This window comes from Suncus etruscus, chromosome 1 (genome assembly GCF_024139225.1).
Source record: "Suncus etruscus isolate mSunEtr1 chromosome 1, mSunEtr1.pri.cur, whole genome shotgun sequence".
Classification (NCBI taxonomy): Eukaryota; Metazoa; Chordata; class Mammalia; order Eulipotyphla; family Soricidae; genus Suncus; species Suncus etruscus.
In genome coordinates, this window is record NC_064848.1 from 151,472,595 (window position 1) to 151,544,434 (window position 71,840).

The 71,840-nt window shown below is 41.6% G+C and overlaps 2 protein-coding genes, 1 non-coding gene and 1 gene segment (V, D, J or C); 2 read left to right on the plus strand and 2 right to left on the minus strand.

The window, feature by feature from the left end:
- Window positions 1-793: 793 nt before the first annotated feature.
- LOC126024548 (T cell receptor beta variable 30-like) lies at window positions 794-5,565 on the minus strand. The segment is given in 3 exon segments: window positions 794-1,057; window positions 4,841-5,149; window positions 5,521-5,565. Coding segments are annotated over 3 exon segments (616 nt in total).
- A 9,469-nt stretch (window positions 5,566-15,034) lies between these two features.
- Window positions 15,035-15,167, plus strand: LOC126031036 (small nucleolar RNA SNORA51). The gene has a single exon (XR_007503223.1). It is a non-coding gene; the product is annotated as a small nucleolar RNA SNORA51 (small nucleolar RNA).
- Window positions 15,168-52,220: 37,053 nt separating this feature from the next.
- Window positions 52,221-67,454, plus strand: EPHB6 (EPH receptor B6). The gene is made up of 18 exons (XM_049775981.1): window positions 52,221-52,269; window positions 60,358-60,423; window positions 60,641-60,825; window positions 61,064-61,128; window positions 61,454-62,225; window positions 63,066-63,221; window positions 63,363-63,713; window positions 63,804-63,928; window positions 64,075-64,260; window positions 64,373-64,470; window positions 64,680-64,732; window positions 64,846-64,965; window positions 65,052-65,299; window positions 65,465-65,638; window positions 66,147-66,296; window positions 66,692-66,885; window positions 66,981-67,136; window positions 67,213-67,454. The coding sequence occupies exons 3-18, from the start codon at window positions 60,726-60,728 to the stop codon at window positions 67,319-67,321; spliced, it is 3,057 nt and encodes a 1,018-aa protein (XP_049631938.1). The 5' UTR covers window positions 52,221-52,269; window positions 60,358-60,423; window positions 60,641-60,725; the 3' UTR covers window positions 67,322-67,454.
- A 519-nt stretch (window positions 67,455-67,973) lies between these two features.
- Window positions 67,974-71,840, minus strand: part of LOC126011162 (transient receptor potential cation channel subfamily V member 6) — a 15,479-nt gene continuing 11,612 nt past the window's right edge. The window contains exons 11-15 of the mRNA XM_049774887.1: window positions 71,504-71,669; window positions 71,044-71,110; window positions 70,119-70,387; window positions 68,437-68,543; window positions 67,974-68,253 (exon numbers count right to left, since the gene is read on the minus strand). Coding sequence (XP_049630844.1) covers window positions 67,974-68,253; window positions 68,437-68,543; window positions 70,119-70,387; window positions 71,044-71,110; window positions 71,504-71,669 — 889 coding nt within the window. The remainder of the gene's footprint in view (window positions 68,254-68,436; window positions 68,544-70,118; window positions 70,388-71,043; window positions 71,111-71,503; window positions 71,670-71,840) is intronic.

Consider the following 71,840-nt stretch of genomic DNA (forward strand, 5'->3'; position numbering starts at 1 on the left):
CTCCTTCCTATGCTGCATTTCTTACCTGAGCCTCTGGTGAGTACCCTTAAGAGGAAATAGCTATGGGGTGCAGAGGTCCCCCCTGAATGGGGGCTTAGGTAGCTCAGCTGGCTGCACATGCAAAGACCACTCCCCAATCCAGTTTACACCTGATGGAGGTTACACCCAAGATCAGAGGTTATCAGTGGGCCCCTTGGGGTGTGTAGAGGAGCAAAGCAGCTGCAGTAACTGTTCTGACCCAATTGGGGCTCCTTTTAATCCCACATCACTCAGGCTACTCCCTCTTTCACCTGTCTTCTAAGTGCTCTCCATGTTCCCCCTCCCTATACTCATTTTCTTTCACTCATCTAATGAGGGGTAATGATGAGTCACAGGAAAGGGAGCCCTAGATAATCTGCAGACTGAAAATTCATTTTCCCTGAGTGTCTGTGTGTAGGACTGATAGGATTTCTCAAGGCACTGTCGCCTCCCTTCCGTGAGCTCTGTATGATAGATATTTCTATCCTGTCTGGCTAGGAAGAGGAAGGACAGAAAATAGGACAAAATGAAAAAGCAAAGAGGCAACATTCCCTACAAGTAATAACAGGGTAATAACAGGACATCTAACTTGCTATATTTAATAATAATAACTTGCTATATTTCTTGGCTCAAATGTTGCAATGCAATCAACCCACACCTGTAATTCCAGTCAATATGAGCAGCCTGATTTAGAATCATCAGTATGTCAGCCTTGGGCAGGCCAAAGTCCTTTAAGTCATGTAGAGACTCCCAGATTATATCCTCATACCCCTCACTATGAGAGGCTGAGTTCCAGGCCAGAGGACGTTAGGGATGCTCTTCTAGATAATGTGGGTACATGCACCTTCCACATCAAGTCAGTTGCCAGTTGTTGTCCAGGCATACCTACAAAGGCAGAGACAGAATAAGGTCCTGGCAGCTCTCCTAAAAAAGACATGGCCCTGTCTTGCTGAACAAGAGGCGGCCTCTGTAAGCAGTGTCTGCCATCATGTGGTGTTCCAGGTTCACAGGAATGGAGGTGCTTCTTGAATTCTGAGTTCTGAAAGCAGAAGAAGCAAAGATAGGCAGAGCACTCTCTTCATGAGTAGCAGCAAAGGCATGGAAGTTATTCATCAGCTATAGTGTGCTTAAGGCTCTTGAGCCTTTCTAACAAGCCTTTCCTTGTAGGTTAATGTCCTCATGACTCCCCATCCTCTTGTGCAGTGAAGAATAAAACTTCTTCATTGTTTTTATAGACCTAACAGTATGTCACTAGACCTTCATGTTTCTGCTCAAATGTTTCTACTCTTCTACTTCATGTTTTTACTCTTGTATGTATGTGACTCTTCATGTTCTACTTCATGTTTCTACTATTGTGCTGAGAAAATCACATATGTCTAAGTACTAACTTAAAGAATGCTCCATCTGGCTTGGAAAGAGAGAGCACAGAACTGAAAGTAAACCCTGATAAGTTCTTTACTAAAATATATATTTAAAGAGGCAGTGGGGAAGAGGAGAACTTAGTAAAAATTTGGGAAATTTTTCAGAACTTTTCTATCTTAGGAGAATTATTTTAAGGGCAGAAACCCTGTATCTCTTAGGCCAAGGGAATTCACACTGTAATTTTCCCTATATTTACTGTGCCTATGCAGAAGAAGAAGAAGAAGAAGAAGAAGAAGAAGAAGAAGAAGAAGAAGAAGAAGAAGAAGAAGAAGAAGAAGAAGAAGAAGAAGAAGAAGAAAGAAGAAGAAGAAATAAAATACACCCCCCCTTTTTTAAGAAGTTGCTGATCTGTTTCTTATTTTTCTTTTTTCCTTTTTCCGTAGCTGATGGTTTTGGTTTTTGGCTTAGTCTGTGTTTATTCTTTTTGTAATCTTTTTGATACTCCCTTATTGTTTTTTGTTTCTGTTTTGTTTTGTTTTACTACCATTTTCTTTTTTCCCCTAGACAGACTCCTCCTAGTTTTTCTCTTTTTTTGTTTGCCTTTTTTTTTCTTTTTCCTTCTTCCTCAAGATGGGACCAAGGCCAGACAGTCGAATGTTCATTTGATGGAAATAAAAACTGATCAGACATGAATACCAAATTCAAAGTTAACAACAACAGAATTGATACCCAGTCTACAACAAACTGTACAAGGGGGAAACAGTTGCACTAGCATTACTGGGCTAAAGGAGGGAGATGTGGGAACAGGGGTGGAGGGGGGACAACACTGGTGGTGGGAATGCCCCCTCACTCATTGTCAATATGTGCCTCAGATATTACTGTGAGAGAATTGTAATTCACTTCGACCACAATAAAAATTTTAAAAAATTGGTTTAACTCAGGGCCAGAGCAATAGCTTAGTGTGAAGGGTATTTGCCTTGCATGTGGCTGGCCCAAGTACTATCTCCAGCATCCCATATGGTCCCTCGAGCCTGCAAGGAGTGATTTCTGAATTCAGAGCCAGGAGTGACCTTTGAGCACCACCAGGTGTGTATCACCTGCTTCCCAAAGGCTTAGCTTTCATATGATTAGCAGAGATACCCTGAAATATCCTTCTATATAAGCTTCTGGTACTGCATCAAATCCCCAAAAAGAAGAACAATAGTCAAGATCTAAATGATGGATACCACATAGGAAACAAGTTTCCAGATTTTTGGCATCTAAATGTATTTGGTATATTAAAATATTAATTCCATAGTTTAAATTTTAATTTACAAAGTAAGACTTTGTTTTGGATACACAATCATCCAAATACCTTATAAACTTAAAGAGAGGACAATTATATCTATTTGTTGAAAATTAGATTCTGTAATAGGGCTTTAATATAAACATTGTCTCCTTTAATACACTTAACAATCTAATAAAGGAAGTTTTAGAGGTGAGAAAAAGGAAGGCTAGAAAGACTAAATAACTAGATTAGATAATTACCAGCCAGTACATTTAACTTTAAAGAGCAAGTAAAAATTAGCACAGTAAAAGGCTCTGTGATGACCAGTTCTTGGGGGTGGTTGGGGTGGAAAAAATCAATAAAGATTAATAAACATGTGGGAATTTCAGGGCAATAAACAATTCCATATTACAACCTAAGTACAAGATATATTTGGTAAAGTAACATAGATTTGCACCACACAAAAGGAAAACTTTAATGTAGACCATAAGCTTAAGTTCCTTATTGGTAAAATGTACATACCATTCAAAGGAAGATGTTCAATAATAAGGGATACTGGGGAAGAAAGTGGACATGTGATGTTTAATTTTATATTAATTTAAAACTGTTCTAAATGCCAAAGTGTATTATTTAAAAAATAATGTAAGTTTCTTCCAAGGAGGGCTCCATTAACATTCAATAATCCGTTAACATCTAAACTTTGGCTTGAGACACTATTTTACTATCAAGTTAAACAAATTGAGTGATATAGCATGGAGCATTTGTCTTGCATGTGCAAAGTATTGGGTTCAATTTTCAGCATTGTTGTATAAATAAAATTTAAAAACTTGAGCACTAAGAACCTTTTATCTTCTATGGTTACAGAACTCGTTGACTGAGTCAATTATAATTTTCACACATAAAGAGAAAAAATGGATCAAATGCATTGATTTAACCATGCTACGGCTATATCCCAACACTGCCTTCAGTGTACAACATTTTTCTGGTTAGTCCCTGGAATGGTTTCAGTGTCCTGCAAATTATACTGCTTAGTACCTAATCGATCCTAAAGGTGCAGTAGGAACCTTCCAGCCTCATTAAAACTCTCTTGATCACTCTGTGTCTGTCTCAAATGTTCCCCTGAAGATTAAGTGATACTGAAAATATACTTGGTTCAAAATTGTCCTAGATGACACCAGGAAAAGAGAACATTTTAAGACTTCTTGTGCCCCCTGGTGGAGTAGAACGGACGCTAGGGAAGAGCCCCATTTTGGGAACAAGGAGGAGGCAAGAGGGATGAGGAACTGTGGGATAAGGGATGGGGTGTGTGGGGGTGAATGCTCAGTTACTAAGGCAACCATGGCATCTCTTCCCAGCCATCCCTCTAAGCCTCTTCCTCTTTCATTTCCATCCAAGTAATTTCTCTTCAGGGGGTTTTACCATTACACACATGCCCTCTTCTTTATCCTGCCTCTCGTATCTCTTTGATCACCATCTGTTTCTCTGCTCTTTCTTTCACTACAAGGGAAGGGATATGAGACAGTGGGACAGGAATAAAGAGACCCAAAACAATCATCTAAATTCCTGCAGGAGTGTTTCTGTTACTAAGAAACGATGTTTCTAGTCCACCTAAGGACAATCTGATGAACGCCTGGCCCCTTTTCTGGGTCAAAACCTCAGCCAACCCCTGGCAAAATGTCTAGTCTCATAGAAAACCACTAGAAGGAAATTTTGGTTGACAAAAATGAACCAACTTCATCAGGTGAATTGGCATCCTCTCTTTTGGACAGCAGTTCACCATCTTAACACCCTCCCTCCACTAAGGTGTGCTCTACCTCTCTCTGCCTATGTACAACCACCCACCACCCCCCCACACACACACACAACACACAAAAGTTTAGAACCACAAGAATTTGGAAGAATAAAACATTAGGCAAGGAATAGTTCACTTGGAAGACACAAGTATGATGATCATCTGTCCATAGGGTTCTTGATGACATTCATACAACTCAAAGACAGAAGCATAAGATCTCTTCTGTTTATCCTGAGAAAACTTAGTGAAGTTCTTTCTGGTTCACTTATGTTGCTCTTATGCTGACTGGCAGTTAGAACCCGGTAAACATCCTCCCGTCATCCAGCCCCAGAATGAAGGTTCCTGGAGAGGGAGGGTGAGGTAGGGAGAGAGTGAAGTTTTTGCACAGATGTCTGCCCTACCCGGCTCAGTGTGAGACTCCAGGCACAGAAATAAATGCCAGAATCATTCTGGAGGAGCTTTTCAGATGTCAGGAAGAACTGGCCATCCTGAGGTCTGGAGGCTTTAAGGTGTTGGGGTGCCTCAGACTCTATCGAGTTTATATCAATGGAAATGAAGAGTAGCCGGAGGGCAACTTCCTGCAGTCTGCTGGTACCAGTAGAGGTTGGGATTTGATGTTCCCTTCACTGTGCATTCCAGGGAAAGGGCACTATCCACACGCTGCTGCATCCTGGTCCGTGGATTCTGATAGATCGTCTGAGCACTGACACCTAGGAGAAATGTGAAAAGTCACTTGGAGGGAAAGAGAACCCCACCCATGTCTATTTGCCTTTTGTCCAGACAGTTGTGATTCAGGCCTTCCATGGCTTGGGCACGTCAAATCAACCATGGGGTGTGTGAAGTAGATTGGGAAGGATAAGATAGTAGAGGATCACTGGATTATGGGAAACCAAAGAAAAGACTCTCTTTCAAGACAGAACACTGAGACCCAGCACCCCAATACTCAGATTCAAGTCCCACATTTATTCCAGAAAATTGTAGGATGCCCTAAAGATAGTTAAATCAACAGCTAAGGTTCTGGATTCCTAGGGTTGGGTGAAGGAAAAATGAGGGAAATTTTGCTAGAGAGAAGAACACCCACCTAAGAAAATGCCCAGGAGAATGACAAGGAAATAGTGGAGCATGGTTGAAGACAACTTAAGCTCAGTGTGTCTGGTTGACAACACCACCTCCCAGCCAAAGAGAGATAGCCTAGCCCTAGCCCCTCCTTCTTGGAGATTTGCTGATCATGTCAACCTGTGCTGGTGAGGAAATGAGGCTAGTTCTCTACTAAGTATGTGATGAATCATCCCTTCCTCCCTGGGAACCAGCAGTACCCAGAATTACTTATCTTTTCTAAAATCCTGCTGAAGACCTGGTATGTAAATGCATTTAATGACTCATTGTTTACCTGTAAATGAAAAATGGCTCTTTGGCTCCCCCAGGAGACCATCAAGAGTCTCTGTATCATCAGAGAAAATGAGATACTGATGAGATGATGCAAAGGGATTAGCTTCTGTCTGAAGCTGGAGGCTAGATGAAGTAGGACAGGCCATCTGGGTAACTGGACAGAAGCTAAAAGCAGATCAAAGCTAGGGTTTTAGGTTATTGGGGTGTTCAGCAAAAAGCTCAGTTTTAAGGGATGGAAGCTCTTCTGACAGCAAGGGATCTGTAGGCTTTTCCTCCCAGGATTTGAAACCAAGACAGATCTATAAAACTGATCAAAGAGGGGACTCTGTTCCACATACCTATCATAACCCTAGGTCTCATTTCTCTTCTAAAAGCAAAATCAGGGTAGAGGTCACATCATACAACCTCAGAATCAACACAACTTTGTTTCAGGTTAGTTTAGAAATGCTCAGCAAATTCTGGTCCTACATGGTCTCAATTTATACTATTACAAGGCTGGCAAATTGACAAAAGGTTGAAAGAGGCATTTTCATGGTGCAATGCTGTACTCTTACAAATGTTGGCTGTCTCTGGGACTCCAGGAAAAGCCAGTGCCTATAAAAAAGAAGGGAGATTTATAAAGATGAGAGCCAGTGGGTGGAAAAGAGATGGCAGATACAAGAAATGCTACCAAGCCATCAATCATAATACTAAGGTAGTGGGACTTGCTACAAGGCAGTTCATAGAGCCTTATTCTGTGAAATGAGAATTAAGACTCCTAGATGCCTGGAGAACAGACATCATCACTCCTATCTTTGCTCTGTTATGATCTATCCTTTTCTGTTTTCCAAAGGAGCAGATTTCACAACAATTATTCAGTGTGGATTGGATATGGTAGTTGAAAATAATCAGGTAATTGCCTAACGAGGACAATGAGTCTGAAGAAAATCAAACATTTGTGATGTTTTTCTATGCCATCGTTCCATCTGGATTTTGTGATGTGATGTTTATTATTGTTGCTGAGGCTACAAAAACACAACACAAAGTTGATATTGCACGTCTTGCTTCTAAGAGCAAGAACTTGGCTATAACCTTACTTTTTGTCTGTTTGTATATAAGTACACTCTAGTGTGGTACAGTATATTATTTTTTAATCTTTTCCAAGAATAATGGTAGGATAAAAAGAGAATTCCAAGAGTAGTGGTGACAATGGTAAGCATAAATTGTAGTCTATAAAAATTTAGAACATGCAATGAAAAATAGCCAAAGGCAATGATAGTTGCTCAATCTAAGGATCTGTTAATATGATACACATCATGACTAGTAGGGTTGAGTTCAACATGACCACGTACACAGCTCATTTTTACTTTTATCTTCCCTTTCTCTTTTCTACCCTCTTTGCCCAGGAATTGTTATTGAATTTGTCCTGAGTAGGGCTGGGGAGAGTAGGAATAAGATGTACAGAGAATGGCAGCAGAGAGAGGGAAGAGAAAAGTGGTTTTACTCTTTATGAGAATATATCATGTATATTCTTTTGGCTAGCAGGTTTTTAGACCAACTCACCAGTGTGGGTTCCATGGATTTGTGAGTGCTAATGACAGTCCTCGGCCACACTGGCTCAGTGTCATCATTACTTATAGAGAGTAGAGCGATCTTTCTCCCTAAAAAGAGCACAACAGATTGGTTGCTGAAGAAACATATCAGTCAGATCAGAGGAGCCAGCTGGTCCTTACTCCCTGTTCATCATCACAGCTCAGTACATTGAAGCTTCTTCCACCTAAGAAAAATAGCTCCTCATTCTTCTTCTCCATCTGTAACATCTCTTATTCATTCAGTTAATCCAAATCACTCACAGGTGAGACATAGATAGACATGTAATTCCTATACTCTGTAGCAGCAGTTCTATGTAAGGAACATACATCTTGGCCGCATGACTGGTCCAGATGGGGAAACATCAACCTGGCAGGCTGAATTAAAGACTGGCTTGAATGAATCTCCTCTGGCTTCTTGTCCATCTCCTGGGTATGTCTGTATGTTGTCCAGCTCTCTGGAAAACCTCCTCCCAAATATTTCTATACTTATATTGGGGTTCTCTATCCATATTAGATTTTTAGTGAATAACTACTGTCAGAATGAAGTTCTTTGGTTTTGGGGGCCATACACAACAATGTTCAGAAATTACTTCTGGCTCAACATGCAGGAATTACTCTGGCAGTGCTTGGTTTGCCATATGGGAAGCTTGGGATCAAATCCAGATCAACCACATAGTATATACCTGATATACTATCCCTCTGGTCCCAAGAGTGCTTTCCATGGGAAAAGGAAGGCAACAAACTCACCTCTTTTTTCTTATTTAAAAAAAATGTTATCTGTTCTTAGACACAAGAATAAAAGTAAGATATTTGTAATGTTTATTTGTTCCTCTACAGTAGAGCTCAATATTAATCATGCTTTTAGAAATGAAGAGATGGTACCGACTTTCCCTGACTTCTGCCCTTCTGCTTGGCTACATACTGATCAGGTAAACAAAAACAAGAGAAACTGTCAAAACAAAATAAAGGGTGATATGGAGAAGAAAATTGAACAAAAAATTAAAAGAGCCTCAGCCACATTCTGTATAATATCAAAAAATAACAAAGATTCCTATTAGTCTTTGATATAGAGGAAAATAAGAATTTATGAGAAGGCTGTTTTTAAAATAAAAGTCAGCATATTCCAGGTTTGATTAATAATATAAATATACAGAATCAAGAAGCTAAGCAAAATCCAAGCAGGATAAACTTAAAACAGTGCAAGGAATAGATTATTTCCAATATAGATAATGAGCATGACTTCAAGTAAAGAGATATAATTTGGGCTGGAGAGATAGTACAGCAGGTAAGGCAATTGCATTACATGTTAATAATTTGGATTTGATTCCCAGCAATGCATGTGATCTCCTGAGTTCTAACAGGAACGAACATACCTGAACATAGAGCCAGAATAAGCTCTGGAAATGTTGCGTGTGCCCCTCCTCAAAAAGTAATAAAAGAGAGCGAGACTATATACAATAAAAGGGTAAAAATATAATCCAAGTGGTAGAGTATGAGCCTGACATATGTGAAAACCCGAGTTTGGTTCCCAGCATCCAGAGCATAATTGGGTGTGACCTTTATGCCTTTTCTCCCCAACACTGCCAGATATGCATTTTCCCTATAAAAGGAAAAAAAAATAAAGACTGAGTTAGTCCTTGAGAAAGGCCTAGAGTTTGGGGCTGATAAAAATAAGATAGCAAATTACAAAAGAATAGGGTTAGCAGTGACAGAAGACTAAGTATATACTATACACGAAAGAAAGGACTTAAGAAGGTTTGGGGATGGAGGATTAAAGCATAATGATAATATACACTAAAATGTCCTGAAACTTCAAAACCAATTCTGTTGATAGAGTTGCAGGGTTATCTATAAGCTTGAAATAACTAACACATACAAAAATAAAAGAAACAATTGTTTTTATATACTGGATGACAGGTGGGCATCAGATAGTACTCCCTAGCAGAAATGAACCACATGTGGGATCCCCAACTTTTTGCTTTGAAGGATTCTTCTTGGGTGTCAGTTCATAAAGGGGAATTAAAGCAAGCCTGAGTGACTGTTTGAATTGAGGAGACTGGTGTTCAGAAATCAAGGAGACCAGAGTAGTTAAAAGTTCAGAAAGAATGCCAAAAAGGAGTGAGTGACCCCCCTCAAATTCTTGGCATCTCCAGAGCTTTCAGTAATTATTCTTCAGCTGTTCTGGTAACAATACGCATTTATGAAAATTCCTTAATACAAAAATAAAAGAACCTTTCACTAGAAATGAATGATCAGGTAGATACTTGTCAGATGCCAAAAGTTCACACTGGGCTGAGAAACGATGGTGTTTCCACTTGGCAAAGTGAAGACACCTTATGAGTGTCTTCTGAGAAGTGTACTCAAAACACTTTTTTGTCTTGATGGGTGGGAGTGGGAGATTAAACATTATTTAGAGATTACTCTATATGTAACTCATATAACTTCAAAGCAAAACTTGGAAACATGTGCTGTGTTCATAGACTCAACAAACTATCGCAAAACATAATTTAGGATTTTTTTAAATAATGCAAATTCTTTAGCACCTTTAAATATGAGGCATCTAAAAACTGGTAAGGTGGTGCTAGAGGTAAGGTGTCTGCCTTGTAAGCGCTAGCCAAGGAAGGATCATGGTTCGATCCCCCGGCATCCCATATGGTCCCCCCAAGCCAGGGGCAGTTTCTGAGGGCTTAACCAGGAGTAACCCCTAAGCATCAAATGGATGTGGCCGAATAAAACAAAGAAAAAAATGTAAAAAAAATATGTGGCATCTAAATAAAATCAGGTATATCCCCCCCAAAAATATATATTTTTAAAAGAAAAAAAGAGAAAAAAAAAAACTCTATAGGGTCCCGAGTGATAGCTCAGCAGCAGGGTGTTTGCTTTGCATTCGGCAGACCTGGGATGGACCTGGGTTAGATCCCTGGCATCCTATGTGGTTGCCTGAGCCTGCCAGGAGACATATCTGAATGCAGAGTCAGAAGTAACTCCTGAGTGCTGCTGGGTGTGGCCCAAAATAACAAAACAAAACAAACAAACAAAAAAGCTTCAATGAAAACAGACCTACAAATGAAATAAATGATAATTTGGTTTAAAAGGGTACAAAATAACTATTATTTACATTCTGTATTCCTTTTTCTTTTTGGTCTTTTGGGCCACACCTAGTGATGCTCAGGAGTTACTCCTGGCTATGCGCTCAGAAATCACTCCTGGCTTGGGAGACCTTATAGGATGCCGAGAGATCAAACTGCAATCCATTCTAGGCTAGCACCAGCAAGGCAGATGCCTTACCGCTCCGTGCCACCACTCCGGCCCCTATATTCTGTATTCCTAAAAGGGTAAATGACAGTATAGATATGTTAAGAATAAACATGGAATATATAAGAAAGACTGAAATATAACTTTTTCAGATAAAGAGTACAAGAAAAATGATGAAAAAATACTCTGAGGTACTCCAAGATTAAAAAATAAAAAGTCAACAACAAATAGTGTCCCTAAATTGTAGGCCAACAAATAGCCTAAAGTTGAGAATTTTCTAAAACTAGAAAGAAAATGATAACAAATAATTAAACATTTCCAAATTTGATTTAAAAATAGAATAAAATGCCACAAATCGAAGAAAAACCTCAATTTCAAGGACCAGTAAAAGCAAGAAAATTTTACCAAGATGAATTATCCTGAGATGACTACCAACAGCTACGTAAGAAAAAAAGTCTTAAAAGAAGTTAGAAAATGGGCCCGGAGAGATAGCACAGCGGCGTTTGTCTTGCAAGCAGCCGATCCAGGACCAAAGGTGATTGGTTCAAATCCTGGTGTCCCACATAGTCCCCCGTGCCTGCCAGGAGCTATTTCTGAGCAGACAGCCAGGAGTAACCCCTGAGCACCGCCGGGTGTGACCCAAAAACCAAAAAAAAAAAAAAAAAAAAAAGAAGTCAGAAAATAAAAGTCAAGCGATAGACATCGAACAACTTTATGTGGTATTTCCCTCTTCTCTACAAAAACAATGCAGACAGGAGGTCTACCTTGACGTGGGGAAAGTATGTGGGAAAACAAAAACCATCGATCAGAAATAAAAAGTGTCAATTCTATATCCAATGAGAATAAATTTCAAAATCACTGGAAATAACGTTTCTAAGATGTACAAGATCCAAAGTACCAGGTCCTGGGATATGGCTCAGTGGCATAATGCCATCCTTGCAAAACATGAGGCTGGGAATCACCCACATGTTTAGTGTAATCACAACAGCATAACCACAATAGTATATCATCTCCAGCCCACTGCAGTTAAGTGTGTGATTACGACAGCAACATCAAGGGATGGTGGAGAAAACAAAAATAACAGAAATACCTCACCATCAGAGGACAGACACTATAAGAAACATTAAAGAGGTCTGTCAAAGCCTAAAGAGATAGTGTAGAGGGTAAGTAAGGTGCTTGCCTGGCACACTACAGATCTGAGTTTGAACTATCACAGTCTATATTGTACCTTGAGCATTTCCAGGATATATAATCCCTGAGCACAAAGCCAGAAGTAAGCCCTGAGTGCCACCAAGTCTGGCTCCAAGCCAGATAGGTATATAGGTACAGAGATGGAGGAAAACAAGATGGGGAGACAGATAGAGAATAAATATGAATCTTCAAGCAAATTGCAAACCAAAAGTCCAGATGGAATTGATAAATTAGTGTCTAAAGTAGAATAAGAGTGAAAATAAAATGTAATTATTTTATATGCATTTATAACACTGGCCAAATTCATCAGTATAAATATTCCCTGTGACACCAAATTGAAGTTATCAATAACTTGACAACCCCTTCCATTTTTTTGAGTATTTAACAATCGTGTATCTCATAAGTTTCTACTACCTAGTTGCCAAATATTATAGAATACCAATAGTAACACGATAAGTACACGATGTTTTGTGGTTGAAAAAAAATCTATTAAAAATAACTGGGCTTCTCCCTTCTGCCAAAATAAATTGAGAGAGACTATATAAAACCATGGGTATTAAGATGTAAGATATCAGGCAACAATGGACAGAAAAAACTGAGGTGAATTTGATAATTTTCTAGGCTTACTCCCTTGAGGGAATTTTCAAACTATGACATACAAAAAAATGTCTTCAGTTGAGAAGATGGAAATTGCAGAGGCTCCAGTTGCTGAATTAAGAAAACAAGACAGCTATAATGGAGAAAACATGGGATCAGGGTGCTTCCAGCCTCATAGACTGAGAACAATCTTTATTGCTCAGATTTAATCCATGGGGGCAGGTGGGGATCATATGTAGTTAATAGACAAAAGTACCTACTTAATGTTAATCAAGCTTAGGTGAGTTTTTACATTTCACAAGTGTTGAGTGAAGGGAAAAAGGAGCTAGGACGAAGTCTCTGTTTAGGGGAAAGTAGGGTGTGAGTTCTATGTGGGTAGCTACGAGATGAACATCTTATGAGGTATGGATGAGAATAGGAGACTAAAGAGCTTTCCAAAGTATATTTCAGAAGTTATTAGCTGGTCCATCTCTGTATTTAGCAGAATACTGACTAGAACACAATATGAAAAAGTTGAAATGGGAAAAAAGCACTAAAAATTAATAAAAAAAAAACAGTACCTAAATTTTGCATAGGGTTAGGAATTGTGCCCATTATACCAGTCAAATCAGAAAGCCTTAAATTTTGTGAGGCATGGGGAAGAATTCATAAGTTTCTGACTCAGAAATGAAGAATAATTATCCCTAGATTAAATTGCTATGTTTCACCTTGCAAATATTTAAAACCAGACACAAAAGAATGAAAGTAGTTTCCAAATAACTGTGTTTTTAAACACAGCTCGAGAAAATTTACAGGGATATTAAATACCAACAAGAAAGTAAAATTAAAAGTGTGATGTGCAATAAACATCACCAGGCCAAAAAAAGGGCAAAAATATATAATGAGGAAATTGAATCAGTCAAAACTAATACCAAATGGACAAGAAACTAGAATTAAAAAATAAAGAATGTATCCCATACATTTAAGAGACTAGAGGAAAGATAGAATATGTTAAAGACAGACATAGAATACGCACATTTTTAAAGTACTCAAATGAAACTTCTAGAAAAAAAGCAATTTCAATATGTGAGGCAAACTAGTCACTGGATGAGTTTAATAAATGACAAATTAGAAAAAGCACAAGAAAATGTGAATGAATTTGAAAGCATAAAATAAGAAACAAATCAAATAAAAATATGTACATAACTGAAAAGCAAACAGGTCATTAGCCAATAGGTGTTTTTAAAAGTTTCAGAATCTATGTGTTTCTTGCAATACACAATTTATCTATAAAATAACAAGAAAACATGCCTACTATGTATGAGTTTCTGAGTTTGATCCCCAAAAGAAGCCCAAATAAAACATAAAATTAAGAGAATGAAAAAAATGATATTCTGATCATGTTAAGTATAAGAAGGTTATGTTGTATAACTGCAAGACAAAGTAAATTTCAAAGCAAAAAATATTACAAAGTACAAAAAATATATTTATTAACAAGGATGTAAAATTTTAAACAGATGTAACAATAATGCTCTTAGTAGCAGAACTTCAAAAAGAGAGACAATAAAACAAAATTAAAAAGAGACAGATATAGCCACAATCTTTGTGGACAATTTCAATATCTCTCAATAATTTATAAAAAAAAAAAACAAGTGGAAAATTTATGAGCATCTATCTGAACCACAGTATCAGTCAACTTGACCTAACTGAAGTATTTTACTCAATCATAAACATATACACATAAGTTGCATTCTGGGTCTCAGTATATTTTAAAAGATTCAAATAATGAAAAAATTATGCTCTCTCCCCACAGTGGAGTAAAATTTAAAATTAATAATAAAAATTTTAAAAACTTTTTAGATAATTGGAAACTAAAATCTCAAATATAAATTATTCATGGGTAAGAGAATAACTCAAAGAAGGAAATCATAAGACTTTTTAGTACAAATTAAAATAAAAACACATTATATTTTTAAAAAATTATGGAGTACAATTAAAGCAATAGGTATGAAAACACACACAGTAATAAAATGTTAACCTTGTCCAAAGGAAGAGTTTACCTTTTCTTTCCTTAGGTGGGAAGTGGCAGCTGAAGGGTAATTTCTAAGGCTTCGGAATGTCGTGCTAGATTAGAGTGACCTAATCACCTGAGGGCTTTGGTCTAAGCTAGATAGTCTGTGCCAACAATAATTTATGTTGGTGTTGTTAGACTAGTAGACAGTATGTCTATGTGTCCCACCCCCAAGAAAAACACTGAACCGATTTCCAAGGAAAACTCTTGACACCAAAGCTCAGGTGAAATTCCTCGGCTATCACTACTCGTATTATTATATTGCTGGGAGAAACATATGATGTCTACAAAGCTTTACTAGGAGAAAACAACTCTGAGTAGTACTTGAGTGCTACTGGATCCACCCTGTGTGCCTATTTCCTTTGCTGACTTGAATTATTTTGAATTATAACCATCGGTATGTTCATATGTTTTTTTAATACTGTGCACCTTACCATTGAGTCACTGAGCCACATATTGAACTAGGAGACATTCATACCAGTGACAAATCTATCTAGAATTGTCTAGAATCTAGATAAGAATCTGTCTTAAGAAATTAAAGAGGCTTCCCAATGCTTACCACAGGCTGTGTTCTTTACACTGGCTGTATAGAAAGAGGAGGTACAGTAAATGTTCCCCATATACACCTCAAACCAGGCCCTTTGCCTGGTCTGTATTGTGAATGGGGGGACAAAAAAAATAAAATTAAATTAAATTAAAAAAAAAAAGAAATTAAAGAGAGCAAATTAAACTGAAAGTCCAATAAAGATAGTAAATCATAGAACCAGGAAATAGTACCACACTTAGGTGCTTGTCAGGTCCTGGTTCTATCTCTGGTACCAGATAGTCTCCAAAGCACTACCAGGTATGACCCTGGATGACCTTAGCACCACAGCACCTCATACTCAGGCCACTGTTTTGGCCCACCAATCCAGTTGGCCAAAAAACGCGGTAGGGTTTGTGGGTCTCTTGAGCATCACTTGGAAGGCCCCAAAATGCAAACAAGAGAGCTGTAAATAACACTCTAAAATCAGAAAATAAAAAACAGAAAGACAATAGAAAAATTAAGGAAACCCAAAACTGATTACTTGAAATGAGCAACTCATACACTTCTAACCATATTAATCAGGATAAAAAGCAAGAAAACACAAATTGTCCTTATCAAAAATGAGAGAAAAAGAATTACTGCAAATTTTATGGTTAGTAAGATTATGGTAAATAAACATTATAAATTTATGTCCATACATTGTAATTTAAGAATAGATTCACATATATTTAGACTGCCAAACTTTCAACAATGGAAAAGGTATTTCAGTAAGGAAAGAATAACACTGCTCTTCTTCTAAAGCTATTGATTAACTATATGCAAAATAATAATAACTTTGTATCAAAGAGATACTCAAGACACCAATAGAAAAAAGACAAAAATCATTTCTCTAATAAAATAATGCAAAAATATAAAAAATGTAAGCCAACAATATGAATTTTTATAACTGGGTGAAAAATATACAACAGATTGTAACAGACACTTCACCCAAGAAGATATATGGATAGGACATAAGCATATGGGAAAATGCCAACTCAGCTGTAGTGATCATTAGGTAAATTGCAACTCTGATCACAATGGTAGTTCACAAACATCTGTATGCAGCAAATGAAAAAAGGCTGAACATGGTTTTGTTTAGTTTTATTATTTTATTTATTTTTCTAAATGTTGGTAGACAGGTAGAACAATTGAAACTTTCATGGTCTTTGTGGAAATATAAAATGACCTAATTAATTTTTAAAGCATTTGGGCAGGTTTTGTTGTTTGGTGACCACCAGACAAAGAAAGTGTGGTTTCCCATGTAATGGAATAGTCCATAATAAAAATAGAACCAATTCTATATGTAACAATATGTTAAAATAACATTGCTAAATGAAACCAACCAAAAAGTGTGCATATGTTTTTTCAATTTAGGGCCTGGCCTTCTGAGAACCTCCAGAATATTTTAATGGCACTAACATCAGTCATGTAAATTGAGATTCAGAGCATAAGACTAGTTGACCAGCCAGTATGATAAGAGGCCTAGTGTAAAAAAAAGAAGACCAGTTTGAGGGACACACTCTAGAGTTCCATCTTATAAGCCTATCAGAAATTCAAGGACATCTACAGTAACAAAAAGCAGCATACCAGTATTTTCCTGGGAAAGAGAGAAGAATATAAGTAGAGGGGACACCAGGTCGCTATTAGAAGCCATGTGAAAATTCCTTATCTTAATTTTGCTCAAGTTTTCCCAGATGATGATGCATGTCAAAACTCATAAAATATATTGCGTTTAAATATGTGCATTGTTTATCAGATTGACCTTAATAAAGTTATAAAAGAAAGAACTATTTTAACTTGGAGTCTGAACAATAAAAAAAATCTAGAATCAATAAGCTAAAAAAGTACAGTAATTAATGTAGCATTATTAATAAAAAAAAATCAGTGATCATGAGGGTTGTTGTTGCTGTTTCCTGAAAAGTTTTCAGAGACAAGTAAAGAGCATATAGGGCATATGGTGGGGTAAAGCTTCATAAAATTCTTGGCTGTTGTGCCAAGTTTCCATTTTGGATTTCAGATCTCTTTGTCCTCCTTTCTTTTCACAACCACTCCCATTCTCGTTATTGTTCCAAACAATTCAAACCTTGCAGAGTATATCCAGCAAAACCCAAGTGAGTCAGCCCTACTTGGAAAGCATATCTGGGATCACTATTTTATTTTTGTCTGAGATGACTATTTTTTTTGTCTGAAGAAGCCTTTCTTATTCTTTGTACCATCTCCTTTATCAACAAATTTAGACAACACAAGTTCCTCTCCTGGCAGAACTCTGATATCTTAAAAAAAATATTATTTTCTCCCTTTTTACCCACAAATTGGTAACAATCACAAAAAGTAGGAAAGAGGGAGGTAAACATAATTGAATGATCTGATTTTGACATCACAGTGGTTCAATTCTCTAGGAAGAATACAAGTGAAACATTTAATTTTAACAGGACATCATACCAATGTGGCAGTTATTTACCTCAAAATGATAGTGGAAATGTTTTGGATGACTGAGGCCTACAAAATAAGAAATCAGAGAAGAGAACAAAGCTTGAAAATGCATAGTTGCTGAAAATAAGTAGCTTTTTTTGTTGTTGCTTTTTGTTTTGGCAAGGAAAAGGGGAGAAAGCCTAGAAGGAAAAGAGAGATCCTAGAGGTAAAAGAGAAACTGGTAGTACCTTTGGGGTTAAGAGAAGACTTTGATTAAAAAGATACAGAGAAGGTGTTCAAACTGGCATAAACTAGGAAGAAGTTAAATTGTGACCATTGATTAGAGTGGCTGAGAAGTGTAATATCCCTCATTAGACAAGATTGGGGCACAGAGGACAAGAAAACAGTTAAAAGGGACAGCAGAGTGGAATAGTCTTTTTGTCCCAAGATAATTGCAGTTTGATTATGTTCCAAAGCAAAAAAGAAGGAATCTGTAGAGACAGGAAAATTGAAGATCTAAAGAGAAAAGATAATTGAGAAAGAAGGGAAGCATGAGGAAATTAATTTTTGGGCCTTGGGCAGCTAAAAATAAGAAAGGTGCTTTCTTCCTCTGAAGTAGGAAGAAAGAATTATTTTAAAAGCATCAAGGACAGAATACAATAAAGAAGGCCAATAAACATAGAAAGGGGTCCTGAATCTAACTAATGATCAGTGAAATGTGAATTCTATAAGGAAAAAAAAAAGAAGATTCACAAAAGACACACTGTTTCACCCATTAGATGGGCAAAATTAAAAGAATCAATAATAGCTGACATTGGTGAGCATGTGGGGAAATCTATACTCTCCTACGCAGCTGGAGTGTAAACAGCCACAGATTTTGTGGAAGGCAATTTGGAAATGTTTATTAAAAAATGCACATTTCACTGCACTCAACAATTCACTTCAAAAAATTCCATAAAATGGAATGTGCATAATAATACATTTACATGTAGGCAGAAAATACTGCCAACATAGATGGGATAGTATTGTTCATAATAACAAAATTTAGAAAATATGTAAATATCCTTCAGTAAAGAAATGAACCAATAAATATATCTAAAATGTGGTGCTATACAACAATGTCATTAAATGAGATAGAGCAATATGTTAACTTAGGCATATAACCTAGGTTAACAAAGGCATATTCCTAAGATGTACTGATAGGGGGAAAAAGTGGCTCACTCAACGAAGCTCATAAAACAGGCATGTGACTGTGAATTCAAATCCCCAGCATTGTCCCAGCTGGGCCTCCTGCCAGTCATTGTGATTCCTGCTCTACATGTGTATTATGATTTCTGTTGTACCACAACCAAGTGTATGTGGGTATTGCATTCAAGTGTGTGATCCCTGAACATTGGAACAACTAAAGAGAAAGGGAAATTAATAAAAACAAGATGTCAACTTGTATACAAAAAGCAATTTTTTTTATCAAAACACATACACATATGCAAAGAAGTTTATAGGTATAGATCAGCTTGTGAGTATATGTAAAATAAAAATCCACAAGTTTTGGGACCAGAGGGGTAGCACAGCATAGTTGACCTAGGACAGACAGCAGTTGGATCCCCCCACATCCCATGTGGTCCTCTAAACCAGAAGCGATTTCTAAGAGCATAGGCACGAGTAACCCCTGAACATCACCAGGTATGGTTCAAAAGCAAAAAAAAAACAAGCAAACAAAAAATCCACAAGTTTTGAGAAAAAAAAACCAGGCACCATATTTCTAAACCCTATGCAGCTGGGTCTGAAGAAGCAGGGTAGCGGCAAAGAAATACACCAAGAAGTAGGAAAGGACATTCATGGCATCTGTGGCCTTTTACCTCATGCTCTCTGCCTCAGTCCCAAGCTAGAACTCCTCTTTAATATCCAGAATCAAACCCACCAGGGTGGGACAGGGCAGAGTGATCTGATGGGCTTTTACATATCAAATGAGTTTTTAAGAAGGAAGAAGTTGGGGAAACACCTTTGTTTGTGGTTGATAGTCAAATATTATTTTACAAGTATATGTATACATACATTCACATACATACATCTATAAGTGCACGTGATTATTCAACCAGTAGCGAATATATGCCAACTACAAGTTTTTGTGTAGCTTAATTTAATAATGAATGCAAATTAGAGAGAAGGGTGTATATTAAAATACAGGCTCAATTGACAAAGTGATTGTTTCTGGGAAATACAGTAGGAGCTGAGTGGATAAGAATATCAGATTTTCAGTGTGTATATTTAGTGAGTACCCTAGATTGTGCATGAATCTCTCCATTTATGGAGAGCAGGTACCTAAGAGAATTAGGCCAAACTTTATATTATCTTCTGTCCATTCTGTAAGTACTATAGAGAATGGTTCCAAAGGAGTTCAAAGGGACAGAAAATCAAATTTTCCCACCAGAGATGAATAAAATGAAAAAAATAATCAGAGAAAATTGTGGAACTAGCACAGGAGGGGGAGTATGAATATGAGAATTGGACTAGGGTAAAAAAATATAATAGACTATGAAAAGAAGTATCTCATAAGGGGAAGTCATTCAGTATTTGACCCAAGAGGGTAACGTCTAAACTCTAAAGGGACTGCTCAATACTCAGTAAGGAAAATGAATACCAGATTGGGTCCAGAGAAAAGAATGTGAATCTATGACTAAATCTGCTTTAACTGTTGAAAACAGGTCAGTGGAGAATACTAAGTTATAGATTTCCAAAGGCCGGTAGTAATGAAAGAAAAAACTTTAAATAATGGTGAGCAGAGGAAAGATGATCAAAATAGTCCAAAGGATGGCCAGTCCCACCGCTGAGCAGCACACTCTCATCCTGTTCAATTTCTGATTTGGGGGAGCTGGTAGAAGACAAAAGTACAAGAAACAACATCAGGGCCCGGAGAGATAGCACAGCGTAGGGCATTTGCCTGGCACACAACCAATTCAGGATGGATGGTGGTTCAAATCCTAACATCCTAACATCCTATATGGATCGCTGCCAGGAGCGATTTCTGAGTGCAGAGCCAGGAGTAACTTACCCCTGAGCACCGTTGGGTGTGATCCCTCCCTCCCAAAAAAACATAAAACAAGAAACAACATCAAAAGAGAAGTAATTAAGGCCAGACTCTGACCCTAGAAGAGTTGAGAAAGAAAAGCAAATCGGAAAAGCAAATCAGAAAAGCAAAAATATACAACAGAGCAGACATAAACTACACACCGTGAACAACAGGTGCACTTCCAGCAGGCAAGAATGAGAGTGACTAATGAGAGTCAAGTAAAAAGAAATAAAACAGGGCGGTAGTAGGGTTGTGTGCTGAGTGCTGGGTGTGGTTCTTTAGGATCAAGAAAGTATTTGCAACAGCAATCAAAAGGGAGAGGTTTGAATGAGAATCAACTGAAGTAGCTTTCACATAAAGACCCAGGTTCTCCAAAGAGGGAAATCAAGTTGGCATGAGAGAGGCTAAAATGCACGTGTTTTTACACACACAAAAACACACACTTTCTCTACTATGCACACACTAAGATTCCAAATGTAACACTTGTAATGAGTCATATCAATAGCAACAATTATTTCATCTGTCAGGAATGTTTTCTTTCTTCCTATGTTACTAAGACAGGGAAATGTGAGAAAGCTTTGTTGCTGTCTCACATTAAAATTTTGCTGTACTCTCTTAAAAGTTGTGTGCTAGAGTATCATTGAGCCATTTCTCCTAAAGGAAGTCGAGAGAGAAGAGGTTAAGAAAAAATTTTAGGAAAGTCAAAAGTCTAAAAAAAAGCATGTTGTGAAAAGAGCAGCAAAACTAAGGCCAGAGGCGAGAGGAAAAGCTGTTTTGGCTTTTTTTTTTTTTTCTTTTTGGCCACACCCGGTGACACTCAGGGGTTACTCCTGGCTATGCGCTCAAAAATTTCTCTTGGCTTGGGGGATCATATGGGATGTGGGGGGTCAAACCGAGGTTTGTTTTAGGTTAGCTGCATGCAAGGCAGGTGCCCTACCACTTGCACCACCACTCCAGCCCCATGGCCTTTTTTTTTTTTTTAAATCTCTTTGAGGATAAAAATAAATGGATTTTTTTTGATGACTGAGATATAGTAGAGGGCTAAGACACTTGCCTTGTACATGCTTCCCTGGATCCAATTCATGAACACCACATATGGTCCCCCAAACAGGAGTGATTCTTGAAGGGTCAGGAGTAAGCCCTAACACTGCCAGGTGTGGTCCAAAAACAAAAAAAAGGGAAGCATTCCTGTTAGCATATACATTTTCAGTCTTGAGACACTGGAATAGATGAAAGACAATGGGATAGTACAGAGATTGAGTATTTTTTGATACCCCAATGACACTAAGGGGTAATTATTTGAAAACAAATAATTCTTAAAAGAGATGTTGTAAAGCGATCAAGAAATAGGATAGAGAATAGAATCAGGGAATGAAATAAAAAGCCCAGGTAGTTTTATTAAAGTGAAAAATATTATTATTAATGGCTGTAGTTATTATAAAATATTTGTCATGTGTAATCATGGTTGAAGACCCAATTCCTTTGGGCTAGAATGACCATTAAATGTGTTAACTGTGTTCAGAACCAACTCCAGGCATGATATCAAATATCAATGCATGGAAAACTGAATTTATTGACCATATATTTTTTAAATGCAATTCATTTCAAAAGGTAGCTACATTTAAGAGCTAGAAAAAAAGAATTCTGTAAGTATACTTTTGTTATACTAAAGAAAGAAAACAAGATTTCTAGGAAAACTATCCAAGGACAATACTTATTCAACAAATCTAAGCAGAAGTCAGTAAGAGGTACATTCAGGGCTCACATAGGTATGTACTTTTTAAAAAGAAAAATAAGGAATCCTGCTCTATTTTGTTTCTTTTTATTATTGGGGGGGACATACAACCCCAAATACTCATTTCTTACTCCTTTCTCTGCACTTAGGGATCACTCCTGTGATGTTCAGGATACCATATAAGGCACTAGAAATCAAACCTGAGTTGACTGAATGCAAGGCAAGTGCCTTATGACATGGTATTCTCTGTGTGTGTGTGTCTGTGTCTCTCTCTCTCTCTCTCTCTCTCTCTCTCTCTCTGCCTCTCTCTATCTCACCATCTATTTGTTTTTGTAAACTAGGCATATTTTTAAGGATATCTTTGCTCCACTTGATCATAGTGGTTACAAATAAATGATCTGAGACTGGAAAGTTAGTAAAGTAGGTAGGGAGGGCATTTGCTTTGCAAGCAACCAACCAGATTTTGATCCCCAAAATTTTATATGGGTCTCCTGAGCCCTCCAGGAAAAATTCCTGAGTGTAGAGTCAGGAGTAACCCCTGAGTACTGTCAGATGTGGCCCTGAAACATAAATTATTCTATAAATAAGCTTAGTCTATAAGTATGTGAAATATTATTCATTAAAATTTTGTATTCATCCAAAAAAATTCCAAAAAAAATGTTCATGTGTAGTAAGCTAGAAAAACTATAAATTACTTATAAATAAATGTATGAATGTAAAAAATAAAAATTAATGTAATAAACAAAAAAATTTTGTATTCAATTATGGTTACATAATTCTCTTTACCCATAGTCAAACCAACTATTATATTTAATATAAATAAAGTTTGATGGAAAATGATGACAATTTAGACTAGGAGTTTCTGTATAGCTAAGTACAATCTTCATGATAATAGCCCATCCTTTCCTAAAGAATATAAAAATATATACAGTCAATACAATAATAAATAAGATATCAGTAATAGATCTTTCTCTTCTAAATATTCAAGTCTCTGTGGTGATAGCTGGAGAAAATTATAGTAGAAAACTATGTCACCATGTAGAACACAGAGAGGGGTATATAGAGAGTGTGAGTTGGTTTTTGCAGTTCATAAAAATTCTGTTGTCATTATAATACACTAATATTATGAAGAAATTAGAGACAAAAATAAATGCTAAGAAGATAGAACCCTTATTGTGATATTTTTTACTTATGGCAGAAGCTTGTCCAGATTAGGTGAACTCCCATATTCATCCTAACAAAGTTAATAAAAATGATGAATAAGAAATTAAGGATTAGGGGCTGAAGAAATAGTAGACCATGTAAGATACATTGCATGTAATCAACCAGGGGTTCACTCCCCAGCACCACAGATTGACCCCAGAGCACTGCCAGGAGTTATCCCTGAGGACAGAACCAGTATCAATTCCTGGGGTGGCCCCACAAAATGAGAGTAAATTAAGTATTAAAGAAGGAAGTGGAAAAATAATCTTGGGTTCAAAAATGTTAGTGTAATAGAAAACAAGAGTGAGAAGATGTGATATTCAGGTGTTGAGTTATTTATGAATATTAGAATCTATGAAAGCAAATGAGGAGAGTAAAGAAAGTGTGAAGGCTAGTAGTTTATAAGACATCAGCAACATTTTTAAGTTGTGCTAAGAAGAGATAAGTGGTAACCTCTAAATGACACACAATTAGATAAAAAGCATCTTGAGTGTGCCAAACAGAGATATAAAGAGATGATGGGGAAGAGAAGAGGGAAGGAAGGAAGGAAGGAAGGAAGGAAGGAAGGAAGGAAGGAAGGAAGGAAGGAAGGAAGGAAGGAAGGAAGGAAGGAAGGAAGGAAGGGAGGGAGGGAGGGAGGGAGGGAGGGAGGGAGGGAGGGAGGGAGGGAAGGAAGGAGGGAGGGAGGAAGGAAGAAAGGAAGGAAGGGAGGGAGGAAGGAAGAAAGGAAGGAAGGGAGGAAGGGAGGGAGGAAGGAAGGAAGGGAGGAAGGGAGGGAGGGAGGAAGGGTGGGAGGGAGGAAGGAAGAAAGGAAGGAAGGGAGGAAGGGAGGGAGGAAGGAAGAAAGGAAGGAAGGGAGGAAGGGAGGGAGGGAAGGAAGGAAGGAAGGGAGGAAGGAAGGAAGGAAGGAAGGAAGGAAGGAAGGAAGGAAGGAAGGAAGGAAGGAAGGAAGGAAGGGAGGGAGGGAGGGAGGGAGGGAGTAAGGAAGGAAGGGAAGGAAGGAAGAAAGGAAGGAAGGAAGGAAGGAAGGAAGGAAGGAAAGAAGGAAGGAAAGAAAGAAGGGAGGAAGGAAGGAAGGGAAGGAAGGAAGGAAGGAAGGAAAGAAGGAAGGAAAGAAGGGAGGGAGGGAGGGAGGAAGGGAGGGAGGAAGGAAGGAAGGAAGGGAAGGAAGGAAGGAAAGAAGGGAGGAAGGGAGGAAGGAAGGAAGGAAGGGAAGGAAGGAAGGGAGGAAGGGAGGGAGGAAGGAAGGAAGGGAGGAAGGGAGGGAGGAAGGGTGGGAGGGAGGAAGGGAGGGAGGAAGGAAGGAAGGGAGGAAGGGAGGGAGGGAGGGAAGGGTGGGAGGGAGGAAGTAAGGGAGGGAGGGAGGAAAAAAGAAATGAAGGGTGAAAGGAAGGAAAGATAGAAAGAGGGAAGTAAAAGGGAGGGGAGGAGAAGTTAGGGAAAGGAAGGGAAAAGAAAGGGAGAGAAGGGGAGGGTAAGAAAGAGAAGGGAAGGGTAAGAAAGAGAAGGGAAGGGGAGGAAAGGGGAGGAGAGGGGAGGGGAGGGGAGGGGAGGGGAGGGGAGGGAAGGGAAGGGAAGGGAAGGGAAGGGAAGGGAAGGGAAGGGAAGGGAAGGGAAGGGAAGAGTGAGGGCAGTAGCAAGATAGATGTTGGTGTGAATGAGATTGAACACATCAGCAAAGGGCAAAGAGCCAGGTTTAGGCAGGGCTGCAAACAGACATTTTAATTAAAGAAGTCTGAGCAGGAGGAGTTGTTATGGGAGGCGTGGTAAGGTGTGGCACTGGTCAACAGGTCTTGTAAGTGGAAAGGCGCTTGGTTCTTAATGCAGGAAATTATTGCAAATCATTAGACATTGTCTCTAGACTAAATAAATAAATTACTATTATTTTTAAACCCTTGAATTATATTTACATAAAAAATAAGATGCATCTCTTAAGCAGATTGAATTAGGAATTGTTCGTGCAGGTAAATCTTTCCTGTCTACACATGAGTCCATAATTCATTAATTCCCATATTGAGAGATCCTAACCCACTACACTGATGGATAAAAATGTGAGCTCTACAGTTAAGCAATTATCTTTATTTGATATGTCTTGACAGTGGCAGAATCAGAATTTGAGCCCAACTGTCATGAAATTATTGTCAGAGCACCTAAGCTAAGGGATAATTGGAGCAAGTATGTGTAACAACCGACCAGGAAGAAAACAAGGAATACCTGACCAAGAATAGGTAGAGCAATGTGTTAATCAGGGACAGAAGACAACTCAACAAAGCATGGATTTTACCATTTTTAGAAGAGTAAAATATATAACCTTCTTCAAAGTGTTATGTGAGTGATGCAGGGAAAGTAATAGGGTAAGATCTCCAGGGAACTTGCTTTGTTGGCCATCAAAATATTTCTCTGGCACAGCATACCTTAGTGAAGTCATTATGGTCCAAGCCACAAACTTTGGTTTCTGTTATAAAATTTTTAAACTCACAGTAAGGGTTTTGTCTTCTTAGCATTTATTTTTGGTTCTAATTTCTTCACAATACCAGTGTATCACATAATAAAAACAGAATTATTATGTACTGCAAAAATCAACACTCATACACATGTAATATATATCAACTTGAGTAGTTTAATTCCTTTCTTTTATTTTAAAGGGCACCTTGGACTCTCTTTTCTCAGAAGGAATTCCTATTCTTTTGAACATATTACTCGATCTCTCTTTTACAATATTCCCTAAATAAAACTACTTTATTTCAGATATTAACAGGCTCACACCACAGTTCTTGGCCATTTGCTCACTGCTCCACCATGCTATTTGAGTCTTTATCTCCAGTCAACATCGCTGGGTCTAATCCAGAACAGAAGGCAGAGTCCCTCCCTTCCAGCAGCATCCACACCCAACTTGCACCATATAAACAGGTCCACACCTCATCCCTGCAGTGACAGATCTACTCAACAAATTACATGCTGCTCACAGTTATTCTTCCTGTCATTTGGTGAAGATGGACATAAAAGAAAGAAATTCTATCCTAAACCTTCAATATATTTCGGGGGGCGTGTCCAATTATAAACACTTACCCCCAGTACAATTGAACACTAGAAAATCAATGGGGAAAACACAAAGAAATGTACCAAACTCATTGAGTGAAAATAATATCATAAATAACATCAGTCAACCCTCAGACCCCATCATGATGATATTCAACAATTTCAAAGAAATTTTAGCACTACTTAGTAGTTTAAAAAGCACTAAAAAAATATATGTCTAAGTGAAAAATTTACTAGTCAGAAATGACAGAAGTGAAAAACATGTTAGGCAATATAAAAAAGATAATAGAAGCTCTGCAAATCAGAAAAACATAATCTGAGCAAACGATCAGAGAGTTCTAAGATGAGAAAAAGAAAACAGCAGAAGGTGGAAAATAATCTAAAAGAAATGACTAGCAAACCAGAAGACTATAGTGCTGGATTGACCGGTTTCCATTCTATTTAGGATATTTCTTCTTTGCTGATTGATGCTTGCTACTCATTGGATGGAATCACTTTTGGATTGATGCCTCTGACCACCTTTCTCCTCCCCTGGGTGTGGTCTTTGGGTTTCCAGTAAAGCACCAGGGTGTCGGGGAGAAACTGTTGGTGGTTTCAGTTTTCCACTACTGAACTTTCTGCCAATGATGATCTTGGGGCTAGGAGCCAGCTGAAGGCTTGCAGTGGTGGTCCCTAAACCGGTTTTATCTCCTTAACTGTGTGTGGATTATTTCTTGTGTTGGTCTTTGCTTTCAGACCCATGTCTGCCTAATCCCCTGACATTGTACCATGAGATACTTGATACTTTTTTTTATTTTGTTTTGTTTTGGGGTCACACCCGGCGGCACTCGAGATTACTCCCAGCTCTGCACTCAGAAATCATTCCTGGCAGGCTCAAAGGGACCATATGGGATGCTGGGACTCAAACCAGAGTCCATCCGGAGTTGGCTGAGTCTAAGGCAAATGCCCTACAGCTATGCTATCATTCCGGTCCACAGTGAGAAACTTTCACTGTATCATTGGAATCCCTCAAGAACAAAAAGGCACATTTAGTGAAGAAATAATAGTTAAATAAATTATCAATAAGAATTTTTCAGAGTTGAGGCTTATAGGTGCCGAGTCCCCAAGAGACCCAAAGGGTCCCAACAAAAATAGAATCAACTAGGAAAATTCCAAGATACATTGTAGTCAACGTGACATAATCTAAAGAATACTGAAAGCTGAAAAATTATAAAATGAACTTAAGACAAATGGAAGACATAAGATTTATAGCAGATCTAATGAAACTATAAGCCAGTGGGTAGAGTATAAAAGAATGTAATACAAAAAGTCAATGAAATGAACACCTTGCCAAGAATACTCTACCTATCTAGATTAACATTAAGATTTGAAGGCATTATCAGAGCTTCAAAGAGTCAACAGCTTAGGAAACTCATAGCTTGGAAGCCAGTTTTGCAAGAAGCATTAAAATGCCTTCTTTAAAGGACAAGACAAACTTCCCAACATGTGGTATTGAGTATGACGTTAACTAAAGGTGCATATGATTTCTTGCTATTAGATTACTGCTAACTTTCTACAGATTTTTACATTTTATTACATTTTTGATAATGAATTAATCACAATAAAACACCAATAATTAGTGTTTTATTTATATTGGTTAAAATCACTTAGTAATCAATCAGACCAAATTGGCTTTTAGTGATTTATTTTCTTATAATTCTGTTTACTCTTCCTTTAAGTTTCATTGAAGAAAGTTATATGAAATAATGTTATATGCATGCAAATAGGGTAGTCTCGGGGGTTGGAGGGAATCTGGGGACATTGGTGGAGGAAGGTAAGTGTATGCCTGTTAACATTGTCTGCCTGAATGAAATCTATTCTGTGTAACTTTGGTGTTTTAATAAAAATTAAACTAAAACTAAAAAAAAAATTAAAAATATTTACTTTATATATATATAAAAACCTAACTTGAACCATCATAGAAAATGTCCTTTCGGGTTCAAAGAAAAAATGCTTTATAAATTATGAAGTAGGTTTTAAGTATAATTACATTAAAATATAAACTATATGCTTATATATTATATACATAAACTTCAGTGATGACTAGAATTGTCAAAGTTCTGGGGTCAATGGTAGTTGTTTTCCTTGAGAGAAGGCATATAAGAACCTTAAGTGATAATTGGAAGGTTACATGGTGAGTGCTTGTGATGCAAATGGTTTGTTGCATCACATGAGGTTATTTGATGTATCTATTAAAGCAAGAGGAATTTTCTCACATTGAGGACCACTCATTTGTTAATGTCTAGATGATATATACAAATATAAAATTTGCAAATAACTTACAAATCAACTAAGATAAATGTAATAAAATTAGATAAATTTAATATAAAATATTTAAAATAACCACATATAATATTAAAATATTTAAAATAAAATATTTTATAATCTACTCACACACAAGAAACTACCCTCTCTTTTGCATCCCCTAAGCCTTGTAGTCATATCAAACCATGAGTCCTTGCAATGAGTACAGGAATCAAATCAGAATGTGATGATAAAGGTTTAATAGATAAATACTTAGTTTAACTATCTCTTCTCTTAACTATAACCCTACCAATACTCCCACTTAACTACATCATTTTATATAAAATTTTTATTTATTACTTTTATGCCTTCTAGAAATAATTATACTTCTCATAGTCTTACATCTCTATGTTTTAAAAATCCATGCTTTTTTTTCTGACACCTCACTTTCTAATAGGAGGATCGCAATGTCCTAAATTTTACCTGGTTTCTTTTCCCCCTTCCCATACATTCAGATTGTTGTGGCTGGATGTAACTCAGAAACTGAACATTTTCTTTGAATGTGTGAAGCTTTGGAATAAATCCTAGCATCCTTCTCCACAGATCCATTAACTCCATTGTCATCTGTAAACTTACATTTTTTTTGGCTGGGGGCATACCCGGTGACACTCAGGGATTATTCCTGGCTATGTGCTCAGAAATAGCTCCTGGATAGGGGGACCACATGGGACACCAGGGATTGAACCAGGTCCATCCTGGATCTACTGTGTGCAAGGTAAATGCCCTACCACTGTGCTATCGCTCCAGCCTCTGTAAATTTACACTTTAATTCTGGTAACATAATTTACATTCTGCTCTATAGCATAATTGTCTTGAGTCATAGCTTTAAGTTGAATCTACGCTGAAAATTCAAATGGTGCTTATATTATTGCAATTGTAGAAATATTTGTTTACTGCAAAGTATATAATAAGTGAAATTTTCTTATTATGACAAAATGTATTAATTATTTTTAATTCTATTATATATTTATCTTTTATAATAAGCCTATATTAAATTTAGTTGGATATTTGGGAACTAAGGAAGATTTTTTACCCATATTTTATTGGAACAAGGCATAGCCATGGGACTCAGTTCTATTCTTAGGATGTAAGGCCCAGTGAAGTGCATTACTTTTTCCAAATGTTCATTGAGAAAGTTGATTCTTGTTTCCTTTCTTTATTCTGTTCTTTACCTGAACAGGAGACTTATTGCCCAGTCTCCTACTATGAGCTTTATAGGAAGTACAAGGCTGTTTTTCTGAGTCTTAGGTCATGTGCAGCCTCTAAAGTCTTATGAAATACTTTGGATATGCAAGTAAAAATACACTTTTATCTTCCCAAATCATCATGAAACCTTCTTAGCACCTCTAAAGTAGGAACCTAACTCTGGGCTTCTTTTATGTAGATAAAAAAACTAAAACCTCTTTTGTTGTTGTTTCAAGTCATGATTATTTAACATCTCTTGCCTACAGAAGAATGCCTAACCTGATATAAACTCAGACAGGACACTGACACTTGCCTGGCTCATTTACTTCATATGGCAACACTAGGAAGATGCTGGGAATTATTTCAGGGCACAGATGTGGAGAACAAAGCAGAGTACCAGGACAACTTGAGTGAGCCTGGGGAAATTCATATTTCATCAACTATGCTTTAGAAATGCACGTCATTGTAAAACAATAGCTTCATTTAACTGATGAGGCTGTCCTCCAGGATAGGAAAAGCAGAGGAAAAGGAAAGAAATGGAAAAAAGAAAGAAAATGCTTCATGTAAAATTTCACCCTACAGACTCAGAAGAGAATAAAACAGAGGCAATATTTGGACCTGTTTAACCTACATTCTCTTATGATTTGGGGGCCTAATACTACAATAATTTATGTTCAGCTTTTCATATCCAAGATTATTCCTGGAATTATCTACATTTTTATTAGCCTAGTTCTTTTCTTTTTAACTCTTTTAAAACTCTGTCCTTTATTTCCTACCAATTTGTTATCAACACTTCCAGAGCTCTTACCTGAAACAGAAATATAATGCCCCTCTGTTCTTGTTTATTTTATACATTTATGCATTCACTAAATATTTTAATTTTTGTAATGAACATAGTTTTTATTGAATTAAATTTACTTTGATGTGGGGGGAGAAAAGGAGGAAAACATATTCAAGGAAGAACACAGGCTTCTCCCAAGTGGAACAAACAGGTATGTGTTCAAGAGAAACAAGGTCGAAAGGACAAGCCATTTTTGTGTGAATACTTATAACAGTTTTGTTCCTGTCTTTTCACATATTTACATGTCTCTGTGAACTCAAGGTGAGTGGAAGGTGACAGAAATCACTTAGCCAAAGGGATGGTGTACAGGGAGGAAATGACCCCAGTTTTGTGAATCAAATGTTCATACATAGATGCTCAGAGAAACTTGTACCCAAGAGGAATTCTGAATGTTTGTCAAGAGGAAGCTAATTCACTGAGTCAATCTCTATGACTGGTCAATCTCTATGACTTTCTTCAATGAAGACTCAATGTATCAAATTGTTCCCAATGCAGTTGCTACCCATATAACTTGTTTGCTGTCCTTAAGCCTTAAATTGTTCTTACATTCAAGAGGCTTGAATTAGAAGGAAGGAGAATAATGCTTACACTTAACACATTTTTCATACCATAAGACACAGACACACACACCCAAGTGTGTCTTATGAAGCGAATGCCACCTGGAGCTAAAGCCTGAGTGCAGGGAGAAGAACATCTAAAAACTATGTGCGTTTTATGGTCTTGTGTGTTTTTATAGAGCGAAAAATACGGTATATCACACATTTCCCACTTCTGTACATTTTTACATATATCATGTTATCCTTACAACAACTCAGAGGGACAAACAGCTCATTCTTGGACTTTTTAAAATAATTTATCACTTTTTCAAACAAAAACTATTGTATATTAAGTTTGTGATAGGCATGTACGAGGTACATGTTTTATCTTTATAATACCCTAAGACCTAGACCAATCTGAGAAAGCTGTCATCCAGTTAGTATTACTGGTATAAATTGGTAGAATGTTTTTGATGATTCTACTTATTGCTGCTCATCAACTTTCAAGGCAGTTTGGTTTTTCAAAAAGGCAATTTTTGTGCATATGTAATGTTACAACAAAATCAAGTCATCTTGAAGCTAATAATTCCACTTCAAAGAATTTGATATAGGGGCCGGAGAGACAGCATGGAGGTAAGCATTTGCCTTGCATGCTGAATCCTGGCATCCCATATGGTCCCTGGAGTCTGCCAGGAGCGAATTCTGAGCATAGAGCCAGGAGGAACCTCTGAGCGCTGCTGGATGTGACCCAAAAACCAAAAAAAAAAAAAAAAAAAAAGAAAAAAAAAGAATTTGATATAAAAACACATTAGGCAGCTAACATTCCAGCTACAAGGATATTCATTATAGAATTTCTTTTTTTTCTTTTTTTTTTTTTTTTTTTTTTTTTTTTTTTTTTTGGTTTTTGGGTCACACCCGGCGGTGCTCAGGGGTTACTCCTGGCTGTCTGCTCAGAAATAGCTCCTGGCAGGCACAGGGGACCATATGGGGCACCGGGTTTCGAACCAACCAACTTAGGTTCTGGATCAGCTGCTTGCAAGGCAAACACCGCTGTGCTACCTCTCCGGGCCCATAGAATTTCTTTATAATAATTTTTAATATACTTAAATATTTAGTTTTAGAAGTTTAGCAGTAAATAACAATATAATCATACTTCAAAGTTAAGTTTAAGATATTATTCAGTGATGCCAAAGAGAGTTGTATTGGCATAAAAATCACAAATTGCTAAGTAAAATGCATACCTTTTACTTCAAGATGAAAAAGTTGAGGAAATCATTTATCTCCCCTCATTTCTAAATAAAGCAACAAATTCTTAAAATAGAAATAGAAGTTGGCAAAGAAGCCTAAAGAAGTGGAAATGGGTATGACTGTGAAATACTGGAAGGGAACTGTTTGCAAAGCAAGATTCTGAGTTTCTGAGAGATTTGAGGTGGATTCAGATACAGTGATGTATAGATCAGAAAGAGAGCATGAGTTGTTAAAAATAGAGTAGTAAGCTTGAGGTAAAACTGGGCTATATTTAGGCGTGTTCTTCAAACTCATCTCCCTTTAACATATGTCACTAACTTGTCTAGGTTTCTTTGCCTATTTACAATTTGGAGAAGCCTGTGTTCTCTCTATAATATGTACTTCTCTCATTGTCTTCCCTCACATCTTTCTAAATAAGTCTTAATAAAAACTATCTTACTTCATCAAAAAAAAGGGCTGTTTTTAGAGTTCCTTAAGGAATAAACTTGGGGCCTTAGGAAGAATTGGCTACCAAAATATTCAGTAAAAAACTCTATAGCCATTGGCTGCTGAGAAGCCTCCCTTCTGACTCCTAGAAGGAAGAAAACATTGAACAAAAATGTTCAAAACCTGAAAAGAAAACACATTTCAAAGGAGTTAAACTGCTAACTACGTGGCAGTAGCTTCCAGAAAAGAGGCTGCCAGTTTGCTTATCTTAAAGTAAAGCCTGCCAGTCAACACACCACATCCACCACCAGAGAATGTGCAGATCCAGTCTTTTCATGAAGGAAAGGATTAGGATTCTAGAAACTATTCACTCAAAATAGGTAATAATCAACATATGATTTGCTCATAAATGTGACTGGACACATGAGTATAGCAGACATTGAGACTGGGGGAAAAAAGCTGTAACAAAGACCATGCTAGACAGTTGTAGAACCCTTTCATTATCCCTTTGAAAGTACAGGCCAATTCTGTTGCCCTGATCCCATGAATCTAAATAGATCCAAATGGCCAGCTGTGAAGATGGAATCTAAGCAAAAACATGGCATGCCCAGGCTTGATCCCAAACACTAAACATCCCATGTGTGATCATCCTCTTACTTTTTATGAAAATATTGGGGAGCAATGTGGGGACATCCTGAGACACATACCTTTCAGTCCTGAAACTCTGTCATCTTTATGGGTCAAATTCCCATGTACTCTTTTTACCAAGGTGCTCTTTCTACTCAGGAGCACCTCCTACCCAGGTGAGCTTCTTATTGAGAAACACATGCTTTGGTCTTCATGTGAGAACAGCTATCTTTGAGACAAACTACCAAGTGCTTAGTGATAGAAAGTTTCACTCATTACTCTTACTAATACAAAAACATTAAAGGGAAAAAACCAAGACCATTCAACAGAGGACTGAGGCCATGAGTAATTTGAGAGCAAAGCAAGATTCTTAGGTATATTACGAACTTTAATTTTTCTCTCCAGAAACAATTGGGGTATCTTGTAGTCATTGATTAAAATTAAAACAAAAGAATTGAGTAAGAGTATATAGAAGTTAAAGTTTATTGATTAGAGGAAATTTTCAGATAAAAAGCTAGAAAAATATAACTCTCAAATAGGCAAATGTACCAAAAGAATTATAGATACAGAGGGTAAAGTTAAGCAACAGTGAGTAAATTTTACATATTTTCAAAATTAAAAGAGAAGAAATCCTAAAACCTATAGAAAAATATTTAAACCATCTACTGAGAAATGGGAATGACCCGGGAAGTCGACTTCTTACCAATTATACTGGACACTGGGTAGAGTCTGTCTTCCAATCAGATGCCAAAGAAGAATATTATGCAGCTCAAATATTACACACCTAACTAAAATATCAGTCAAGTGCTAAGATGATCTATTTCAAAATATGCAAAGGTAGAAGTACCAAAGGATGAACTCCAACAAGTGCAAATCATCTCCAAAAATGATGAAGACAGACAACCTAAAATTGAGTTAAATAAATCCTAAAATATAAAAGAAAAAAAATCCCTGGATCACTAGAATGGTGATTCTATAATATATTAGAAAGCAAGCAGTTCAAAGTAAAGCAAGAAGTAAGAAGACTCCAGCCCAATAGCTTCAGGCCAACTCTCCTCTTCAAACTCGACAAGTCTTTCTTCAAGAAGAAAAAGAGTAATTGCTGAGGGAGGGATTGCAGCAGATCCTTAAAGTGGGGTTCAGGATGTTTGAGGTCCCACTGGTGATACTCAACAAACAAGACTGTCCATTGCAAGGGCCTGGACATGCAGTATTGTTTGAGGTGCCAGAAATCTGATTCACCCTGACAAGGCTCAGGGGTCTCCTGGGCTGCACCCAGTGACACTTGAAGAGACATATGATTTCAGAGATTGAACCACATCATGTGTCCTAACCCCTGTATGCTCTCCCTAGTCTGACCAAAGAAGATATTTTAGATAGAAGGCTGAATACTATGGTTGAAACATATGCTCCATAGCCTGGATGCTTCTTGCCTGACAGAAAGATATAGCAGCCCACCAGTGAATCAGAGGTGACCACATGTGATGTTGAATGATGGCCTTTTCCCTTAGCTATTAGACAATATGTTGCTTTGAACACACAGGAGTTGTCAGAATACACATTTCCAGGAACCAGTGAAGAATGAATGTAGGTATAAACCCTTTCATTGTTATTCCTTATGGATCACTTAAGGGAATTCATCTTCTGTCCCTATAGCCTTATTCTTATTTCAGTACCAGGAAGTATTTTTTTCCTTTGAAAACTAAAGTCAGGAAAGCTGAGCCTGTTTTGTGTCAGAGCTCCTCTGGTTATTTAAAAAACAAAAAACAAAAAAAAAAAACACAGACTTCAGTCACAGAGATAGGTTGGGATGGTTGGAAGGTAGCTGCACATATTGATTGAGTGACTTAGACACTGGTGAAGGGATTGCTGTTGGAACATTGTATGCCTCAAACTCAATAATCAATAACTTCCTAACTTTATAACTAACAGTGATTCAATGGAAAATAAGAGAAAGAAAAAGAAAAAAAAACAGGCTTCATTGGTGGTCACTTTACTGACTAAGTGAATGAGTCCCTGGACCACAGAGAAATCAGTGACTGACAAAAGGGTGACAAGAAGAGCATTACCATTTACAGGAATATGTCACAGGGTCCCTCTGTTCAATATTCTTAATTTATGAAAATCGCAGTATCCCTGGGAAGCCAGGGGATCAGATCCTTTGGAAAATAAGGTGTGATTTTTATCACAAAAGAACTATTGTGTTAGGGTGATAACAGAGAGTAGAGGAAAAGTGGAAAACGAGGTAGCCAAGGTAGCAATTACTGAGTCAGATCTAATGCACAGCTACAGAAGTTGTGACTGAGGCAGCCATGACTAATGTCTTTCACTCCCTTTCCAGCAATGTATATCTCTGTGGAGAAACCCCAGATGGTAGTTACTCTTTTAACTCAAATTCTGTAGACTGTTGATGTGGCTCAATGGTCTAACCTACATGCACTTGTCTTGCATATGTCTGACACTAGGTTTGATGCCTTGCACCTTAAAAAGCAAGCAAGTAATTCAAATCCATTTCAACTCCTAAAAGACAGATTTCTGAATGTAGCTAAGACCAGTTCTTTTACTAACCCTGTGACTTCTGCATCCACAGCCATGATCTCCACAATACTAGTCAAGTTTAATAGTAAAAAGCAAACATGCTATTTTCACAAGCTAAATCCAAATTTTGCAGAGGTTCCTTGCTTATGAAGAGTCTGAATGTGTTATCCTAGTTGGCAGGAATCTCCTCTCTGAAGAATAAATAACTCAGAAATTGGGGTGTGTGGTTGTATTTCATTTTTGGAAGGCCACACCTGGTACTGCTCAGAAGTTATTCCTGGTTCTGTGCTCAGAAATTATTCCTGGTAGACTTGTGGAACCATGTGGATGACAAGGATCAAGCCCAGGCTGGTTGTGTGCAAGGCAAACGTCCTACCTGTTGTGCTATATCTCCAGCCCCAATGTGGCCGTATTTATAAATTTCCCTTTAAAGAAGTCCCTTTCATGATTTTTCTACTCAAGAACAGTAACTGAATAAAAAGGAAAGAAAAGTCAGGTAAGGACTTGTGTCTCAGAAACATCTGGACACCTTGGGCACAGCAATCTCTGACCAGTTACTCTTTTTTTTTTTTTTTAATTTAAACACCTTGATTACATACATGATTGTGTTTGGGTTTCAGTCATAAAAGGAACACCACCCATCACCAGTGCAACATTCCCATCTCCCAAGTCCCAAATCTCCCTCCTCCCCACCCAACCCCCGCCTGTACTCTAAACAGGCTCTACATTTCCCTCATACATTCTCAATATTAGGACAGTTCAAAATGTAGTTATTTCTCTAACTAAACTCATCACTCTTTGTGGTGAGCTTCCTGAGGTGAGCTGGAACTTCCAGCTCTTTTCTCTTTTGTGTCTGAAATTTATTATTGCAAGAATGTCTTTCATTTTTCTTAAAACCCATAGATGAGTGAGACCATTCTGCGTTTTTCTCTCTCTCTCTGACTTATTTCACTTAGCATAATAGATTCTGTGTACATCCATGTATAGGAAAATTTCATGACTTCATCTCTCCTGACAGCTGCATAATATTCCATTGTGTATATGTACCACAGTTTCTTTAGCCATTCGTCTGTTGAAGGGCATCTTGTTTGTTTCCAGAGTCTTGCTATGGGCTCTCCAGGTCAAATTTTTTGTTGACTTTTATACCTTGAAGAAGACGAACAATGGAACAGTGATCCAGAGATGTGACCATAGGTTGCTGTGTCCAATCCTGTCTATAAGGAAGCAATGAGCTTTGGTCTCTGCTACTTCCTTGGAGAATCCTGTTGGCTTACATTTTGGTTTCATTATTAGAATAGAAATATATTTTCCTTTTCTATCTCAAACTAGACATAGACAAGAACATGTGTTGATGGGTTTTCCCCCAATCTATTTATTTCTCTTTATTTTCTTTCCTTTTTTTTGTTTTTGTTTTGTTTTATTTTGTTTTTTGGGTCACACATAGTGACACTCAGAGGTTATTTCTGGCTATTCCCTCACTAACACTGCGCTATCACTCTGCCCCCCCCCCCCCCCGAGAGATTTCTGAGAAGTAACCTAGGCATGCCCTGTCCCAAAAAAAGTGGCATTTGTGACTAGAATGCACCCTTTCTGGCTTGGTAGAGTAATATAGCCTTTGGAAAGCTTGCCACTAGGTCACCATCCACCCATCCACCGAGCCTACCTGAGTCTGTGTGCCTGACGTCTATCCCCTTTAACTAGCCCATTTTACTAAGAAGAAAAAAAGATGTAATCCCTTTTATGGCCTACTTTAAAAAGAAAAAAAAAAAAAACATTTTTTATTGAGACCACTTGAATGACAAGTCCTTCAAGTTGTATTTCAGGCATATAGTGACCATGAATTAGGGCCATTCCCACCACCAGTATTCTGACCTCCCTTCATCAGAATTCCCAGCATGTATCCCATACTCATACTCTTAGCCCCTTGGTCTACCATTATGTGTTTAACTTGTTATAGTTTGGGTCTCTTGATGCTATTGTCATTGACTTTGGCTTGGGTATTTAGTTCTGACTATTTTTTCCCTATCCAATGCACCTAAGACCACTTGGGCTCTGGTCCCCATCCACTTATTTTCCTTCTCTCAATTTGTAGAAAGATGTAGAGATATGAGGTAAAGCAAAGTGATTCATGTCAAGGTTCTATGAAGAAGAAAAAAAAACAGGAACCCCTATCTAGAAGATATATATAAAATTTAAAAAGGGTAACCTACTTTTTTTAATTTATTCACTTATTTGTGACAGTCTGAAATTACCATTTAACTGCTATTGAAAAAAAAATTAATCGATGTAAACCCTTTAACACTCAACAATAAGGGTGAACCAGATTTAACCATTTCTTCAGAGCCTCTGACAAAACTTTTTTTTTTGTTGTTTTGTTTTGTTTTTGGTCACACCTGGCAGCACTCAGGGGTTACTCCTGGCTCTACCCTCAGAAATCACTCCTGGCAGGCTCGGGGGACTATATGGGATGCCAGAATTTGAACCACCATCCTTCTGCATGCAAGGCAAATACCCTACCTCCATGCTATCTCTCCAGCCCCTCTGACAAAACTTTCAGCAGGAATGTGGTGATACCTTGGCCCCAAATGGCTGCCTACAACCTTTCTTCCCAGGGAAGCATTTTCCCCCTGGGAAAACTGTCAAATCAGCTGCTAAGAGGAAAAACCCAAAAGCACTTGCTATCACATTACACTAATTTCACTGCCTGAGTGTTGTCTCTTTGCCAACCAGTTTCTTCACAGCCTTTTTCTGAGATTATTTGGTGGCATTTAGCAGATGGGAAAGCCTGAGATCACAGAGAAAGGCACACATCAAAATCATACACAGACGTGAGAGAGTCCCAACAAAAACAGTCTTAATAGCCCTCATCATTTATTTACTAAAACATGAAATTGTTTCCATTTGGAAAACAGACTAAAATATGACTGAGAAAAACTATTACCAATATACATAGCAGATTAAGTAGAAATGGTCACAAAAAAAACTCTAATGCTCTACTCGATGTAAATAAGCCACAGAAATTCTCCAGTTTTGATGGTATTAAATTCATCATTCTTACTACCTCTCCTTCTAAAACATGAGAGAATTGTCCTAATAAAAATGCTAATAAAATTCTATTATTATTATTCTGAATATTTGGAATATAATGTTTCCACAAGAAAAAAATAGTCCTAAATTCTTAAATTTTCCAGTCAAAAATGCTAATAAATTCTATTATTATTATTATTATTATTATTATTCTGTATATTTGGAATCTAATGTCTTTACAAGGAAAAATGGTCCTAAATTCTTAAATTTTCCAGTCAAAAATGCTAATAAAATTCCATTATTATTATTATTATTATTATTATTCTGTATATTTGGAATCTAATGTCTTCACAAAGAAAAATAGTCCTAAATTCTTAAATTTTCCAGTCAAACAAGAAAGGAAAAAAGAAAATGGAGCAAGCCTCATTTTTATTAAGGAGCATTAGCAATTGCAGAAAAAGTTATTGCAAATTAGAAGATATAAAAAGCCAGATATGTCCCACCCTGAATAAGCTTGAAACCCATTATAGGAAGTATAGCTCTCATAGAAAACTTGTTTACATGCCATGATCATTGATGCTCAGAATTAATTCCCTAAAATCAGAATGTGTTGCTAGACCCCTTTCTAATCAGCTACCTCACCCAATTCCTCCCCAACTCAAATGAAAGAAAATGATGGCTCTTGCAGGCCATTAGGAATAATTATCCTTCCTACAATCTATAATTTGTTGATGGATAATTAAGTGATGTAACAATAGAATAATTAGACTTGTTTCTCTCTCTGTGTTTCTGTGTGGCCTACTCATACCACCCTTGCTAAATTATTTTTTAAGCAACCTATTAAAACTAGTAAACTCCATAAATGTTATGGCTTGAAAATATTTAGATAATTGCAATGCATGTGGTACTCAGGATTGATTTTGGGTTCCTCCCACAATGCTGGGGAGGAAACTTCAATAAAAGCTTTCATGCCAAATTGTTTAAATGGGATACACATGATTGGAAAATTAGCCAGCAAACCTGACATGGAAATCATAGACTTTCCTCCAAAAACATGCAAATGAAGACTTATTTACAAATCAGAATAAGTGTGATGAAAGAAAAATAATTGGTCTTCTGTGTGTGAATATAATAGAATTGTTGAGGTTTCCCTGAAAAAATATACTTGTGAGCTGAATTTTTTAAGGTGGGGTACACAAGTGATGTTCAGGAGTTACTCCTGTTTCTGTGCTCAGAAATCATTCCTGGTAGTGCTCAAAGGACCAGATAGGATACCAGGGATTGAACCCATGTTGTCCTTGTACAAGGCAATCATCCTAACACTGCACTGTAATACCAGCCTCTGAAAAAATTTAAATTGTGGTAAAATTCTAACTTAATATTTATTATTTTACCTACAATTCATCAAATGCCTTGGTGATATTTTGTCATCATTGTCACTATCTATCCTCAAAATGTTTTTAATATCTCCCAACAAAAATTCTACCAGTCTTTCCAAAACCTGGTAGCTCTATTATATATTTTTGTCTCTATGAATTTTACTTTTCTCTAAAACTCTTATTATTTTTTAAACTGTATTGATTGATTGGTTTCTGGGCCACAACCGGCTTCACTCAGGGGTTGCTCCTGGCTCTGCACTCAGAAATTGCCCATGGCAGGCTGGGAAACCATATGGATGCTAGGAATCAAACTGAGTCCCTCCCAGGTTGACCACAAGAAAGGCAAATGCTCTACAGCTGTGCTATCTCTCCGCCCCCCCTTTTTTAACTTTATGTGTTGATTGATTGATTGATTAATTGATTGATTTATGGGCTATACCTGGCCATCTCTAAAACTCTTAAAACTAAACTTGTATAGTATCTTTCCTCTGTACCTGGCTTTTTAAAACCACAATATTATTAAAGCTTACACATATAGCATATATCAGTGATTTTTCTTGATTAATATTAATTATATTTTATAATATATAATACAACTTTTGGTTATTGATTAATCTATTGGAAATCTAAGTTATTTTCATGTCTTACTAAGTGTAATTAATACTGATCTGAACAGTGGTATGTGAGTAATTGTTCTAGTCCCTGATCGCCATTCTTTTGAGATTTAAATTACTAGGTCATGTACTATTTCTAGAAAGACATCAAACCACCTTCTCTGATGCTGTCTCATTTTTTTATTCCCACCAGCAATTTACCAGAGTTCCAATTTCTCCTCATCCTTATCAATACATATTATTTTCTATTTTTAAATCATATACATCCTCGTATACTTAACGTAGTATCTCATGAGTATGATTTCTTTTCCTTATACAAATGATGTTGAACATTTTTCATGTACTTACAGAATATTTGTATATTTTTAATAAACATTCCACTTAAGTCCTGAATCCATTTTTCCAAATTTTGTTATTTTTTTTGCTATTAAATTTAAAACTTTCTATATTCTGGGTATTAATCATTTATCAGATATATAATTAGTATACATTTTTCCTGTTCTTAAGATTGTTTTTGATTTCTTGATCGTATTATTTAGTATACAGTACTTCTTTAAAAATGTCTTATTAAATCACAATGAGAAACAGATAAAAAGCTATTGATAGTTAAGGGTTAGTCATGCAGTTTTTCCACACCTATCCCTTCACCAGTTGGTGTTGAGTGTTTATTTCTCACCACCAATTTTCCCAGTTTCCCTCTTGTCTCCCCTATCTTCCAGCCTTCCTAACACTTTTCTCTACCTTTCTTTTCCCCCTTTGTCATCTTTTTAGGCATCATGGTTTACAATACTGTTACCGAAGGGGTATCATGCATATGACTTGACTTTCTTTCAGCACCTACTTCATGTCCAGAGTGATCATTTCCAACTATTATTGTCATAGCGGCCCCTTTTTAGTCCTATCTGCACTTCCCTTTCATCATTTCTACTGTTTTGGGGTATTATTCTCATACTGTTTTTTGTTTGTTCAATCGTTTGATTTATATGTGTGTGTGTGTGTGTATCTTTATTTAAACAACTTGATTACAAATACAATTGTAGTTGAGTTTCAGTCATGTAAAGAACACCCCCCCTTCACCAGTACAACATTCCCATCACCAATGACCCAGATCTCCCTCCTCCCCACCCCACCCCCGCCAATCGTTTGGTTTTTCTATCTCACAGATGAGTGTGATCATTCACTGTCAATCCCTCTCCCCCTGACTCGTTTTACTCAGCATGATATTCTCCATGTCTATCCATATATAAGCAAATTTTAGTACTTAATTTTTTTTTATACAAACCCTTTTGTTGAGGTCTGACTTTCAATAGATTGCAGTGAGGGAACTGCTCTGCTACATATGAAACCCTGACCAATACTTAATTTTTAACAGCTGCATAGTATTTCAATATTCAGTAGTTCTTATTTTTTGTTTGCTTTTATGCCACACCCACTAAGGCTCGGGAGTTACTCCTGGCTATACACTCAGAAATCTCTCCAGGCTTGTGGGGACCATGTGGGACTCTGGGGGGATCGAACAGTGGTCCGTCCTAAGCTAGTGCTTGCAAGGCAGACGCCTTACCTCTAGCACCACCGCTCTGGTCCCTGTTCTTAATATTTTTTATTAAACCTAGTTTACATAGTTGTTTTTTTTTTGTTTTGTTTTGGTTTTTCAGGCCACACCCGTTAGATGCTCAGGGGTTACTCCTGGCTACATGCTCAGAAATTGCCCCTGGCTTGGGGGGACCATATGGGACGCCGGGGGATCGAACCGTGGTCCTTTCCTTGGCTAGCGCTTGCAAGGCAGACACCTTACCTCTAGCGCCACCTCGCCGGCCCCTACATAGTTTTTTTTTGGTTGGATTTGCTTTTAATGTCATGTCCATGAAATCATTAATTAAATAATGGCACAAAGATTTCCTCCAGTGATTTCTGGGGTTTCATAATTTTTTGTTCTTGTGTTTTGATCTTTGAATGATTTTGAGTTAATAATAGTATATGGTGTGAGTTATTTTGCATGTACACATCCAGTTTTCCAGGAATCTATTGAAAGTATTGGTTTTCCACTGACTGATCTTATCACACTTGTCAAAACTCAATTGATCATATATGTGAGAATTTATTTCTGGATGGTGAACTGAGATTTTAATAAAGAACAGGAGTTAACTGAATGACAAAGAAGAAAAAATCTAAGTAGGAAGATTAGTTTGAACAACACTAAGTTTTGACTTTCTTCTTAAGGAATGTAGATTGATGCCTCGCTTTCTTTTCTTCTTCCACACACTGCATTAAATTAATCTGGTACTTAAAAGCTTCTTTGGGGGAAATTCTGAGTTATTTACTCTACGATCTCTAGCACAATAATGCATTGTTGTACTAAATCCACTCTCCTCTTTATCTTGCAATCACTATGAGTCAGAAATATGCCATATTTCTTATAGTATGCAACAGCTAGTGGTGATTCAGAAAAGCATAATTTAGAAGGTCAAATAGTAATTCCCGGGGCCGGGTAGGTGGCGCTGGAGGTAAGGTGTCTGCCTTGCAAGCGCTAGCCAAGGAAGGACCGCGGTTCGATCCCCCGGCGTCCCATATGGTTCCCCCAAGCCAGGGGCGATTTCTGAGCACATAGCCAGGAGTAACCCCTGAGCATCAAACGGGTGTGGCCCAAAAACCAAAAAAAAAAAAAAAAATAGTAATTCCCAGAGATATTACAGAACAAAATTGCAAGGAGAAAAACCCGACTTAACTAACCATTCATGTAGCCCACCTTACTCATAAAAAGTTAGTAATTACATTATTATGAAGAGTAGGGTTAGAAAAGCTCCTTTGTGGCAATTCAAAGATTTTAATGGTGTGAGGGAGGGAGGAGTAAGAATGTTCAGTAGGGTTTTAATAAGCTTTAAAATAGGTAATTTCTGTGATTAACGCTAGTTTATCTAACATTTTACATTATTTGTAGAATGTTTCTACTTCATTAGTCTGCTTTAAATGAAATAAATGAATATAATCCAGTTTAAAATTTTACTTTATTTTTCAATATGGAAATAATTCCATGAGTTCGTTTACAGTGATAAAAGTCTTCATGCCTACTTGTGTTAAATTTTAATGGTACGCTACCAAGATTTAAAAAAAAAATATCATCTCCTACTTTCACACTGCATACTTTTGGATTTATAAGAAATTAAAAATGAGCTCACTGCTAAGTTCTATCCTTGACATGATTGCTGATTTAACTACACAAAGACTCAGATGAAGCTTTAAAATTATTGCTTGCAAGATCCTCATCCATTTAGTAGATAAATCAACATCATCTTCCCATCTCTTTTCGACTGGTAAAGCTTCCCGGAAAAGGAAGGAAGAAGAGAGGGAAGAGGTAAGAAATAGAGAATGGCAATTTTGTTTTTTTCCACTTCTAAACACATGCTTGTTTGCATGCGTGTGTATTTTAACTACATAGTTAACATATCTCAAAAATATATAATTAATTTGAAGTATTATTTTATTTACAATTACTTATGGTTCTATTTTTATTTTAAGGAGAGAGAATACTCCTGGCTTTGTTCTCACCAGTGGTCCCTTGAGTGTCCATAGTGTACCTGGTAGTGATTACCGTATATGCAAGGGAAGCATCTTTCCTCCTGGTCTATCTTTGATCCATGAGTTTTGTCTTTAATTAAAAGCTGAAGAAAGGCTCAAGTGTCATCAAATACTATTTTTATACAAATATTTCTAGAAATGCAAAAGATAACTAATTTTTGTATAATAAACCAAGAGAGACTTTTGCTGCTTGTTACATGAAAAAAATTCGCAATGTACTTAATCCACTGATTTACTATAAAAATCATTTTGGAATATTATGATTATTAGGATATAGGTTTGATTTGACATCTGTCATTCTAATTATGCTTTCTATATTTTAATGCTTCCTGGTTATATTTTATCTATTTTGCTTTTGGATGACTAAATTATACTATTTCCTTTTATCTTTTATCTGTGATTATAAGGTTAGCACCCTATTTAAAAGATAATCTCACATGATTATCATAAAACATTAAAGTTTCCTTTTATCTAATTGTGACAACAATAACTATTACTTCCTTTGTTGGATGTCAAAGAAATTAACACTGATGATATGCCATTTTTCTATTTTCCTTTCATGTTTTGCATCTTATTCATCTGAGCTTTAATTTTTCTTTTAAAAATACTTCTTTTTATATTTATGTTGAATTTTACTCTTGTAATTTCCCTCAAATGCTTAACTTTCCTCTTTTATTTAGTTAGTGATTTGCAGGTTCTTACTTTGTTCTATATTTTATTTACCTATAATTTTTACAACATTTCAGTGATTATAACCACTTTCCTTCAAAAACAACTTTCCTAATAAATAATGCAATTGCTTACTCATATCTTAATTGTTTAAAGTACATTTATAGTGTGTCTTGGTGAAAAAATACAAAGTGGAGTGGTAAATGTCATAAGAATTTTCAGATCTAAACTTATCGTTCCTCCTAAAATGAATAAGGCCATGACCAAGAGTATAATATTTGAGCCTTTATCTAATAAGGACTAATGAAGCAGCTGGTAACAAGAATCATAATTACAAGTTATTTTTTTCTCATGGAATAAGGGTTGTGTGCCGTTGCTACCTTGGGTTCAGCTGCCAGCATATCTATTAAAGTCCCAGCCATCTTGTCTGTGGTTAATGATGGTCTGTGAAGATATCTACATTCTCATCCTTGGGATCTTTTAAGTTGGTTTTCACAGTAAAGAAAAATGAAAGTTATAATTAAGTTGTTAACTAACTGACCCAGAGATGGAGTGATAATGTTGAATTATCTGAATGGGCCCAATATAATCACGAGGGTCCTTAATAATAAATGAAAAAGGGAGGACTGGAGTAATAATATAGTGGGTAGGGAGCCTGTCTTGTAGCCAACCTGGGTTCTATTTCCTGTGCCACATAAGGTTCTGGAGTACCCACCCCCGATTCCCCAATCCCCTCCCTAGGAATGATACCTGAATCCCTGAGCACAGTTCTAGGAATAATACCTGAATATTATCAAAAGCAAAATGAAAATGAAAAAGTGGAAGAGGCAGAAAAAACGTTAGCATAAGACTCAGCCTACAGTTCTGGCTCTGAAAACTGAGAAAGCCTGAGATTTAAGAAGAGAGGCAGCTAAAAGTCACAGAGGAAAAGGCAAGAAAATTATTTCCTCTTTAGATCCAAAAGGAAAACTGTACTTCCTAAACCTTGATTTTTTTTTTTTTAGGCACAGATGTCTGGCTTGAGGAACTGTAAAATAATGCAGTATTATTAAAAATATACATTTTAGCTATTAAGAATTTTGTCACATTAAAAATATCCAAGGGACCATTTCAAAGCGAGACAAAGGAAAAGGGCCACATCAGCTAGATCTGTGTCTTTTAATAGCAATCTAAAGGCTTTTTTAGAAGTGGCCCCAGCAGAATTCTATTTTCTCTTGTGAGCCAAAATCAGGTCTGGTCTCAACTTTAACTGGAAAAAAGGCCTGGAGGACAATTAATTGGCTCCTGGCCTCAACACTGTGGATAACAAAGAATTGGGAATGCTTTACCAGCAAATGATTAAATGTATATTATACTTTTCCTTCTGAAGGTATTTCCCTGTTCCCTTCTAGACTGATGACTCAGGGAAGAAATATAAATCTGCTGTAACTTTTTTGTTGTTGTTCTTCTGTTGTTTGGGGCAACACCTGGCAGTTCTCAAGATTTACTCATGGTTCTGAGTTCAGGGATGGGCTGGTGGTCTGGGGGAGCCATCAGGGGTGCCAGGGAATCGAATCCAGGTTGTTCACATACAAGTCAATTAATTAATACTGTCTTACTGTCTCTGTGTGGCCGATGTAACTTGATGTTAACCCTTATTCAAATTAATGACCTTGTGTGTGTGCAAACTTATAAGGAGCTTAATGGAAAACTTTTAGACTCTTTTGGCAGAGCCTTTAGCTTATTAGTTTGCTTATAAGATGAGGGAGGGCTTAATTTTCATTCTCAGGTTTTTTCAGTTAATTTAATAGCTAGTAAGAACTTGTAATTGTTTTATATGTTCCAGGTGCTAAAATGAGTTTGTGTCCTCCCCCTACCCCCACGGATTTGGTCTGTCTTCTCATTATGAAAAACTATTGCCTCGGTGTAAGGCCAGAATTACTTACAATATTTTCTGGGCCTTTCACCTTCTCTGTCAGTTAAAAAATAACCTATTTATGTCTCACTTTTGAATGTCTTTCCTTAGGTCCCTGTTGTATTTCCCTGGTTGGTTTACCCCACACTTTTACATCATTTTATTTTCTTTTATTTCTGCATAACTGAACATTTATGTTGGACTCTGATTTATTGTGAACTCTGACTTATTTTTCACTCCTTTTTTTTTTCTTAACTGCAGCATTTAAAAATAATTTTGTAGCGACTTCTAACTTTTTGAGAACACAAGGAATTTCTTTGTTGTTCTTTTATTGGAGATCACATCCAGTGATGTTTGGAGGTCATGTTAGGGGTGCTCAGGAAAGATCAGGCAGTACTGGGGAAGTAGAACTAAGGGCTTCTGCATGCAAAGCTGATACTTCAATCCACTGAATTATCTCCCTGGTCCATTTTTCTTCTTTAACTCCTTCCCTATTACTCCTTTGTCACAGTGTCTCAGATTTGTAAAAGATCTCAAAATGTTGTTATTGTTATTGTTGTTGTTGTTGTTGTTGTTGATTTATTCTTTTTTTCTTTTTTCTTTTTTTTTTGGGGGGGGGGCACACCCGGCAATGCTCAGAGGTTACTCCTGGCTCTACACGCTCAGAAATCGCTCCTGGCAGGCTCGGGGAACTATATGGGATGCCAGGATTCGAAGCACCATCCTTCTGCATGCAAGGCATACACCTTACCTCCATGCTATCTCTCTGGCCCTGTTGACTTATTCTTGATGCTGGGTTGTTTCCTTGTTCTTAAAGTTCTGGTGAGAGAGTGAAAGTGTGAAAGGGAGGAAAAAGTACCACTTTGGCAGTACTTGGCTCATTAATCAGACTGATCAATGATCAATGATCAATGATCAGATGATTCCATGCCTAGTGCAGTGTTGCTAAAACCTGGCTGGAGTTTCTGGGGACCAGATTGTGCCAGGACTAGAACTCAGAACCTTTATACTTAAGCAATATCCCAGGCCCTTGTCTAATATTCTGATGAGGAAACTTTAATTTATTTGGAACAGCATGCATTTATTATCATGAACTTTCAAGTAGGGGTGGTCTATGACACAAAGGAGTTTTCAGAATGTTCACTCAGCTACAGCGATTGTGTTTAATTCTATGGCAATCTTTTTCTTGACAATGAAAACCATCATCACTAGAACTCTGGGGATATGGGAAAACTTGAGAACAAGATCTTACCTAAAAGAAAAGAGGAGAGATCTAATTTTTATTGACGTGGGATTCCAGAACATTCCTGGATTACTCCATTTTGCTTAAATCACTTGTATAAATTTTCTGTTCATGCAGCCCATCCCTAAGCGACATGACATTCTGTTTATCAAATTATAGTCTTTCACATTCTTTCTCAGCATTCAAACATCTGAAGGTCATTATTATCTCTTGGTTCATTTGATGTTCAGAGGGCTGGGGGTATAGCTAGCTCAGCAGTGGAACACTTACCTTACATGGAAAAGCCCTGGGTTTTGTTTCTGGTACTGCAAAAATAACAATAGATTAAACAAAGTGATTCCCAAATGGAAGATCAAAGAATGCATTTTGGAGATCATTCTCTCAGCAAATACTCTGGTTAGCATGACTATTGGTCTACAGTTCAAATTAGTTTTGTTTTTCAAACAAATCAGTGCTAATAGAGAACCCTAAAACACTCTAGAAGAGTCTGAGGACAAAACAAAGCAGCACCAAAAGGTTTAGTTCTGTGGAGACAGTTAGCATGTTTATTGGACATATTGCTTGAGAGCAGACTGGAGAAAGTTTCTAAGAAGCCTCCAGCTGTCACAGGTCATTAAACAATAGAGTGAAGGGTTTGGTGAAGACATTTCTGTAGTTGCCGACATCTTAGAATAAGAGGTTTGAGAGCTCAATAAATTCCTTTATTATTTTACCCTTACTATTCTGATCACTGAAATAATTTGTAAAGAATTTGCTCAAGGGCCAGAGAGATAGCATGGAGGTAGTGCATTTGCTTCGCATGCAAAAGGACAGTGGTTCAAATCCTGGCATCCCATATGGTCCCCCGAGCCTGCCAGGAGTAATTTCTGAGTGTAGAGCCAGGAGTAACCCGAGCACTGCCTGGTGTGACCCAAAAATAAAAATAAAAATAAAATAAAATAAAAAGAATTTGCTCATAATAATACCAGCTTGATTTAGCCATTCTAAAAGGAAATAAGAAAATTGTATATCTTTAGGGGTGATTTTTAAGGGGGAGTTAGAACCAATCAAACAGCCACCCCCAGAGTATTTTTCTCTGGAGCTCCTGAGGGCTTTCAGATCTACATTAGAGATGGTTGTGTTCTCAATGAGTTTACTTTGAGGAGTACAAAGCTCTTAGTTCAGTCCTTCTGTCCAGACATGTTGAAATTGTTATTATTTTTTTTATTCACAGACTCTAAAATCTTATAAGCATCTTGTGCTGGATATTCACAAATTATAGTCAAGATTTATGTTTAAACTTTAAAAGAAACTTATTACTTTGCGTTTAATAGCTGCAGATGGCAGTAGAAGTCAACGATGCATTCCTTCCATCCACCACCCTTTAAAACTCTGATAACACTGTAGATTGTGAAGGGCCAACAGTAATCACTGCTTTAAACCTGCTTGACTCTAGAGAACAATGGAATTTTCTTCTAAGACTAGATGGTTCTTGAATTTTATTAAGAAGAGGAAAATTAGTAATACATAGTCCTTAGACTGCATATCACCGTTGGTCTATGCAAAAACCCAATAGGACACATTAGGACCACCTAACAGGCAATGCATATCCTGAGGCAAAAGAATTTATTTTTTACGTTATTACAAGCTGTGTTGCAAATTATTACGGGGGGGGGGTTAGGCAGATTAAATAAAATAGATTTTAATTTTGGATGTTGCTGATATTTTCAAGATAAGTTAATGATGTAAGCTCTTCTCAAAAGTGCTTCAATATACCCAGAGTTTTCAGGGAATCAGCCATGTTGCTTATACGGCTAGGATCATGGTTATATAATATCTACACAGCATCAATTCCGATTTCTCCAGGTAATCTTTTCTAAGCCTTGGACAAAAACTGCTTTGGGCAAAAAAAAAAAAAAATTCTCTCGGGGCGTTTCTGAGTTTCAGAGCAAAGGGAAGGCCAGCGAGTTAGACTCGCGAAGCAAATGGAGTTAGACACTCAATGCAAATGAACTTATAATGATGTCCACAAGCAGAAATCATTCAACATCCTTCTGCTTGCAGTCAATTCACGAAGGCTTGTTATTTCTTCCAGGTGCCTCTTAAAAGAGTTTCATTGTTTTGCTCCTTGCATTTGTTGGCTCATGAATCTCTTTCAAACTTTTCCTGGGTTTCCGAATGCTTCTCAAGTACCAGTGTTGATGGGGCCCCCTTGGCAGCGAGCCCCTTCCCAAAGCCAGGCCTTGCAAAAGGAATGAAGGGAGCTGGGTAATCCGCTGGTAACCCACTGGTAATCAACCAGTGGGATAGGGTGGGTCGTGGGGAGTCGGGGATCCCACCGAGGCCTGGCGTTCCTGGCAAGAGCCAGCAGGTGGTAGCAAAACTTCGCTGTTAGAAGGCCCGGTGGGCGCTGGAGGCCGGAACAATAGACCCCCAGATCCTGGCCCCGGCCTTGGGGAGAGGAGGAGAGGGGTGCTTGCAACCTTTTCTTGGGCGGCTCCCATTCTGTTCCTCAATCCTGGCATTCGCCCCCGCAGGTGCCTGGTACCGGGTGGACAGTCTGTCCTGCCAGCGGTGCGGTTCTCTGGGGGCGGGCAGGGGAGGCTGCGCCCGAGAGGTGCTGCGACTTGCCCGTGGGAGGCGGGAGCCAGGCCCCGCCATTCAGGACTTGGCCTTTGGGAACCAGGACTCCGGGGTCCCTGGGCGGGGAAAGGGTACGGGACCAGAGGGAAGCTCCGACGCCGAGCGAGAAGCAGGGCCCCCAAGAAGAGTTTTCCAGGCTGCAGGGGAGCTGCTCTCCAGACGCCCCCTCCCTCTCCACCCCCGTCCCTGCACGCTGTCCCCGTTTGTCTTTCCCTCCACCCCCTTTCTCTGCCATCTCCCCCTCTCTCTGTCTGTCTCAGCTCACGCCCACCTTAGTGGAAGCCTGAGTGGGTACCCGAAACCGTGGGGTGTGACTTGCCAGAGTTGAAGCCCCAAGCGCGGAGCCAGGAGGTGGGCTGCTGGCCTCCCCGCGCCGCCTCCCCAAAACGCGCGCTCGGGTGGGGGGCGAGTGGAGAGTCGCCCCCACCTCCCCCGGCGCTCAGCAGCGCCTCAGCTGACCCCCTCCAGGCCCTGCCCCCGTGCCACCACCCGTCACCCCCTCGCCGTCCCGGGAGGAGGCGCCGCCGTCCGTGCGCCTCCACGCCCGGTGCGCCCGAGCCTGCACCCCGCGCCCCGACTGGCCGAGGCTGGGGCGGGGGTGCGGGCTCGCGCCCGGGAAGAGGCAGCGGGAGCGCGGCCGGAGGGGCCGGCGGGGGGCGGGCCGGGTGGGGAGGGACCGAGGGGGCGGGTCGGGCGAGCTCAGCTCCAGCCGCCGCGCCCCAGCCGAGCCGAGCCGAGCCGTGCGGTGCCGTGCCGTGCCGTGCGGCGGGCGGCGGGACCCGCGATCGAGCGTGGCGACGGCGAGCGCGACGCGGGGCCCCCGCACCAGCCCCTCGCGCCCCGCCTCTCCAGGGCCACCCCGGCCGCCCCGGCATCCCGGAGCTGCTCGGAGCCCAGAGTGGGGTTCCCGAGCCCCGAGCGCCTGTTCTGCGGGGGCCTAGGGGAGGGGCGGAACCTGCGGAGCCTGAGGCCGGCCGGCGGGAAGGTGAGCCCCGGGGGGTGGGCGGGAGGGGGTCGGACGCCCACAGTAGCAGGCTTTGGAGCTTTGGGGCGGGGGTGGGAGTGGACCGCGTTGGGAATGCGCACACAGAGAGAGAAAACTAAGGGTGCCAAAGTAGGGGAGCCCCCCCCCCACCCGACAGGGCCTCTGTGAACCCCAGGCAGAGTGCTAAGCAGTCCTCTTCAAGCTAGCTCTTGGAGCGTTCCGAACTCCCCTGGCCTCCCGCTCCGCCCCTTAGGCAGGCATCATAGCTAGCACCCCAGGACCCTGACCCCACCCCCATGAGGGTCCTGACTGCTCATCGAGGCCCAGCTTTGCTTACAGGGTCACCTCCCCTGGACCCCAACTCTAGGTTCTGTCTCCGACCTCAGTGATGGGGATTATCCAGGACCTGGGGAATCTTTCACCTGCCCTCTTCTGCCCTGCACCCTACCTGATCAGTCAGCTTTGGGGTGGAAGGAGCTTTATGGGGGTTCCCAGTCCTGAACCCCAAGTGCAATCCCTGTCTGCTGTTCTGCTGCCCCCCAGCCCCTCCCACCCTCCCATCTGGGTGCTGGGCTTTGCCTGCCCTGTACCCCTCCCAGCAGCCTCGGCTCTGGCTGTCTGGCACTCTCCTCCCCTCCCTGGGGTAGCTGGCATGGGCCCAGCATAGGCGATGTGGTAATGTCCCTGGCAGTGCCCACGGAGAGAAGCAGCTGGGCCTGTTCCCGATCAGTTAACCCAGCCTCCACCTTTAGGGACCGGGCTTGAGCTGGGCAGATGTGCTCTAGTGGGAAGGGCAGAGGTAGGGCAGGGGTGAGGGTAAGGGCAAGGCCTGCTCCAGCTGTTCCAAGGGGAACTGGGGGGCGGGGTTCTTTCCAGCCAATGGACCTTTTGCAAAGAGGTGGGAGAGGGGGTTCCTACTGGTCAGGGAAATGGACTCCATCGGTGCCCATTGGGCATTCAGGTCACAAGAAGATGATTTTCTGTATCCGAGGGCTGGTTCTAGAGCTGGGGGAGAATTAGATCTGGTGCCTCCTCTGGACAGGAAGCTCCACACCCATTCCTGCCTCCTACCTGGGCCCCATGGTACCACTCTCCCCTCGACGTAGAAGGGGATGGCTGGATTTGGAGGTGGAGGGTCCATTTGGGTCCCCACTTCTCTGCCTTTCCAGTTCTGTCTGCAGAAGCTCAGAGGGAAGTGGCAGGATGATGGTAAAGCAAGGACAGACCCAGGGGAGGGACTGTGCTGAGGAGGCTGCCACCTCCTGAGGACCACTCGCATCTTCACTGTTCTGTGTGTTCTCATACAGTCACTACTCGCACGCACACATTCAACACTCACATAGGAGTGCACTCTTCTCTCACACACATACCATCGATACTCTATATACAAGACACACACACTCCTCACATGTAAAATCAACATTCACATAGACACATATTCACCTCAGATTAGTCTCCATCACGTTCACTCACACTCAGCTCACATATATGCACGTTCATCTCTCAGACACGCATTTAACACTCCACTTCTAGCCACCCTCATCTCTCACACACATCCATTTCTCACTCACATTCACCTCGCACGCATCACCTCACACACATCAACATACACACTATTCTTTTTCGTTACTACTCATATTCATCTCACACAGGTTTAACACATTTTCACATAGGCACGTCTCAAGCACTCATCTCTCAGTCAACACACACATGCAAAGATCATCCACTCATCTCTTACACACATCTTATTCAGTCAACACTCAGACCTTTCATTCACACTCATCTCTCAGACACACTCATCTCACACATTTATGCCCAACGTTCATCTCTCTCAACCCACATATAATTATTCTTACTCGATTCACACACAGATACACGTCCTCTCATCTCTCCCAGACAAGCATATTGTCATGTCTCTCACACATACATACACTCAGCTCACACATCTGATCAAGTCTTTGACACACAGACACACACACAAACACACACAGGCTCAGTGCTCTCATACAGGAATGTATAATGCTTGTTCTTTCTTCCCCACATGTACACACACACCCTTCTTAGCACTTCAACACCTCTTCCTCCACCCCACTTCCATCTTACCTCCTATTTGTTCACCCCTTGGAACTCCTCCTGCTCTTTTACCTACAACCCCTTATTCCTTTACCTACAACCCCCATCTCCCTATGCTCTTTAATCTGAGCCCTGTATAGCCTCGGTCAGCTCTCATCAAGTGTGACTCTTTCTCAGCACAATCTGGCTAGACCCAGACACTGCCTGCATGCTAAGAGCCTCTCCCATCTCCCCTGCCAGGCACTCGGAGTGGTACATCTGTCTGCTTATGTGTGCACCAGGGAATAAGCTGAGTGCCCCCCTGGACCTTCAAGGACACACGATTGCCCTGTGCCAGGTCATCCACACATTGGCTTCTCCAGCTTAGGCAGCCAGGACTAGAAGCCCTGGAGGACAGCCAGCTCCTCCCTGTCTGGTCTGGAGGACTCTTAAGGACAGCAAAGCGGGGTCCCTTTCACAGAGGGAGACCAGAACTCCAATTCAATTCCCAGACCACAGCCAAGGAGGAGATTAAAGGGCAGAGGCTGCAGCACTGAGCTGGGCAAGGATTAGCCTGGAATTTCCTGGGCGTTGAGCAGCTGCAGAACAGGACTGAGATCAGGCCTGCGGCTCCGAGCCCTCCCACATGGACCCCGTGTAACAGGTGTGACAGCAGACAGAGCAGGCTACACAGGTAGAAGAGCCTGAGCTGTTTGCCTGTGGGTCCTTGCCTCCTGGCCAGCCAGGCCTTTGCATCTCTTTCTCCCTGTAGAGAAACCCTGGCACGTCTTTTCTGCCTGTGACGTTCTGTCTGTGGTGTGACGTTTTGTAAGAGAAGTGATCTCTGATCAGGGTACCTTTTGGGCATCTTGAGAGAAGCTTAAAGAAAATTCAGGAATCAAAGTTATTTTGCTCTTGTGGTCGACATTCATTCATTCAGTTCTTCCTACCTCCTGCATCTCCATCTCTGTTTACTTCTTAACACATGATTATTTCTAGAGATTTTAGAAAAAAACTCTTTTTTAAAAAAAAATCTATAAATAGGGCTGGAGTGGTAGCACAATGGTAAGGCATTTGCCTTGCACATGACTGACCCAGGACAGAAGGGGGTTCGATCCCCAGAATCCCATATGGTTCCCTGAGCCTGCCTGCAGTGATTTCTGAGCGCAGTCAAGAGTAACCCCGGAGCACCCCCCTGCAAAATAAAACCAAGAAACATCTATAAACACACATGTTTGCATCTGTGTTTTAAAACTCCTTTCCATTTTTTTAGTTTAAGTTGTATTTTCATATTGTGATTGATTTTTATATTCTTTCCTCCACACCTCTTTGCCCTACCCACTCCCAGTGTACATGCTCAGGTAAACAGCTTGCTCAGAGCCAGGGATTGAATTTGGGTCTTCCATATACAAAGCATGTGCCTTTTAGCTGTCTCCATAGCCCTGAGGTTGTATTTTACTGAGAAAAATAAAATGCTCTCATTAGAAAGAGAAAAACAATTTAAATCTTTGTTAAGACAAAGTTAATAACCCACACACACACACCTACCACCCTTCCTTTTTGCCTCCTACAATAACCAATTTTAATGGCCCAATATATCTCCTGCTATTTCTTTCTGCACGCTTCTTTGGCTTATATTATTTAACTTTAAAAAAAATTTCACTTTGTGAGCGGGGGTGCATAAAACATCAAGTCAACTTAGTTTGGTCAAAAGATTACCATGGGTAACATTGTAATTAGAATCCTGCTAATATTTTTTTAAATTCTCACAGATTTGCTCAGGTCTATTTGGAAAAGCATTTCCTTTTTATAGTTAATAAAATTCATAATCTATGCCTGAGATGCTAAGATTCTACACATCTTTCATCTTTGCTCGTTTCTGGGAACAAAATACAGCCCCAATGCTAAGAAGCTCATATTTTTGTAAACCCAAGAAATATAGAGTTCCCTCTGCTGTAGTGAAGGGATATAAAATGTTCTATCCATAGAAGGAGTTGAGAAAGAACTGGAAGTCGTAGTATGTGCAATTTTTGTTCCAGAAAACTTTGTCTAATCAGTCTCATTTTCTGAGCTGTCTCAGTGCGAAATCATTTCTGCTGCTTTGGTTATTTATATTTTTAAAAACCATGTACCCATCTGAAATTTGAATATTTTCCTGATTGAGAAGCATTTGTTTCTTCTCTTGGGATTAGGACATTTCTCAACCCTGACCAATTCCTTTTATATGCTGGAGAAGCTAGAGGATTCTTCAGCCAGTCAGAAGGGTAAGAGCAGAAGAATCTGGCTTTGCAGAGGGTCAGTGCATCTCTGCATGCTGGGACAGACATGCTTGACACTTGAACCAGATGCTAAAGAAGTCCCAGCCATGTCAGCCTTGAGAGACTCCTTTGTGTATCACCTTCTGAGCACTGCATGCTTAATATTCCAGGCAGGAGCTGTTAAAACTCGGTGTTCTTGTCACCTAAATTTCTGCCTTTGAAGCTTGCTTCAGGTGGTAGGAATTACCTGACAGCAATGTACTCCTTATTTTAATAAAATTTCCTTTGTCCTTCTTTTCCTTCTTGGAATTGAGACTCTTCGTTATAGTAAATAAAAGACCTTATATTTATCTAACTTGTTTCATAAGCAAAAACTGGCCCCACTTTCTGGGCCCGGAGTGATAACACAGCGGCGTTTGCCTTGCAAGCAGCCGATCCAGGACCAAAGGTAGTTGGTTCGAATCCCGGTGTCCCATATGGTCCTCTGTGCCTGCCAGGACCGCTGGGTGTGGCCCAAAAACAAACAAACAAACAAACAAAAAAACTGGCCCCACTTCCTTCTATTCTTCAGCCACCCTCCTTCCTAAGGTAAAATTTGTCTATACCTCCAGTCTTCTGCATCTAAATCTCAAAACAAGTTGACTTTGTTCCCCAGCAAAAGAATACTTCTCACTGCATTAAGAGCCTCACCATTTCTTTTTAAAAACTATCCTTGGTCTTAGTAAGATGTTTAAAATGTATGGGATGTCAGGAGCTGGAGAGAAAGTAGGGTAGGGTGCTTACCTTGCATGTGGCTGACCTGGGTTCAATCTCTAGCATTCTATGTGGCTCCCCGAGAACCACCAAGAGTAATTCCTGAGCACAAAGGCAGGAGTAACCTCTAAGCATCACATGTGTGGTACAAAAACAAAAACAAAATAAAGAAAAATTACATGGCTGTAAAGAGTACAGTGGGCAGGGTACTTATCTTGCACATAGCCAACCTAATTTCAAATCTAGCACCCTGTACTGTCCCTCAAAAATTGCTAGGAATGATCCCTGAGCATAGAACCAGGAGTCAACTCTGAGCACTGCCAGATATGGCTTCCCCCATCCCTGTTTGTTTTTATAATTTCTGAAGTGACAATTTATATGCAGTACTGCCATTTTTATTATTTTTCTTTCTGACTCCTCTTGACAATGAAAGAATAGTCTTAAGATATTTTGTAATTGCTTTTGTCCTTTTCTAGATGTTCTGGAATGAGTCCAGCTTATTGTTGTCATCAAGATGTATGTTAAGGCTATGCATGCCTGACCTAAACTATGTTACTTGTATTGCAGGTTATCCAAGCAAATACTTTACCTTTCCACATTTTCCAGAAAGTTCCATATGACACACCCAATACTATATGTAGTGCGTATTTTTATTCTTGTAAAAATGTTCATCCAAAATGTGTATTATTCTATCCTCATGATTATTTGTCTCATATGTTTAGGAAGAAAAAATGGTTACAGAATCACCTGCAGATTCTAGAAATAATGTTCTGACTGAAAGAAGCTATTTTAAAGAGTGTCTGCTGGGCTAATGGCATAATAGCCTTTATTGTTCGAATATTTTTTGCAGGCAGTTTCTTTTTTTAATATCAATGTTCTAAGACTCCAGCTCCGGTCAGAACCTGCTAGTTGTGGCATGTCAAAACCTTGAGACTTGGGATGTACATGAATAATTTTAGGATATTTATGGAATAGCTGCTTGTGATGGTGCCACACTTTTACTTCAAAATAACCCTATTCTTTGATGCATTTGCTTAATAAGGAGAATGATTCTATTAGGACTGGCAATCTTGTTTGCCAAGAACCTATATTTCTTGGGAATAATTTGCTACATGGACATGCTTTGTTCTGGCTTTGTTGAGGTATAAATTAGATAAGTTGACTGTGTAAATCTTATGATTGAGAAAGATTCCTTTTTGCATACATATACCAAACACTGCCTCTCATTTCCGAGAGATGGTAATGCAGGCATGAGAGGAACATTTCAGTAGCTCTATGCCATGGAGCACTTTTGCAGATCAGCCCATACAGATTTGTGTATAGCCCCTTATCTCCGAGATAACCCCGGAGCAAACTCCACTGAAGGCTTTTTCTTCAGTTGAACCAACATTATCTAGAAACAAAAACATTAGGAAAAATACAATGATGATTTTTCACATAGATCAAAGTTAGATATAATTAATAACATGATTTCTACTTTGTTTAGAAATGTGCAGTTTCTTGTCGCACCATGAAATACAGCATCAGAGATATTCAGGAGAGGACAAGACCCAATTTCCAAGCGATTAATTTTTTTTAACTCTCTTGTTCTGTCTTTTGAGCAACATGTTTCTTACTTACTTTTCAACAGAAGCAAATGGAATCTACTATTCTTGTCCAAGCAGCTCCCAGATGTGGGAAACTCAGGAAGAGAGATTTGTATCTTACCAAAAAAAAAAAAAAAAAAAAAACCTACCTCTAGACTAATATCTAAAGGCCAGAGATTTTTATAGAGAGTAGTGGCCTGAACAGAGTTTTGATTCATCTTACATGGCAGTTTCTATGTATAGATATAAAGGAAATTCTAGGGACATGGCTCAGTGGTAGAGCTCATACCTCATATGTGTGAGGTTCTGGATTCAATTCCTGGCCTTGGTGGGGTAGGGGGGAAATAAATTCTGATTGTTGTTTTGGTTGAAAAGATAGTATATGTAAGATTTTAAAAATAAAAAAAAGTGAATACAGGGACTGGAGAGATAGCATGGAAGTAAGGTGTTTGCCTAGCATGCAGAAGGACAGTGGCTCGAATCCCAGCATTCCATGTTTCCTGAGCCTGCCAGGAGCTATTCTTAGCATAGAGCAAGGAGTGGCCCCTGAGCGCTGTCCGGTATGACCAAAAAAAAAAAAAAAGGGCGGGAATACAATGAGGATAGGTTATGCCAACACTAAAACCTTCCCCCCACCCCAGTCCCTTTCTCTATATCCTGACACATACATGCCCATGACCCCTGGACTCATAGTTTATGCTTGGAAATGGTTTTCAGCTCAATGTAATAAAATTGATTCTGATTCTTTCAGCTGGTTTCATGACTTTTTAACTATCTCCCGAGAGATTAATTCTGCATCTTTTTTCTTCATAAACATGCTGTTTTATAATATTCTTGTTTGAACCTCTGAACAAATTGTCCAAGTCCATGTTACCCAAGGACAGATTCTTCAGTGCTGCTGCCTAGACCTTACCAGATGCCCTTGCAAAAGAGCCAGTTAGAAGTCCTCAGCATGGGGTACACTGACAAGCTGCCAGTGGTTCAGACCTCAATACCCTGGGCAGGATTAATCTCAGAGGAACAAGATGACACATCTCTGTGGCATGTATGGCCTTCCCTGCCTTGAGAGCAAATGAGCTGCTTTATCCCCTTTATTCCATGTATTTGAAGGTGCACTTATTTCTTTTGGTAGAAACCAAAGAAAAATGTGCTCCTACATGTTGACAACATGTAGGTATGGCAGACCCACCTCCACAGCTCTCTCCCTCTCCAGGCTAGCTGGGTTTGCAGATCAGTTTCAGTGCCATGCTCCTTTTGCTTCTGTTCATGGACCCTCTCTGCCATCACACCCCATGGCTCTCTTTCTGTAGTTCCTCTCTTTTCTTTCACTGCTCATCTGAAGTGTCCATGATGTCCCGGACTGGGATTCTGTCCCTAATGAAGGAGGCATTTCTAGCCCATCTGTTTCTAATAAGAAGGCTCTGCTGATTTCCATACAGGGAGGCTGTCAGAACGAAAAGGAGAATAAAGGAAGAGAGAACTGGAATTTCTCCTTGTAGAAAAAGGTGAGGTTTGAAGAGCTCAAAAAGGGAGGGCCAGGAGCGGTGAATGCCCAGTCATCTACAGTGTGTCTGGAAGGAGAGACCAGGTGCATCATCCCCAAAATGTCCCTTTCCCACTGTCTTGCTCCCTGGTGGATGCTGGTATGATGTGAGTGCTGTTTTGGGGAGACACCGGGCCGAATTTTGGAGATTTAAGCAACACAACTTTTCCTGGTTCTAGGTTTGGCCCTGAGGAAGCCACAAGCAGCCCCACCTGGGAGAAGGGTGGCAGCCAGGGGCGATGTGGCCATCCCTGAAGATGCCTCATGGCTGCTGAGGGCACTGCCCACGCGGGGAGCAGAGTGGCGGGCATGGTGCACGGTCTGTCGGTCCTGGTGCTAGCATCCTTGGGGCTGGCTCTGGAAGGTAAGGGGGGGGGGGGCTGGTGGAGAGTTGCAAGAAATGGGAGGGACTAAGAAACAATGGACAAGGGTGGAGCCATTGGGGACTGGGGGATTGGATCTCACCTACAGCTGTGTGCTTGACAGAACCATTCTCTAAAGCAGGAAGGGCTTTTCTGTTGCTCCTGGTGGGAATGGGGTAGGAATGGGTGTTGGTTGCTGCCTTGGCTAACAGGCAGTGCTGTTTCTTTTTCCCTGAGTAGAGGTGCTCCTGGACACATCTGGTGAGACATCGGAGATTGGCTGGCTCACCTACCCACCAGGTGGGGTGAGTGTCACCTGCTGCTTCAGAACCCAGGGTCCCTGCCCTACCATATGCCCAGATTTCAGGGGTGGGGGGATTTAGGTGGGAGCTCCTGAGCAGAGATGGGCAGGACTAAAAATGTTCTTGCCCTGCAGAATAGTGCTTTGGAATAAACTCACTTCACTCCCCAAAAGTTCTTGCCCCGAAGAAGAGTGCTTTGGAGTAACCCCCTCCCACCCCCAAAGTTCTTGCCCTGCAGAATAGTGCTTTGGAAAAACCTCACCCCACACTCCCCAAGCATGCACACACGCAGGCCAATACACAACTGCAGCTATCCCTGTTCCTGCAGTGGGACGAGGTCAGTGTTCTGGATGACCAGCGACGCCTCACTCGGACCTTCGAGGCGTGCCACGTGGCAGGGACCTCTCCGGGCACGTCGTCCCAGGACAACTGGCTGCAGACGCACTTCGTGGAGCGGGGCGGGGCGCAGCGCGTGCATATCCGCCTACACTTCTCCGTGCGCGCCTGCTCCAGCCTGGGGGTGGCGGGAGGCCTGTGCCGGGAAACCTTCACCCTCTACTACCGCCAAGCTGAGGAGCCCGACGGCCCTGACAGTGCCTCGGCCTGGCACCTCAAGCGCTGGACCAAGGTGGACACGATCGCCGCAGACGAGAGCTTTCCATCTTCCTCCTCCTCTTCCTCCGCCTGGGCAATGGGACCTCGGGGCCCGGAGGCACGCTCCTCCGGGCTGCAGCTGAACATCAAAGAGCGGAGCTTTGGGCCACTCACCCAGCGTGGCTTCTACGTGGCCTTCCAGGACACTGGCGCCTGCCTGGCCCTCGTGGCTGTCAAGCTCTTCTCCCACGCCTGCCCAGCGGTGCTGCGCGCCTTTGCCTCCTTCCCCGAGACTCAGGCCAGTGGGGCCGGGGGCGCCTCATTGGTGGCAGCCATGGGCACTTGTGTAGCTCATGCAGAGCCGGAGGAGGATGGAGGGGGGCCCCAGGCCAGCAGCAGCCCCCCGAGGTTGCACTGCAATGGGGAAGGCAAGTGGATGGTGTCCGTGGGGCGCTGCCGCTGCCAGCCAGGCTACCAGCCTGCGCACGGGGACAAGGCCTGCCAAGGTGAGACATCCCTGCTCCTTAGCTCTTTGCCAAGGTCACCCCAAGCGAGGGCACCCTACAAGTCTGATTCTTCATCAGATCATTTCAAGCTTTATTTTGTTCCTCAAAGGTCAAGCGTAGGTTATTTTAGGGTAGCATTTTTACCACCACCCCCCTCTGTTTCACTTCCTAAAGCCTAGGAACTGTTGAGCTCCACCATTGGACATTTCCAGAACCTCCTGGAAACTTCCAGAGCTAAACTGAGGATTCCAGAGTCACAGGACTGAAAATTGATGTCCCAAGGGAGATAAATTACTGGATTATCTGGGGATGGGGTGGGTCCTTTGCCTTATTTGCTATCTGGTTGTGTAGGAGTGGTCCCAGGGCCCAGGACCCCCCATGCAGAGAGAGGCCTTAGGCATTGCAAGCTCAGAATGGTTTCGGGTACAGGAGGCTGTGCAGGGGAGGTGGGGCAGTCCATGCCAGACACCTCCATCTGGCACTTGGCCTGCCAGCCTCCCCCACCACACCTCACTTTTTCCATCAATGGAAACGGTGTTGCACCCCACAAACAGCAGAAGAGGCAGAAGGAATCTCTGCCTGAGGGAGGAAAACAGAGCAGGGTGGGGGGTGGGGAGTGCTGGGGGTGGTATGTAATGTGTGTGTGGTGCATATGTATGGTGTGGGTTGTGTGCATATGGTGTGGTATGTATTTGTGTGTGTGATGATGTATGTGTAGATGTGCCATGTGTGTCTATGGGTGATGTGATGGTGGGGGTTGCTGGCTCTGGGCTCATGGACTAGGTAGTGCCTGTGGAGGGATAATGGCTGATCCTGAAAAACCTCTTCTCTGCTCCTCAGCTTGTCCCAAGGGGTCATACAAGGCCTTAGCTGGGGATGCCCCCTGCTCCCCTTGCCCTGCTCGCAGCCATACACCAGACCCTGCTGCCCCAATGTGCTCATGTCTCACGGGCTTCTACCGGGCCAGTTCTGACCCGCCCGAGGCCCCCTGCACTGGTGAGTGCTCAGAAGCGGGAATGCAGTCAGCTGAGGTGGGGGTCTGGGTCTCGTTGCATTTGGGGTGACTTCTGACTCTTGTGTCCTTGCTTTCCCTCCTCTTCTTCCCTCTCACCCTGCCTGTCTCAATGGGCCTCCCAGGCCCCCCTTCTGCTCCCCGGGAGCTCTGGTTTGAGGTGCAGGGCTCAGCCCTCATGCTGCATTGGCGTCTGCCCCGAGAGTTGGGGGGCCGCGGAGACCTTCTCTTCAACGTTGTGTGCAAGGAGTGCGGGGGCCGCCCAGAGACAGTGGGTGGGGGTCCCTGTCACCGTTGCCGGGATGAGGTGCACTTCGACCCCCGCCAGAGGGGCCTGACTGAGAGTCGTGTGCTAGTTGGGGGGCTGCGGGCCCACATCCCCTACATCCTGGAAGTTCAGGCTGTCAATGGGGTGTCAGAGCTCAGCCCTGATGCCCCCCAGGCTGCAGCCATCAACGTCAGCACCAGCCATGAAGGTGAGTCCTGACTCCCATAAGAACCTCGACTGCCCACCTTAGAGTCCCCCTGCCCTCTGCTTAGCCTGAACCCTCCCTGCTGTCCCACAGTTCCCTCCGCAGTCCCTGTCGTGCACCAGGTGAGCCGAGCTCCTAACAGCATCACCGTGTCCTGGCCACAGCCAGACCACACCAATGGGAACATTCTGGATTATCAGCTTCGCTACTATGACCAGGTGGGGCTCCAGAGCAGACAGATGGGAGCTAGCAGGGTCTGAAGGGGGCAGAGGACGGGGCTCCCACAAAGCAGAGGTCGGAGATGGTATCTCTCAGGGGATCAGGGGACAGCAGCCAGCAGGGAGTGAGTGGCTGTCCCCCCCAGGCTGAAGATGAGTCCCACTCCTTCACCCTGACCAGCGAGACCAATACGGCCACCGTGACACAGCTGAGCCCCGGCCACATTTATGGCTTCCAGGTGCGGGCACGGACCGCAGCTGGCCACGGCCCTTTCGGGGTCAAAGTCTATTTTCAGACCCTGCCTGAAGGTGAGGGGTGCCTGGGCAGGGAAGTGGGAGCCCAGGGTGCAATGTGGGGATGTCCTGGGAGCTTTTGGGCAATCCTCTGGGGCAGCCATGCTGACACCTGGACCCCCTCTGTCCTGGTACACCTCAGGAGAACAGCTGCCTGAGAGACTCTCACTGGTGATTGGCTCCATCCTGGGTGCCCTGGCCTTTCTGCTGCTGGCTGCCATCACCGTGCTGGCTGTGGTTTTCCAAAGGTGAGGCCCTCCCCACTAGGCCCTACTGACACACCTCTAGTCTGGTAGCCCCCAAACCCACTGCAGAAAATCCCACCTGTATTTGTTTCCTCCCTGCCCTGCCTTCCCTTCCCCATGGAGGACCTTGCATCCCCCACCAATTCTGGGACTGAGTATTGGAAAGTATGGAAAAGGACCATGTCACTCAGAGACCTGGTTTGTCCCCCTAGGAAGCGGCGTAGCACAGGGTACACGGAGCAGCTCCAGCAGTACAGCAGCCCAGGTGGGGTGAATCTGGGATTGGCGGGGAAGGGGACCAGGGTTCTCTGGGCAGGCTAACTGCTGTCCCCAGCTTCAGAGGTGAGAGTGTGTGTCGGGACTGAACCCCCCATCTAGGACTAGGAGTAAAGTACTACATCGACCCCTCCACCTATGAGGACCCCTGTCAAGCCCTCAGAGAATTTTCCCGGGAGGTGGACCCCGCATACATCAAGATAGAGGAGGTCATCGGTGCAGGTACAGAGCACAGAGGAGAGCCCAGGAGGGAGCTGGGGGGTTTCTGACTCGGAAGTACTCATTCCCACGCACCCCTGTCCTCCCAGGCTCCTTCGGAGAGGTGCGCCGAGGCCGACTGCAGCCCCGGGGCCGGCGGGAACAGGCGGTGGCCATCCAGACCCTGTGGGCTGGTGGTGCAGAGAGCTTGCAGATGGCCTTTCTGGGCCAGGCCGCTATGCTGGGCCAGTTTCAGCACCCAAACATCCTGCGGTTGGAGGGTGTGGTCACCAAGAGCCGGCCCCTCATGGTCCTGACAGAACTCATGGAACTGGGGCCCCTGGACAGCTTCCTCAGGGTCAGTGCCCCCTGGATATGGAACAGGGGAACCCTGTTTCACTTCCACCCTTTTGGCTCCCTGCACCCCTGGCCTTCCCCTTTCATTCCTAGGCTCCCTAGATTCCTGGTCCCCTGAGCCCCCTAGTGTCCAAGGTGATGCTGAGACTTCTTGCTTCTCCTGCAGCAGCGGGAGGGCCAGTTCAGCAGCCTGCAGCTGGTGGCCATGCAGCGGGGCGTGGCCTCTGCCATGTGGCACCTGTCCAGCCTGGCCTTTGTGCACCGCGCCCTGGCTGCCCACAGTGTGCTGGTCAACAGCCACCTGGTGTGCAAAGTGGCTCGGCTTGGACATAGTCCACAGGTGAGTACAGCAGCCTGGGGAACACTGTCCCTTCAGGGTTGCAGAGAAGAAAAGCTGTACTGAGGTGTCCATTTTACCAAGTCTAAGAGCTCATTTAGAGAGGGGCAGTAAAAAGTGTCATTTTACTTTTTCTAAGGATACAGGGCTCACCTAGGTAAAGGAGGTGAGGGACAATTAGAGCCAAGGTGAGGGGAATGGGTTATTTGCAAGACCCAACTACAGGAGGGGTACAGAAAATCTACACAACTCAACCCCACTGCCTGACCTTGATAAGACCAACATCTGGGGCACAGACCCACACCCCTCCATATCCTCCCAGCCCTATTTTTTAGGCTCTGGGCCTTTGCTTCTTGCTCTAAGGCCCCTACTGCTCTGTGTTCAGATTAGCAGCTCTGTTCCACAGAGGTGCTTAAAGGATGTTGCAGAGCCATTGGGGTCTGAGTAGCTAGCCTGAGTGTGATGACTCCCCTGCATGGCTGCATTCCATACCTTCCTCGCTGTCCCCCAGGGCCCAAACTGCATGCTCCGCTGGGCTGCTCCAGAGGTAATCGCTTATGGAAAACACACGTCAGCCAGTGATGTCTGGAGCTTTGGAGTCGTGATGTGGGAAGTGATGAGCTACGGGGAACGACCTTACTGGGACATGAGTGATCAGGAGGTGAACTGGCTGCCCCACCCCTCCTTGCCACTGCAGCCTACTGGCCCAGGCTCCAGTCTCTCTACAAACCTTTTCCTACTTTATTCCAGCCATGGCCACTTCTGATCTTGTTTCCTCTCAGGACTCCCCACCCCTGCTATGTCATACTATTTGGTCTCTTAGTCTCATACTTTGACCACCCCCATCCCGCCATCAATGCCCTTAGAATATCCTAAGGGTTCAAGTGGGTCACAGCTGGAAAATGCTTCTCTGGTCCACTCACAGTTGAAACACACCTAGCTCTTATTCTTTTGGACATCTTAGTTCCTTTCTGCTCCCAACCCACCTCCTCACTTAACAACTCGCTCCCTACCAACCAGAGCCTGTCTTCATCCCTTCCTTCCTCTAACTCCAAGGTCCTGAATGCAGTGGAACAGGAGTTCCGACTGCCTCCACCTCCAGGCTGTCCTCCTGGACTCCATCTGCTGATGCTGGACACTTGGCAGAAGGACCGTACCCAGCGACCTCACTTTGACCAGCTGGTGGCAGCTTTGGACAAGTTGATCCGCAAACCTGACACTTTGCAGGCTGCCGGGGGGCCCAGGGACAGGTCTGGGGAAAAGCCAGGGAGGAAAAGGCAAACCCAAAAGAAAACTGAGATGAAGAGGGGGCTTTGACCTGCCTGTACCCCTTCCTCCCTTTTAGGCCTTCCCAGGCCCTTCTGAACCCCATGCCCCTGGACTTCAGTGCCCTGGACTCGCCCCAGGCCTGGCTCTCAGCCATCGGACTCGAGTGCTACCAGGACAATTTCTCCAAGTTCGGTCTCTGCAACTTCAGTGATGTGGCCCAACTGAGCCTGGAGTAAGTGGGGGACAGGGGAGAGGCTGGGATCCTGAAATATTGAGGCATAAAGTGACCCCTCCATCACCCCCTCCAGAGACTTGCCGGCCCTGGGAGTTACCCTGGCTGGCCACCAGAAGAAACTCCTGCACAATGTTCAGCTTCTGCAGCAGCATCTGAGGCCCCTGGGCTCTGTGGAGGTGTGAGCTGCTGCCTGCTCCCCTGATCCTGGAGGCCAATCCAAACACACACCGGCTACTTTACCCCAACAGGACCACGGGACACTTGGGCCCCCTCTACCTCCCCCACATTAAAGGACAAGAAGGGACTTTGCAAGTTGCCAGTGTGGCGAGTTCTCAGTTTGTGGCAAGGAGACCCTGGAGATGGAATGGGGGGTTGGGGAAGATAGATCTGGGAAGGCCCCACTGCAGAGTGGAAGCAACGTGGACAGAACCAGAGCACTGGAAGGGGGAAGACTTTATTGGATTGGAGGTGACCAGACTCCACCCAGTGCCTCCCTCCTACTGTCCATAGCACCCTCAAAAGGGCTGTCCCCCTCCACCTTTGACACTGGGCTGATGACGGGGTGCCGGGGAGGCCAGTCCGTCCTTAAAGTGCTTTGTTTCTGACAGTGCAGCAAACTTCGGTCTGGGCCCTGAGCACACCATGCTGCCTCCCAGCAGGAGCCAGGCTTGAGCTGCCTTAGTTTCCCCTCACTTGGGTTCCAAGGGCGAAGTGATTTCCCACTGAGGTTCTGTGAGTTCATGCCTGTACCTTGATCTAGAGAGGGGATCTGGGTCGGGCCCAGGCTTCTGGGGTATCTGTTGGTTTCAGAGCTCCAGCCCATGAAATGTGGCCTCAGATCTGGTACTCCCAGGCCTCCCAGGCCTCCAGGGCCCTGTTGACCACACCCCGCATGTCTCTCCTTAGTGTCCCCTGTCGCAGACGCTCCCAGTTGGTGCTGCTACGGGAGGTGCTTCGGGACACCGAAGGGGTAGGAAGGGATAGATGGGCGCCCAAAGGCCAACCCGACTGTGGCTTGTCCATGTCCTTGTCTGCATTGTCCGAGCTCAGGGGGTTGAAGGCCTGTGCATATCGCTGGATCCGCTGCCGGTTCAGATCCTGCCTGTCCTCCACCCTGGGGACACAGCAGTCTTGAGTGATAGACAAGTCGCAGGGGCTGTGGTTCTGCTGCCCCTCCCGCCCTGCTCTCTCCTTGGCTCTGCAGCCAGCCATGTAGGACTCTTGGTATCTTTCCCTCTGAAGTCTCTCCCCCTTTGTGGCAGCTCCAGTCCATGGGCCAGTCTACATGGTCACTCACCTCAGGAACCAGCGGTCACCCAATCCATACTCTCGTCCACAGATGCCTGAGCGAGGCCACAGAAAACGGGGTAGCTTCCGCTCCAGCATAACCGTGGTAGCCACCACCTGTGTGTAGGGACAGAAGGGAAAGTGGGGTGGTTTGAGCTGGGTATTGCCAGAGGACCAGGTACAAGTGGGTGTAGAGAGAGGCCATGCAAAGAACCTTAGAGTTTAGGGTCAGAGTGATAGTACAGCGTTTGCCTTGCACGTGGCTGACACAGTTTCAATTCCCTGAATCTCATGGTTCCCCAAGCATCGCCAGGAGTAACCCCTGAGCATGTTGGGTATAGTCTCCAACCAACCAACCAAAGGGCATTGAGGGACCTTTCAAATTGGAACAAAGGTCTTAGCCTGATTATTCCTCATCTGTGGGTGGACAGAATGGGCGTTGAGATGCCTCCATGCCTAAGCAAGGAGAGAAGGTCCTGCAGAAAGAACCTGTGGGAACCACAGGATAGTTTGATCCTCAGACATTTTGACAGATGCCAGCATCTGGACAAGGCAGCTAGTTTTGGAGCATTTGCTGCAGAAAACCTCCCCCTCCGAGTGAGCCCCCCACCTGCTGTGCAGCTCTGAAGCCTCATGTATACCTACACTTACATTAGGGGGGTCCCACTTTTATTTGGACAAGATTTTTTTCTGCAGGAATGTTTGAGTGATGGGCTGGGCGTATTTTGGAGGATGGTATGATGAATGGCTGAGCTTTTCTCCCCAATTGTGATTTGTGGGCAGAAGGTGGCAGCTGCTTCTAGAAGAGGTTGGCAGGGCATTGTTTTTTTTTTTTTTTTTTTTGTGGGATTTTTTTAATACACCCACAGTTTTTGGGTCAAATTCTGCAAACTTATATATCACCAAGAAAGCGATACTCTTTTTTTAAATCCCATCACAGAATGTACTGAAGCTTGTTTTTAGTCACCCCACTTTTTTTAGTTTATTTCTGGGTGATTCTTACTCTGTTGACTTCAGGGTGGGGGAAAATAGGCATTTTTACTCTTTGAGAAAATGGTGAAGAATTCTTCATGGCTATATCGTCATCACGGGTGTTTGGCTCCTCCAAGGTCCCTGTTACACTTTGTATCATTCTATTTACTGTGAAAAAAAAAAAACTGTCCAAACCTTAGAGAATTCATAGTCTTGAAAACAATTTTTCAAAAAGAATGAAAAGGCTTCTTTCAAGGCCAGGACGAACTTGCCAACATGTGACACTGAGTAAGGTATCCACTAATGATGCATATAGTTGCCCACAACCAGATTAGGAAAGGTAATGTTTTCTCCTAGATGGGTACAAGATTTTATACATTTTAGTAATAATTGGGGGGGGGGTTTGGGTCACACCCAGCAGTGCTCAGGGGTTACTCTTGGCTATCTGCTCAGAAATAGCTCCTGGCAGGCACGGGGACCATATGGGACGCCGGGATTCAAACCAACCACCTTAGGTCCTGAATCAGCTGCTTGCAAGGCAAACGCCGCTGTGCTATCTCTCCGGCCCCCTCATTTTTGTAATAATTTTTTAAGTCAACATTAAAAAGAAAAGATTGTGCAAATCTTATCTGGAGTCAAAATTAGCCTGTTGGCGATTCTTGCTCCTGGAGTTTGGTCAGCCCAGCCTGCACCAATGCTCCCGGCCACCTGAGGGCTCACCTGCGCTCTCCAGAGCTCGTCGCGCTCGTGAGCCACTCGCCAGTGGGTGTCACCCATCATGGCGATGAGGAGGTTGAGCATGAGCAGTGTGGCAATGATGGCAAAAGCAGCATAGGTGATGCTGTACATGAAAGGCAGGTCCACATCATAGTTGGCCGGCCCGTCAATGATGGTGAGGAACAGCTCAAAGGTGCTGAACAGGGCCATGGGGTAGTCATAGAAGTGGCCCAGATCCTCAGGGTCTTCTGTCTGGAAGATGATATAGAAGGCTGCTCCGCCCACGGGGTGGGTTACCACAGCAGCCAGCCACACACACACACACACACACACACACACACACACACACACACACACACACACACACGAAGGGCCCCTTCCTGGAAAGCTCTGGCCTTGGCTTCTTGGCTTTCCTCCTGGGTCAGGGTCTCTCCCTCACTGTCCACAAACATGCCTCACAGTGTTCCCCTATATGGCCCCTTCTGACTTCCACTGCCCCTCTCTGACTTTGGTCTCTCTCCTCTAACTTCCACCTCCCCCTCTAACTTCCACTGCCCTCTGACTTTCACCACCCATCTCTGACTTCTTCCTACTGCCTCTGATTTCTGCCTCTCTAATTTCCATTTGCTTTCTGACTTCTGTCTTTCTCCCTCTGACTTCTATCTGATTTATAATTCCCCCCCATCATCAGCCTCCCCCCCAATCTCCTTCAGCTCTCCCACTGATTTCTGGCCCCTGACTTTTGCCTTCCCCTGACTTTTACTTTCCCCTCTGACTCCCACTTGCCTCTTCTTAACTTCTGCCTCCCTCCTTTGACTTAACACCTTACTCTATGGGTTATCATCCCCTTGTGAATTTATCCTGAGACCTCCAGGGGTGCCCTTTGTCCCTTTAGCCTCTCCCTGCCCTTCCCAGACAGGTATCTCACCCGAAGCAAAGCCCAGGATGACCACAGCCATCAGCCAGCAGAACCTCATCAGGTCCCCAAAAATCATCTAGACAGGGACAGGGGGAGGAAGAAGACTTTTGCACTAGCCTCTCTCTAATTCTTCAAACCTCTCACAACTGTAACCCTGAGATGCCCAATAGCCCTGCCCTGTTCTCAGGACCCTGGTTGGTTGACACCCTGTGGGCCTGAAAATCCCACCTCCATTGATCTGTGGCCTGTTAGTCCCAGGAACAGAACTGGAGGCCACATTGTTGAAGGGTCAGGGAAGGAGCTGAAAACTATGGCAGCATGACTATGTGTGGCCAGAAAACCAGCAATACTCAGTAGCTATAATATATATATATATAAAATATAGATATGATATATACTATTAGCTATATATAATGACTCCCTATCTATTCTCCCAGAAATTGGGAATTGGGGGCTATGCGACACAGACCTTCTGAATCATAATGGTGAAGGGTCCCAACATCTGGAATCCTCGGGCAAAGTACATGACATTGCACCAGCCTAGCACCAGCGCGATAGACATGGGCACCACCTCACCGTTGGCATTGGAGAGCCGCATCACCATGGTCACCAGCACCATGCAGGCATAAGTGATGCTGTGGGGGGAACAGGCATGAGCTGGGGGGTGCCCCAGAGCCAGAGAAACCCTCCTGAAGTACCCACACCTGCCCATGCAGCATTTGCAAGTTCCATACACAGGATCATGTATATCATTGGATTGGGACCCCTGGAATACCAGACTAAAGCCAGGAACTTAGGTGCAACAG

Coding starts and splice junctions, on each gene's coding strand:
- EPHB6 (XM_049775981.1), top strand. CDS start 60,726: ATGGCTGCTGAGGGCACTGCCCACGCGGGGAGCAGAGTGGCGGGCATG. Junction 61,129..61,453: donor TCACCTACCCACCAGGTGGG/GTGAGTGTCACC, acceptor CTGTTCCTGCAG/TGGGACGAGGTCAGTGTTCT. Junction 67,137..67,212: donor GTGGCCCAACTGAGCCTGGA/GTAAGTGGGGGA, acceptor CACCCCCTCCAG/AGACTTGCCGGCCCTGGGAG.